This window comes from Nicotiana sylvestris, chromosome 6 (assembly GCF_000393655.2).
Source record: "Nicotiana sylvestris chromosome 6, ASM39365v2, whole genome shotgun sequence".
Classification (NCBI taxonomy): domain Eukaryota; kingdom Viridiplantae; phylum Streptophyta; class Magnoliopsida; order Solanales; family Solanaceae; genus Nicotiana; species Nicotiana sylvestris.
Genome location: NC_091062.1, coordinates 207,303,891 through 207,375,979, shown reverse-complemented (window position 1 = coordinate 207,375,979; position 72,089 = coordinate 207,303,891). Strand labels below are relative to the sequence as shown.

Here is a 72,089-nt window from a genome sequence, read left to right as displayed (position 1 = left end):
GGAGGGTTCATTCCTTTCTTTGTTTAGAAGAGACAGCTGTTTAGGCTTTTGGGAAACCTCCCTTGCTAAGTAAACTTAAGTACACTAGTTGGATACTACTAACAAATCAAACAACTAAGGTACGTTTTGGAAGCTAGAATAAATTTTTTTTATACTATCATGTTTCTTAAAGATCTTTTATATATAGGTAATATTAATAAGCATAATTTGGTAAGAAGAAAATTATGTTAAATAAGCTATTAGAGCAGGTAAATGACAAGGCTTGAATTGAATGGAGTAACAATTTATATGGGTAATTTAGCTATCATTTCATGCATGCAGCAGTCTTAATAAGTTTGAGACAAGATCCGTCCAAAAACTTTGTTTGCAATTTAAGCACGCCATTGTTGCAAAAATAACTAAGTTAAAGAGTGTTTGACATGGAGGAAAAATATTTTTCTATTTTTTCATGTTTTAATGTCTTAAATATTTGAAAAATATTTTTGGTATAAATTTATTTTTCTTCAATTTTAGAAAAATGACTCCCCATTAAGAGGAGGCAATTTTTTTTTCTAAACTATCCTTTCAACCCTCCGCATCTCTACCCTCAGTCCACCTCTGGAACCCTCGACCCACACCTACCTCCCTCGTACCCGGTCACCCCTCCTCCCTCCCCCCTCCACCAACGAACGCTAAACCCAGAACCTCGACCACCGACCTCGCCCGTCAACCCTCGAACCCAACTATTGACCAGTGGCCCCATGCATCCCTGACCCCCAACCCACGACCCTCCCGATCCCTGACTTCTGGCCCCTCCAGCCTCGAATACCCGACCCCCCTCCTATCCCACTATGCCCATTCTTTACCATAGTATTTTTCTAGATTATATGTAAATACTTTTGGGATTATACTTTATACTTACTAGCCAAATATCACAAAATAAGTAAGAAAATTATTTATTTTGCAGGATAATATTTTTAGTGAATGATATTTTCCTTCGCTCCAAACACACCCAAAAACATGAAGTTCCCTGCATGCAATATGTTCTCCTCGTAAAAGATTTTAATTTAAAAGCAATTCGGAATTGACCTCAAATTTGCAATTAATCCATGTGAAAGGAGAGGAAAAAATGGCAAATTTATTTGACGAGTGACAATGACATAAAGAGTACTTCTCCTAAAGCTGGATCTAGAAAATCAACACCTCCTCCTTTAATAATTAAACAAATAGAATATTGAATCAACTCCTAATATCCATGTTCCGTGCCCAAACGTGTCAACTTTAACATAAACATTATAGAATACTTCACTGCATCCTCTTCCTCTATATGAAGGCTCCTATATATAGACCTCTCATATATTGCTTCCACATAAACTCACATCTCTACCAACTCTCTCTCCTTACTTCTTAAGTGAAGAAACAAAAATCCACAAACCAAAAAGAAGTCTGCACCTGATATATACTACTTGTATACAGAGAGAATGGATCAAAATGTACCAGTAATGGCAAAAAAGTTCTGGAAAATAGTTCGAGTAGCCTTTTTCATGCTGAGGAAAGGGTTATCAAAGAGGAAACTAATGTTTGATCTCAGCTTATTAATGAAGCGTGGCAAAATTGCTAGCAAAGCCGCCATTCAAAACCTCATGTTCCACCATAATAATAATAATAATAATAATACCTACGGCCACCAATGTCCTTCCTCCACCTCATCTTCCAAAGAGTACTACGAATTCAGCTGCAGTAACAGCCCTGCTTTCCACCTTCCCTTTAACCTCAACAAGCACAGTAAGCACAGTCATCACCATGCACCTGCAACTGACGACGACGTTTTAATGGTGAACGCTGCTGTGTTGAAGGCGTTGGAGATGATTCAGAGTGAAACGGCGTCACCTGCTTTGCCTGGATTTGGGAGAACTCCTACTGTGAGGCAATTAAAGGTAACTGATTCGCCGTTTCCTCTTAGAGATGGAGAGGGTAACAGTCACGTGGATGAGAAAGCTGATGAATTCATTTCAAGATTCTACAGAGATTTGAGACGAGAAGCTTCTGCTTTTGCTTAATGTTTGACGCTTTTGAGAATTCATGCATGTAATTGTGTCCTTTGCAATAAAGAAGAAGGATATTGGATTTTAAACAGTTTCTCAGCGTTAATTGGTGGAGTAGAGGAAAATTTGCCGCTTCCATTATCAGAAGAAAAAGAAAATAATGCTATAGTATATAAATGTGATGATACCGTCCCTTTAATTTTGATTCTTCCTATGACATTTTCAAGGCTAAAGTCCTGAAATTTTGCATCCAAAAAATTCTCTCTTGAGTAGATTGTCGAGTACTCGTTACCTTTTCTTCTCGAAAATAAGAAAAGTAAAAAGTGAAATTAGAAATCATTATTTACTCCTACAAGTTAAAGTAAATCATATTGAACAAGGTTAGTGTTTAACCAAAAAATTGGATTTCGGTCAAAGCTTTAATTTAGAAGAACTCGGGTTACTAATAATCAAAAGAATATATGAAAGGAAGTAATTTGGCTAGTAATAAGATAATCAGAAGAAAAGCAAGTAAATCGGTATATTCAGATAGTATTTCGTGTCCTTACAATTGATCCGTTCTCTCCCTTTTATAGATATTTTGGAGATATGTGTTTTGCTTTTGTCATAATAAGGCCATTATGAACAATTAAAGATATTAAATGCTATGTTACATAATCATTGTATTTAATACAGATTCTCTAACGTTTTTAGTATTTAAGGCTCATTAAATGTTGTATCTGTATTCCCATGTAGTGTCAGATTCATTCCCCTTGATTCTTGGACTTAAATAAGTACGAGCGCTGAGTCTTTTGGATAACCGCTCGTGCTTCTTCCTTTACCTATGCTCGTATCTGTTGCAACTCGTGCCTCTTTGCTAGTTGTAACTCTTTGACCAGTCTATGTGTCACGACACGTCATCTTTACACCACTTTAATATGTAAACTCAATTTTTCCGAATACAGATAGTCCCCCCACTTGCCATTTATTCATCGATTGAATATTTGGGAAGTGGATTTCATTAAAATGAGGATTTTTGTCACCATTAATGCTATGACAGAATCAATGCTTCAATTGTCACTTTTATTTAATGCTCTTCACACATGTCACCTTTTCATTAGTTCTACAATTTTGCAGCACTTTTTAAGGCTTTTTCACGGCTTCTCTATTCACGAAGCGTCAATTATCATTATTATGATCCTTCCATCATCACCCCTTTTCCTTTGGCGGTTGCTTATCAGTATAAATATAACTTCCTTCTTTGTCTTTACCACATAAAGTTTTCTGAACATCCAATTTTCTCAAATCTCTATTTGCTTCTTCATCGTATCATCATGTCTTCACCAAAACCTAACCCTAGAAGGGTTTCCATTATTGATACCTTCCCTAACGCCCCTAGTAGGAGCAGAAGAGGAGGTAGGCTCCGTAGTTTAGGGTATGCACGTGGTTCTTCTATTCCTTCACCTAGTTCTGGCCCTTCTTCTAGAACTAGAGGTTTTCTTTCACAAAGATCTTCTTCTAGGGGTAAAGAACCTTCTGAACCTCTTCGTGAGCCTTTAGTAGAAGAGATAGTTCCTGCGGAACTGTCTTTTTATCATGACAGAGAGTCTCTTAGAAACCAAGTATCTTCTTTAGATCGTGCTGATATCTATCCCACTCAAATTACTGAAGGTTTGATTTCTATAGTTCGTAGAGACTGCCATTGGAGTCATGATTTTCCTATTATCATTCCCAATCCGAATCAAAGAATACTTCTTATTTAACCGGATTTTCCTTTGTTTATACATACCCTTTCACTTTAGGATTTAAACCAGCTATTGACCCTGTTATCCTTGAGTTCTGTCATTTATTTGATGTTTGCTTGGGTCAAATTGACTCAATAATATGGAGGGTTGTTGCCTGTTTGAGACATTTGACCAATACAGCTAATGTGCCTTTTACTTTCCCTCATCTGATCCACCTTTACTCCCTAGACTCATTCGTAATGATGTTTTTACACTAGTAGCCAGGAGCAAAAGAGTTTTAGTGAGCCCTGAAGATGACAAAGACCGTGGCTGATATGCCAGGTTTGTTGCTGCCCCCACCGTTGGTTTGGTGGGTGATGAGAACATTCCCTTCCCTGAGAAGTGAAATTTTGCACGTGAGTCTTCTGACTTTCTCGTACCTTTTTCTTCAAGTTTGTTGATTTTTCTCCTAATTTTGCTTTTCTTTTTTAGCAACCATGGGAGTTGTGGAAGATGTTCCCAATTTCCGTGATTGGGTAAACAAGCTATTGAAGATTGCTCCAATGGATGGTAGATCTTGGAAGACCCTTTCCCGGCGATTTGGTTGGAAAGTAAAAACTCATGGTAAGTGCTTTTATTTTATTTTATCTTACATATATTTTTTATTTCTATGAACTAATTTCAATCCTTCTTTCTATCAGGATTTGCTATTCGAGGAGTTACTGTCGAGGCGGTCGCGACTTCTCGTATCTCTTCGGAAAGGGCCCAAGAAATAATCTTGAGTTCTTCATCGAAGAGAAAAGCTGTTGATGAACAAGATTCTGAAGAAAAGGAAGACAGGGGCTCTTTGGTAACAAGGCCAAGGGCTCGAAGACGCATCATTTCTGATGAAGAAGAAGAAACATCCCCCTGTCGTTCTATTCCCCTTACCGAGTTTGTTGAGGCCCTGATAGTGATTCCTGACTGATGTTGCTCCCGTTGCTGCTCATGACTCTGTTGAGCAGCTTTTTATCAGCGGGTTTGGTGGTGAAGGCTTAGGCCAAGTTTTGGATGAAACACCTCTGGCTTCTTTTTCTACACTCGTGTCTGTGACTCCTTCTTTGCCGATCTCTGTTATTTCCGTTCCTTCACATACTGTCTTTACTACTTCTATTGTTCCTACTTCAACAATTCCTCCCCCAATCATTCACCGTGCTGAAGTTGGCTCCTCAAGTAGGAGTGGTGCTATGAGGCAAGTGATCATTGAAGTTCCCGCTAAGGGCAATCTCTTAAGGAAATCAGGTCAAGCAGATATATGGCTAAAGCCCTTAATTGGACCAATTGAAAGAACCAAGCTAGAGAGCCATAACTCCTTGACTTTGATGAATGATATTGTGACGCTTCTTTAAAGGTATTCCCATTCTCTTTTTTCCTTTGCTGTGCTTTAAAAATTTTTCTATCTTTGAGATTTTCATTTCTCTTCCTTTTTTTATTTTTTTATAGGCCAATCTTATCGGCACGAAGATGATGAAAAGGGTTGCCCTCTCAGAGCAATTAGTGCGTGATTCTCAATTAGAGGTGTGCAATTGGAAGGAACAGTATGAAAGCCTTCAGATTGATGTGGAGTACTTAGAAGAAAGTAAGAGTACCTTGGAGCAGCAGGTACGAGCCTTGACTTCAGAGTTGGCAGTTGAAAAGGCTTTCTCAAGTCAAGCGGATAAAGAAAAGGCTCATCTTGAAACCTCTTTCTCTGAGAAGCTGTCCAAGGCAAGTGAAGAGATTAGAGAGTTGAAGGCTTTCTTGGGTGAGAAAGAGTCTTATGTTGGCGAGCTCGTGCAGAATTTGACTCAAGCACAAGAAGACCTCCGAGTTTCTTCTAATAAGGTTTGTGCCTTGGAAAGTTCCCATGCCTCTCTTCAAGCTTCTTACACTTCTGCCTTAGCTGAAAATGAGAAATTAAAGAATGAAATTGCTGACTGGGAAAGGGATTATGAAATCCTTGAGGATAAATCTGCCACTGAAGTGAGTTGGGCGTTTTTGAATTCTCGTCGTGATACCCTAGTTGAAGCTAGCCAAGAGACTTTTAACTTGGAATGTGAGTTAGCTAAAATCAATGAAACTATTGAGAAGGCTCAGCAAACTCAAGATTTTCCTTCTCCCGTGGTCTTAGCTTCCGTGAATGTTGAAGTTGATACGGGTATTCCAACTCCTTCAAGCCTAGTTGAGCCCGCTGCTATAAACCAAATTGAGCCCGTTGCTGTTGATGCACCTACTTCAGTTCCTACATTTTCTTAGTTATAAGTTTAAGTCATTTGAATTTCTTTGTGATGTTTTGTTTTTTTGGGAAAATTGTGGTAAAACCCTTGGTCTCATTTGAGGGTTTATTTTGGAAATTCAATTCCCCGGACTTTTCATGGTGTAATTTGTATAAAAAATTCGCAGTTTATGACTAAGTTCGTGCTTAGTCTTAAGCTTTTTAATATTAAGAAGTTTTCTCGTTACTATCTTGAACTTTCGTTTAGTTTATTCTTGCCTTTATTTCTAAGGACTTATAGAATAGTTTGCAATTTTATTCTTTAAAAATGCTTCTATTAACTTCATGAGTATTTACATTAATCATGAATTTTATAAAAGAGGGCCCTTTTATATTCGACACTTAATGAAGAAGACGTCTCAACTTCATAATGGTGTTAACATACGATAAGAGAAATAGGAATATACATGTTTCTTTGAAATAACTTTGACAAGTTTTTATTTGAACTCTGTCTAGTTTTGAATAACACTTTACACGTATTTGAATTACATCTATAACTTTCTCGTAACTATTTTTCTTGTAACAGATTTCAAAAAGAAAAATAAACACGAGGTTTTTATCTATAACCCATTTCAGTACATAGCCTTTACCCTTACTATGGTAAGGTTTTTCTTTGGCCTTAGCTCGTGACTTTGCTCTGCACTTGACTCATTCAATCAGTCAATTTTTCAGGGCTTGATATTCTTTGCATTCCTTATACACATGCCCGTGTACATTATGTAGTCCCCCAAGTGTTTGAGCGTTGAATTATGAAGCCTCGAGCACCTAATTGTTCCTCTCATTTGGTCCTTTCCCTGTAAAGGAAAAACATACGGGACTCAGAGGTATGATTATAGATGAAGACTGCTTAACCCGTTTGAATTTTTATCAGAACAATTGTAACCCTAGGCCAGGAAATTAAATTTATTTCACGTGCCTTGCAGGTCGTGAGTCATCATTTAGTACGAGTTAGCATTTTTCCTATCATCTAAAATCATTAGTAAAATTTTAACAATTCAAAAATTAAAATTTAAAATATGGATACCTGACCGTGAGTATTCTTCAGAAATAATATCTCTTCAGATGAACATCATTCCAATGTGAAGGTAGGATCTTGCCATCCATTATTTCCAGCTCGTATGCTCCTTTACCTGCAATATCATAAATTCTATAGGGTCCTTCCCATGTTGGAATTAATTTCCCCGAATTAGCTGCCTTCATAGATTGAAAAACCTTTTTGAGCACGAAGCCCCAATTTTGAAGAATCTGAGGCGTGCTTTTCTGTTGTAGTATCGTTTTATGACCTGCTTCTGTGCTGTCATTCTTATTAGTGCAACTTCTCTTCTTCCTTCAAGTAAATCAAGATTTACACGCATTTCCTCGTCATTAGATTCTTCTTGTCGCCTGTGCGAATCGTGTACTCGGCTCTCCTATCTCAACTGGAATTAAAGCTTCAGCTCCATAAACCAATTAAAATGGTGTTTCTCTTGTACTTATTTTTGCTGTTGTGCGATATGCCCATAAAACACTAGGTAACACTTCCGGCCAATTACCTTTGGATTCCTCTAAACGCTTCTTTAAATTGTTGATAATGATTTTGTTTGTTGACTCAGCTTGCCCATTACCCACCGGATGATAAGGTGTAGACGTAATCCTTTTAATCTGCCAACTTTGAAAAAATTCTGTGATTTGAATGCCTATAAACTGAGGACCATTATCACACACGATCTCCTTTGGCACACCGAATCGACATATGATATTCCGTCAAATGAAATCTTTAACTTCCTTTTCTCGCACCTGTTTAAATGCTCCTGCCTCTACCCATTTAGTAAAATAATTAGTGAGTACGAGCAAAAATTTTACCTATCCTTTTACTTGCGGTAGTGGACCCACGATATCCATTCCTCATTTCATAACTGGCCATGGTGCAATGACCGGATGTAATAACTCCGCGGGCCTATGCATATTATTACCGTACCTTTGGCATTTATCACATTTAGCCATGAAACTTTCCGCTTCTTCTTCCATTTTGGGCCAATAATAACCTGCCCTAATTAAGGTTCTTACCAATGACCTTCCTCCTGCGTGATTCCCAAAATAGCCCTCGTGTATTTCTCTCATTACGTATTCCATCTGAGAAGGTCCGAGATATCTTGCTAAGGGACCACCGAACATTTTTCGGTAAAGATTGTCTTGCTTTAAGCAATACCGAACAACCTTTTTTCGAAGCGCATCATCTTTTTTCTTATCTTCAGGGATGATACCATACTGCAAAAAAAAAAACAACAATCTCATTCCTCCAATCCCAAGTTAAGTTATTAAAATTTACCTTATTATTATCGAGGTTGAGGACTGAATGAAACAAATGAATAACTGAAGCACTTTCATTGCTTGCCATGTCTGCCGCAGATGCAAGATTAGCTAGGGTGTCGGCTTCAACATTTTCATCCCTTGGTATTTGTGTTACTTTCCAGGTTTGAAATTGCTTTATCAAATCCCGTACCTTCTCTAAGTATTGCTGCATCCTTACTTCCCTGGCCGTATAAGTCCCCAGCATTTGATTAACTACGAGCTGTGAATCGCTTTTAATTGTAATCTGATTTATGCCAAGTTCTCGTGCCAATTCTAAACCTGCAATCACAGCTTCATACTCTGCCTCATTGTTAGTTATAGAATGACATTTTATGGCTTGTCGAATGGTTTCACTCATAGGTGGTACCAAAACAATCCCTAAACCAGCACCTTTTACGTTAGATAAACCATCAGTAAACAAGGTCCAAGTTCCTGGGTTAGCTCCGTTGAACACCTGCAACTCTTTTTCGGCTTCTAATTGCTTCTCTTAGCTAAAATCAGCCACGAAATCAGCTAACACTTGAGATTTTATAGCAGTTCTAGGTTGGTAGGTGATATCATATTCACTTAATTCTATAGCCCATTTAGCTAACCTACCTGACAACTTATGCTTATGTAACATATTGCGTAATGGATAAGCAGTTACTATAACAATATAATGACATTGAAAATAAGGCCTTAATTTTCAAGATGCCATGATTAATGCAAGTGCAAGCCTTTCCAATTGAGGATACCATGTCTCCACATCTAAAAAAGATTTGCTAACATAATAGATCGGATATTGTTTACTTTGGTCCTCACAGACTAAAACAACACTTACCGCTACTTCTGAAACAACAAAGTAGATGAGCAGTCTTTCCCCAGCCTTTGGTTTTGCGAGCAATGGTGGATTTGATAAGTATGTCTTCAAATTTTTGAGTACCTGCTGACATTCCTCGTTCTATTCAAAGTGATCTTGCTTTTTAAGAGCTGAAAAGAATTTAAAGTACTTTTCTGATGATTTAGAAATGAATCTTCCCAAGGCTGCAATTCTTCCTGTCAACCTCTACACTTCTTTTTTTCTTGAAAACATATTAGGAATTTCTTCAATGGCCTTAATCTATGCGGGATTCACTTCAATACCACGGTTAGAAACAAGAAAACCCAAAAACTTACCTGACGCGACACCAAATGCACATTTCTCCGAATTTAATTTCATATTAAATTTGCGCAAAATCTGAAATGTATCTGACAAGTGTGATATATGATCTCTCGAATACGGAGTTTTAACGAGCATATCGTCTATATAAACCTCCATGGTTTTTCCCAGATATTCTTGAAACATTTTAGTAACCAGCTTTTGATATGTTGCACCAGCATTTTTGAGACCAAAAGACATTACTTTATAACAGTAAGTCCCCCTGTCTGTTATGAATGAAGTTTTTTCCTCATCTACCGGATCCATTTTGATCTAATTGTACCCTGAATATGCATCTAAAAAACTTAATAGTTCATGTCCTACAGTAGCATTAATTAGCTGATCTATATGTGATAGTGGAAAAGAATCTTTAGGACAAGCTTTATTAAGGTCTGTGTAATCCACACAAACTCGCCACTTACCATTCTTCTTTGGAACTACAACAGTATTGGCTAACCAATTAGGATACTTTACCTCGCGGATGGATCCAATCTTTAGCAATTTTTGAACCTCTTCTTGAATCACCTGATTCTTGAACGTGCCTTGCTTTCTTTTCTTTTGTTTGATAGGAGGGTACGTTGGGTCTTCATTCAATTTGTGAGTCATTACCTCCGGTGGTATTCCTGTCATGTCAGAGTGGGACCAAGCAAAATAGTCCACGTTAGTTTTAAAAATTCAATTAACTTACCTCTCATGCCTTGGCTTAGATTGGCCCCTACGTAGACTTTCTTATCAGGCCTTTGTGCAAATAACACCACAGCCTCCAGTTATTCAATTGTTGTTGAGGTTTGTGCTATGGTTCCCTCAACTATCTTCTGTGATTGCTATTTTTCTTCTTTTTTCGTACTCGAATCTGCTACAGAGTTGATGCTCCTGGATGTATGTTGATCCCCGCGGATTTGACATATTCCCATGGTGATGGAAATTTAATAACTTGATGCAAGGTTGAAGGAACGACATCCATTTCATGGATCCATGGTCTCCCTAGGATAACATAGTAAGCCATCTCCATACCTACTACTTGAAACTTTGTATCTTTGACAACTCCTTCTACGAATGTGGTGAGTGTTACCTCTCCTTTCGTCACAACACTAGAATTGTCAAATCCAGATAAAGTATGCGCCTTTGGTATTAATTTATCCTCAGCTTGCATCTCACGTAATACTCTTAACAAAATAATGTTCACGGAACTACCTGGATCAATCAAAACTCGTTTCACATTAGTATCATGTACAATTAAAGATATTACCAGGGCATCGTTATGAGGAGATAATACGTCATCCGCATCAGCATCAACATCATCAAATATAATATTGTCTTCCTCTAATACATGTCGCACCCGTTTCCCTTGGGTAATTGTGACTTTGGAACTTTTATTAGCTGCAGTGTACGTTACGCCATTGATGTCTTCTCCCCCGCTTATAACGTTGACGGTTCTTTTGGGATAAGGTGGTTTAGGGGGTTCCTGCCTATTCTTTATGTAAGATTGCTTACCTTTCTCACTGAATAACTCAGAGAGATACCCTTGTTTTAATAAATGATCAACTTCACTTTGTATGAATCTACAGTCCATTGTTTTATGCCCGTGATCATTATGAAACTCACACCAATGATCAGGGTTGCGCCTGTTTGGATTCAATCTCATCTATTTTGGCCACCGTACCTTGTCACCCATGCTTCTCAAAACAGCTACGAGCTCGGAAGTGCTCATATTGAAATTGTAACTGCCAAATCTTGCCTTCAAATTTCTATCATCATTCCGTGACTCATGGATGTTTCGATCATTCCTAAACCTTCATGAAAAAACATGACTCTCTATTCCTTGATCTGTGATCATACCTTTGATTGTCCTGTTTTGACCGTGAATCTTTTCCCGCAGGTCCCATGTATGGCTCGTACCTGTTTTTACTGGTCCTTTTTTCGATTTTCGCCTATCTCGAACTTACTTTTTCTTCTTTTTGGAATCGTGGAACAGTATCTTCTTCTATCCTTAGCTTTATGCTATACCTTTTGTAAACGCCATTCCATGTTGTAGCTAGGAATTTACGAAGACTTTCCTTGAGTCGCCTCGTAGCTTCTGGGCTCTTTTCATTCAAATTACTTGTGAAAGCTATAGCTGTCCAATTGTTAGGTACACGTGGTAATGTCATTCTTTCACGTTGGAATCTGTCCACGAACTCCCTAAGCAATTCTGAGTCCCTTTGCTTGATCTTGAAAATATCTTCCATTCTTTTTTCGACTTTTTGAGCTCCCGAGTGTGCTTTGATGAAATAATCTGCAAGCTCAGCAAAAGAATTTATGGAATTTTTGGGTAAAAGAGAATACCATGTTAATGCATCCTTATGCATCCTTGGTGAGTGTTTCACCGAAAATTTTGACTAATACTGATTCAATCTCCTGCTTGGTCAAGTCGTTGCCTTTTACGCCTATTGTGAATGCAGTCACGTGGTCTCGTGGGTATGTTGTTCCATCGTATTTTGGAATGTCAGGCATTTTGAATTTCTTTGGAATTGGGAGGGGAGCAGCACTTGGCTTCCAGGGTTGTTGCGAATATTTATCCGTATCTATTCCTTTGATTACGGGCGGCACCCCGGGTATTTGCTCTATGCGGTCACTTTGCTCCTTGAGCTGTTTCTGCAATGTTAGTACTAAGTTTTGTAAATCAGAATTGACTAAGTTACCTGGTTCTCCCTCTTGTGATTCACTGGGGGTTCCACAACTACCTGAATTAACAAGCCCGGAACGAGGGTTCTCCAAAGTGTTGTTATTTGGAGTGAGTGTGGGTGGTGCAGCAGGTAAGTGGCCAGCGAAGGCCTCAAGAGCTTTATTGACATGTGCAGCAATTAGTTTCTGTAAAGTTTCATCGATAGCTTCAACATTTTCAAATTGAGCATTTCCATTTGTATGAGATCCATCAGGAGAGACTTCCTGAGACCGCCGAGGAGAGCCTCGTGGAGAAGGGGCCGGGGTTTGATTATCCTGTGGATTTCTTTGAAGTTGTTGGTTTCCTTGAATGTTATTATTGTTGTTCGATATGGTTGATGCAACAAGGAAAGTTAAGCTAAAAGAGGATAGATTATCAGATTCCCGGTAACGGAACCAATTTGTTTAACCAAAAAATGGGATTTCGATTAAAGCTTTAATTTAAAAGAACTCGGGTTACTGATAATCAAAAGAATATATGAAAGAAAGTAATTTGGCTAGTAATAAGATAATCAGAAGAAAAGCAAGTAAATCGGTATATTCAAATAGTATTTTGTGTCCCTACAATTGATCCGTTCTCTCCCTTTTATAGCTATTTTGGAGATATGCGTTTTGTTTTTGTCATAATAAGGTTATTATGGATAATTAAAGACATTAATGCTATGTTACATAATCATTGTATTTAATACAGATTTTCTAACGTTTTTAGTATTTAAGGTTCATTAAATATTGTATCTGTATTCCCATGTAGTGTCAGATTCATTCCCTTTGATTCTTGGACTTAAATAAGTACGAGTGCTGAGTCTTTTGGATAACTGCTCGTGCTTCTTCCTTTGCCTCTGCTCGTATCTATTGCAACTCGTGTCTCTTTGCCAGTTGTAACTCTTTAATCAGTGTATGTGCCACGACACGTTATCTTTACACCACTTTAATATGTAAACTCAATTTTTTCCAATACAGTTAGCAAGTTAACATTTGTTCCTTCCTTCAAGCCCAAGGGAATATTACGTAATCGTAATAGGATATATTGAACATTAACTGCCTATCAGACCGTAGTACTTACTTGGAGTTGGGTTTATAATTTTTAACATTAACTGCCTATCAAACCATAGTACTGCTAATTATAGTTAATCTTCATGTAAAACCAAACAAAAATCCTGGAATTTCATCACACGTTCGCTGTAGGGCTGTCAAATTTGGCCCAAGCCCAAGTGACCCGCTTAATCCGCTCAAAGTTGGAGGTTATTGACCCACTTATTTATTGAACTCAGTTCATCTTGATCCAATCCATTTAAAGTTGGGCTAATTTTTAGCCCAATTTGATCCATGCGTAACTTTGTCAAAACATCATAGAAATAATCTTTTTTTGTTTGACATGTTATATATGACCATAACAAAATAAAACCGTCTTATTTAGTAATTATACAATTTATAAGAAAATAATACATATTAATTAAAATTTGGTAAATAAGAGTTGGGTGGGTTGGGCTATGACCCAAATTTTAGCCCATCATGACCCCGTACATCTTAGCCCAAGTAAGTTTTGACTAGATTAATGACTCACCCATTCATTGACTCAAACCATTTTAACCCACTCAAAATTTTGGGGAGAAATTAAAAAATAGCCAGATTTACAACTGGTCGTTCAAAAATAACCAAATTTGAAAAGTAATCGAAATTTAGCAACTTTTCTTGTAAAGATAAATCTGAGCGAAAACACTGTTCAAAACCCGGAAAATACGCCAGTATATTATGCTAGAGTTCTAACATAAGTATACTTGAACTCCAGCATATTATACTGGAGTTCCAGGATAAGTATGTTGGAACTCCAGTATAATATGATGGAGTTCCAGCATAAGTACACTAGAACTCCAGCATAATTTACTGGAGTTCCAGCAAGTATACCGGTCCAGCATAATATACTGGAGTTTGGAGCACTGATGCTCCAGTCTCCAGTATATTATACTGGAGCCAGCAAGGTATACCGGTTCAGTATAATATGCTGGAGTTCATACACAGATGCACCAAACTCTAGTATATTATGCTGGATCGATCTCTGTTATAGCAAAATAGTGGTTATTTTTTATTGACTTGGTAAACGCTGGCTATTTTTGAATGACCAGTCTGCAAACTAGCTATACCGTGCTATTGTTACAAAATTTTGACACCCATAGTTCGCTATTTGATCCAAACACTCGTAACCTAATTGATCCCAAGACTCTTTTACTAAGTCAAAGAAAAATGTCGCAATTGACTTACAATGAAGGCACCGTGAATCTTCCAATTTCCCTAAAGCAAACCTATGTTCATAAGTGGAAACATGTTGTTTAGTATGTGCGCCTTTCTCTATTAACTTTATCACTACTGTATTTATTTTACAGTTATTTATTGTAGTGGTATGAAAAGCAAATATATCCTTTGCTTTTTAGGTTGGCCATCTACCTGAAAACCTCCTTTGGCAGAAACATCCAAGCACATACCCTATTTTATTGATGCACTTGATTGTTTTATTAATTTTGGGAGAAATCTGTGGTGCTTACTAAAGTAATGCTGTCAAAACTTTGAAATATTGAAATGCCTCGCGGGACACGAACATGAGGTTTCAACATTGGTAAACCAAGAACATGAATGAGTAGGGCACTCATATCTTGTTAATAAATTAGATCTTTGGTCTAACTCAATTCCATAAGTTAGCTTATGCGGTGCTAGTGAGGATATACTATCCGAAGCCATTTAAGGAGATAACGTCTCATTTCCTTCACCAATACTTGACACTAACTTATACAAAATCAGATTAAAAAATCCAATATGAACTAAGCTTGAAATAATTTTACAACTTTTAATTAAATGCATCACTTAATATTTATGAAACATTGATAGCGGATAAAGAGAGAAGTGAGTTTCAGAAAATTGGGGTTTCTAGCAGACGAGATTTTTTGACAGCTCTTGGACAAGATTTTAGCTTAATAATGCGGGCAAGTTATGTTAATTGTAATTTATAAAACAGGTGTGACTGGTCTGACTCACAAAATTAAATTTCTTCTCATACAAGTAAAGCACAGTGACTAAGTAAAGGCCAAAAGTTTAGGTAAAACAATCCATATTGATAAACATGGATTGCTATTTTCCTTGTGTTTCTTTTTCTCTTTTCTTCCTCTCTTGAAAGAGTGTTATTTGCATAGAGGTCTTTTAGAAGTGTGATAATTGCCATGTCTGAAGGGAGCTTTCGAGTTATGGTAAAGTTGTCTTCGTTTGATTTATAGGTTACGGACTTACGGGTTTGAGTAGCAGAAGTAGCTACAAATGTTTGTATTAGGGTAGACTGTCTATATCACATCCCTAGGGATACAATCCTTCCTTGGATCCTGCGTGAACGTGAGATAATTTGTGTATCGAGTTGCCTTTTATAAGAGTAAATTTCATGACTGGTTATTAAGCTTTGTGTTCATTACTCAATTTATTTTTTTGTTACATAAAGTCATTCAACTTTGTGTTCATCATCCAAAAGTCATTTTTTTTCTTTTGTTACAAAAAAATCATTTTACTTTGCACTATCTATCACAAAAGTCATCTTGGCCGGATTTTATAATACTTTTATTTGAAAAGTCTATTATGCCCTTGACACTATGAATCCTCTTATTTATGTAACACATTCTATATTTATATAATATAATATATTTTTACCTAGATATTTTACTTATAATTAAAATAAATTTATATTATTTATTTATTACTTTTATGATATATCTGTATATTTGATTTTTTCAGGGAACTCAAATTGTTTAATCATATTCAAACATATACATATTTAAAATATAAAAATGACAAAAATATGTATTTTTAATAGTAATTTGAAATAATAAATTACAGTTTTTATAGCCAGTAAAACTTTTACAATTTTTTTAAAATATATTTATGTTTAATATTACGTTTTTTTAAAGTTTTTTCTGTTAATAATATTTATTTTGTAAGTGTTCATTTGACGTATCAGTGTGTTAAATATGGGTATTTTATTTATTGGATTAACATATGTGGCTTGGCTGATAAATCAGTAACCTTTGATTTTATAATTTTTATTAAAAATATTTTATTAGGTATAGTCAAGAATGTTGACTTAAGATTTGTTCACAATGATGTTACTAACAAATTTATAATGCAAACCGATATATCTTTAAAGTTAATGTTAAGTAAAGTATAGACGTTAAATATAGACGTTATTATATAAATGTGAGGACTTATAATGTCAAGGGCATAATAGATTTTTTAGGTAAATTTTTTATAAAATTTGGTGAAAGTGGTAATTTTGATAACTAGTGCATAGTAAAATGATTTTTGCATAAAAAAAGAGAAAAAATGACTTTTGGGCAATGAACACAAAATTTAATGACTTTTACGTAATAAAAGAAATAAAAGTGATTTTTAAGTAATGAACATGATGTTTGGCTATAACTACATATTTTTAGTGCATTACGTACCTTATATTTTGGGGCTTTAATGCTAAGCTATGATATAATTGTGCTTAATTGAGTTTATATTATGTGTAGGTATATTAAAAATGAAATTGGGGCAAAGTAAATATTTAATGTCTAATTCATGCTCTAAAACAATATTATAGTTGAGCAAAGAAGAAAGCTAAGAAGTGATAAAGTGAAACAAAGCAGTGAATTGAGCAAAGAAGAAGAGAAAGGAAATGGATATGGTTCTTAAAAAAGAAGAAGGAAAAACATACTTTTTGTTTGGGGAGAAAGATAATTCCATTAAACATAAATAGAGTAACTACAGAGAGGGAGATGCATACACATCTGTATGATAGTTGTTTGATATGCGAGAAGTAGAAATACTAGCAGTAACTATCCTATGATAATTGTCCATTACAAAAGAGCTATTATAAGCATCCATGAGCGTTTTAGGGCGGGATCTAAAAGCTCTCCAACGTGTTGCGGAGCCTTCGGCCGTGAGAGAGTGGATGCAATTCAGCTCGAATTTCCCCATCAGTAATGGGAAGTTCGGAATGAAGCCAATCAAAAAAAAAATCGATTTGGATAATAGCTTTTCTTATGACACAAGATTGTTCTGTTCCGAAACTGTATTGAATAAAGAGGGTCAGCTCTTATTAACCTGGTACAACAAAGTAATAGAAGAGAGTTAGTACTCATTTAATTGACCTCCTTTTCGAAGTCAATGAATTTCTTTCTTTTACTTTTATTTTGTTCAAGTTGCCCAACACTCCGGATAGGCGGAAGGATCTATGCATCTTTTTCTTTGCTTTGACCGTGACTTTGTTTGATCTTCCTCTTTCCTTCGGCCCATCTTTCAAAGCTAGCAAAAAGTTCGAGCCTTCGGGATATCTCTTGAACGGTGGTCGGTCAGTCCTTTTCTTCTGTTGATGCTGAGACTGATGTTTTGACTGTCTCCTATATCATTCGATAATAAAGATCCACTACTTACCTTGTCGACGCAGATCATCTGAGTTGTTATAAAAAATGTCCTGATCTACGTCTTCCAGTTGTTGTTGCAATAAGCATGTTGTCTTCCTAGTAGAATTACTCCAGCTTGGTCCTTTTGCAAAAAAAAGGTTTTAACAAAATCTGGTGGTTCTTCAAAAATCAATGGTTTATCTGTAGTTTGTAATTTGCATCTAGCTTTAGTTAAACCACCAGCCACCTTATTGCCCTCCCTGCAGGTGTGTTTTACGATCACACTATGCAGTTGGTCCTGGAGGTACCTGCAGTCATCTATCAAGTTAGCATAAATGATGTTATCATTTTGTAATATTTTTAGTACCTCTAGAGCATCAATGTTTATTACCAGTGGAACCAAGTGGTGTAGATGCGCCAATTCCAATCCAGCGAATAGTGCCTTAAGTTCTACTTGGATGGTATTGGCATTGTCCAAGTTACCAACAAACCCTATTATCCAATGTCCATGACAGTCTCGTATGCTATGAAACTCTAGATTCAATTGCATGCTATGAAACTTGATTCATAGAGTATAGATTCAACAAATTGACATGGTATCATAACCTCGATTGCTGTAATTGCGCAGATCAGAGTACTGTAGTTGCAGAACTTTAAGCTCAGTCATGGCGACAGTTTAGATTGCACAACTACCTCACAATTACCCACTATTTCTTCGAGATTCAGATGCACCAGGAACAACATTGATCTCGTTAAAGCTCAAAGGGCCAGACAACTATGCCCTATGGAGCAGAGAAATAAGGGTTGTGTTAAGTTAAATTCCAAGGTTTCAATGATGACAATGTTCATATACCTATTTTGTAGGAATCATAAAAAAGAAAGAAATCCAATGAGAAGCTATCTATGTGAGGATGTCATTTTTGCCTGACTAGAAATACTCCTACATAAATTAAAAATAGGTTTCCCTAAATTATTTTTTAGTTTTATAAGATTTTTGTAGGATTTTCTTAACTAATTATTTGCCTTTTTTGTGCACATTTAATATTTTTAAAATCATAAAAAAATACCGAAATACCAAATCATCATTGCATGGAATTTTTAGGTTTTAATTGCATTTAAAATTTAAATTGCATAAGTTAATTGCATTTTATTAAACAAAAATCATAAAATTATCATGGTCATGTCTCCATTTTAGTTTAATTAATTAGTGTTAAAATTAGTGAAAATAGGTAATGATAATTTTATAAAATGGATTAATTTAGAATCTAAAATTAGGATTTCATTTAGTTTATCTAAGGTTTTATTAAGAATTAAAATAATAATAATAATAAGTAGAAGAAAAAACAAAATTAGGATTTCATTTTTGTTTGGGATTCTGATTTTGGGCCACCCAAAACAAATTCAGTGGCCCAATCCCATTTTTATTCAATTTTGCCCAAGCCCAAACCTCCCCATACCCGGTCCAATCTTTCCCCACCTAAACGACGTAGTTACACCCCAAAACTACGTCGTTTCAACCCTTCCATCCCCTTAAACGACTAGACCTAATCTCTGTCGCACCCCCCTTTTTTCCTTCCCTTTTTACAGGGTAGAAAGGTCTGGGTTTTCGACATTTATGGTGGGGGGGATAATAACTCATTTCCTTTTGGGAATTGGGTATTTGAAGAGTCGCCACCTAACAGATTATGGTGCGTTAGGGCACCTAGAGCGATTAACTCTTGGATTGGTTTGTATTACCAGAGATTTAGGGTAAGGACTCGAAATGACCTTGAGGGGAAGGTGTTAGGCACCCCTCTTGGTCCACAACTGTGGGTCTCGGCCAAACTTATATTTATGAATTAGTCCATTAATAAATAAGTAGTTGAAACAAATAATTGCAAGTAAAGCACGTTGGACGTTGTATAACTCAAATAATAAGACAAAGATTTTGAACAAGTTGTATACATATGAAAAAGTAAAGCAAAAGGATTTTTGGAAAGGAGGGGTCCTAGGTTGGTTAGCCTACAGGATCACCCCACACAATGCCCGATAAAGACTCCTCAATGAGGGACTATACATGACATTAGCGCGTAGTCATCATATCCATATCTACCCTTCCCTCCCCTTGGTCATAGCCTAATGCGTTCTAATAACCTTGACAATGTCCTACGCGTGCACTACCCGTCCCTTCCTTGTGGTCCTGGAGGGTTTTTAGGACCTCTAAAGCTGGGCAGGTCTAGACAACCCCTAAGGTGCTTAAAAGGAGAAAATTCTAGGCAAGAGGCAAGAACAATTTAGGACTTCATATAAAGAAAGTTAAAGGCTCACGGTTACCTCCTCAAACATATCACATAAGTGCACGTCTTCAAACAACATTCAAACACTTGAGAATACAAATCCTAGAACATGATATCTAAGTGAGCAGAGGTTATAAAGTACTGAATTAGTCCAATATGTGAAAGATCCTGTTTAACTTGCCTACTTATTAGACCTATTAAATCTAAACAACTTCAAGTAGTAGAAATACAGTTTCAGAGTTGTAGAATTTAAACTCGCCCTATAGGCTTGCCTAAACACTGAATAGTGGTGTCCCAAGAGCAGGATAACTACGTTTGATATAGTAAAACAGTGGGCAGATTTTAAAAATGGACTCTTGAATTCCTATAGGCATGCTTTCTAATAGTAAATTAGGGAAGTACTCGAAATAATTCATTTAAGGAAAACGAACTGCTGATCGGACCAGTTTCGAAGTGAACTAACAGGAATTGAACTGAACTATTTGAACTAAACTGATTTTAAATTTCTAGGTAGAATTTCTGATGTTGTTCCCTATAAGCATGATATCTAGTTGTTAAGAGCTGATGTAAGAAACTTGCAGGCATGATATTTAATGGAAATAAATGTAATTACCCATTATAACAGAAGTTGAACTGGATCATATTCTATAGACATGGTATCTACTTTAAAGTTGATTTCAAAACCTATAGACATGATTTCTATTATCGGAACCACTTGAAACCTATAGGCATGATTTCTAATATGGTAAGGCAAACATAACAAATATAAAATCCTATAGGCATGGTTTCTACCCATATTACCCTACAAATATGTAACTACCCACCCCTTTTTCACTAATCACCCCAATATTCGTTTACAAATTATTACAAACCAGATAAATGAATTACATAAATAGATAAAAGAAAAGAAGAAGTTACACTATAGGGAGCCTGAAGCAGGCTCAAGTGATTTCCCAAACCTCCAATAGCCTCAAATGCTATTTTCATAAACAATATCATTGTCTAGGTACGTCAAAGTTCCCTAAGGATCTTAAGGATCTCGAGCAATGCTCACACCTAGACTTTGTAACCAAATTGAGTAAGTGTAGTGTGGAAGGGCCAGACTCAGTGTGCCAAAGTTCAGAGAGATTTCAAAAGGATCCCAAGGCAGTACACACACTGGAGGGGGCAGAACCTAGGGACTTAGAAGTAGAGTGAGAGTGTTTGACATAGTTTGAAAGGGTTTCAGTAAGAAAATAGTGTTAAAAGAGATTTGCTTGAAATAGTTTTGTAAAAAGCAACATATGGAGTTATTAAATAAGACAATTTTGAAAAGGGTAAGATGATCAACAATCAACAAACCAAATACAGAACCAGAAGAGGTTCATCAGCACTTCAATACATGGAATCAAACAGGTATACATATTCACTTAGGGGTAATAGGGGATTTGGGATAAGTATAGGGCACAAAGTAAGCACAGATACACATGGGTACAAAATCAGAGAAGCCTTGAAAGGGGTTCAAGGGATTTTAAGGTACAACATGAACTTTAGAGTTAATACAGAATCAAACAAACTTAGCATAGCCAACTACTTTAAACAGGAAGTGCATGCTAGAAATCAGAGAAACATAGTCACGTTGGGGTATACTAGAAAGGGATTCATGAGCAGGCTAATCCTAAGGGGGTATATTCAAAAGCATGCAGTAAAGAAGACAGTGAAGTAGACATGTTAATTGCAGGTTGAACAACAAAACCATAGATAGAAGCATATTAGAAACATGACAAATTGAAGTAGTAGGAGAAACATATTGTTTTGGGACTTGAATTGAAATTAGAACATACCAGTAAAGAGATAGTAAACACAAAGTGAAAGAGAACCCAATAGTTAGCGATGGCTTGCAGCCGGCTAACTTAGAAAAGTAGTAAGTAACACAAAAGAGAGCAGAAAGTTTTGAGTGTGTGAGAGAGAGTTTTTGAACCAACGTGTTCGTGTGTTGTGTTAATAAAAATTAGGGTACTTATAGTTTGAAAACATGTAGAAAATAAGGCAAGAATCAAAGTTCAGCAATAATTATGGAACCATGTATTAATTAGAATCAAATAAATGCAAGCAATCCCTTAATTAAGGTGTAATTAACTAACAGTAAAGAGGAGGACGTGTTTAAGGAAAGAAAATCAAGCAAGGCATTAGGTACAAAATAGACAATTAGGGGTAAATACACAAGGAAACAGTTAATGAAGAGTCAACAAATAACACGGTTAACCAGATAAGGTAAGAAAACTAAATAAGGCTGCAGAATAGGGAAATAATCAAGAATCAGCATATAGAAAATCAATGAATCAAGGACTCGAAATAATACTGATTTAAGGAGAATAACATCGGTTCTCATGAATAAGCAAATAAGCCAAGTTTAAACAGGAAGAATCGAAGGTCTAAAGGAAAGTTTTCAAATCAATCCAAGAAATAGGAACTCAGAATCAATCAAAGAGAGAGTCATGAGTCCGTGTTTAGCATATAAATAAAGTGAGACAAGGATAACCAGAGGTCGACACATAACTCTAGCAAGCACAGAAGTTAAACAATACTGATTCGATGAGAGACAGACAAGTCTTGAACTGTCAAGATGAACACAAACACATAGAATCGATGTAAGTTAGGCTAAGAAACTCAATAGAAACATATTCAAGGAAAGATGGTCATAGAAACTCAAAAACGAGAACCGGTCAGTCATGCTGATACACAGAACCAAACGAAGAAACCTAGAAAAATAGGGCTTTCAACATAGACAAGTTAAAGATGTAGTAAAATCATAGAATCAGTCAAAATGTGCAAGAAATAGAAGTTTAAACCCAAAGAATCAGTTAAACAAGTTTTTAAAAGAAGTTCTGAAACCCTAGTTCTTAGAAGAAGGTGAAAAACACTTGAAATCAACTATTCTTCTAAAGAGTCTCAAGGATAGTGTAAAACATTAAAGAAACAAACTCAAATCATCCTAGATCTGTACAGATCTAGGAGGTGTAGAAAAGAAATTAGGGTTTCTAAAGAAACTCGTATAGAGATGAAGAAACCTATCTAGAAACCCAAGGATCGTAGCAAATACAACATGATTTTGCTTGAAATCACACTGGAGTAGCCAAGAACAGGCAATAGATGAACCCTAGATGCAAGTCGGCATGGCCCTGGGCCCTTGAAGACCTTAGAGAAGGCAAGCATGGCGTGAGAGGAGCCATTGGAGGCTTAAGAGACGATAAGAGGTCACCGGAGATGGCCGGAGATGGGAGGTCGGTGGTTGAAGATTAGGGTTAGGTTGAGAATGTTTTGAGAGCAGAGAGGATCTTAGGTCGGCACTGTGTAGAGAAATGGTTAGGGTTAGGGGTCGTTTAGAATTAAAAATGGAAAGGATGAACGAGGGCCGCAGATCAACTGCTAGGATCTGATGGGTTTTGGGTCAGGTAGGTGTAATTAGAGCCTGGGTTGGGTTTTTTAATCCGAAATTGGGCTGGTGTATTGGGTTTAATTGAGGCTAAAATTGAAATATAATTTGGCTAAGTTTTAGATAGCCAATTTAACCCTATATAATTTATAACAAATAATATATGATTTATAAAAAATAATTTCGTGTACTAAAATGATTTTAACTAGATATTTAACATTTTAAAAATATAGAAGATTATTTTATGCATATAAAACGTAATTGTACATTAATAAGGCTAATATTGCAATTATATGCAAATTGACTTAAAAATATAAATGCAATTATAAAAAATGCACAAAAAATATTTAAGCAATATTTGGGTATAAATATAGGATTTAGATGATTAAATTATCACAACAATAATTTGAAGGATAATTATTGGAAACTTTATAAGTTAAAAAGGAAGAATTAAATCATTTTAAAGACTTTTAAAATTATAGAAAAATTATAAAAACCTTGTGCATGCTTATATATGCATATATATGCTATTTTGAAAGTATGTATGTCTATAAAATATATAGAAAAAAATTGGGTATCAACAAGTTCTGTCTCATAACCAACCTCAAAAATCAGTTAAACCTAGTTCACCACAATCTCAATCTCTCTCAAGACCGCCCCTTCTGTCGTCCTCCACCGCTCGGAAATCGTCTCACGGCGTGGACCACCTCCAAAATCCCTCATATTTCAGCCACATAACCTCCATCACCCTCTCATTCCAATTCCACCACTAGTTCTCCAAAAAATTACTCATTTTCTTCGAATTATAGATCTAAGAATAAAAATCCAAACTATTTGCTTTTGTTTGATTTTTTCCTAATCTGGCCCTTATTTCATGATGAAACTTACTTGAATCCACTACTCTCAACGTGAGGAGTCGATTATTTGTAGGGATAACCCATTTCATAGTTGGCCGAATTCCAGGCATTTAACCTTTGAGTGTCCAAAATGTCTTGAGCCTCTGCCTCATCTCTTTCTTGGCATGTGTTGAGGATTGTGACATGAAGCACTAGCTGTGGAAGAAAGTCCGGCCGGCCAGTGTTCATGTTACAATTCCCACCATTGGCTGAGATTCTTGTTTGCTGGAGTTTGAAGCGATTCGTTACTACTTTTCTACGGGATATCGAAGCTTTTGGCGATTTAATTGGTATACCTCTCCTCCTATTTTCATAACCCCTCATGTGATGAAAAATTTATGTCTAAAAGTATTTTTTTTGTTCATGATTGATTCATCAGTAGTAATAGCTCAATAATTAGATTTAATTGCATTTGTTAATGTATCGTCTTTTTGAATGCATCATTAATCTGTTTTTCTGGTTAATGAAAGTTTTGTTTGTTTAAATCATTATAGAACTGTTTTTATTTATTGGGTGGGTTCAGATTTGGGTGTATTAGTGCAAGAGCCCAAGTAAAATATTAGGCTTGTGGGTTAAGTGGCCCAAAGGTCCAATATCACTTAAGGTAAATGTCAGAATAGTAAAAAAGGTAATTACAAGGGTACTAGGGGGTTCAATTTGGATAGGGATTAAGAGAATCTTATCCTACCAAATGGGAAGCTTCTGGATAAAGGCTTATAGGGATTATTTTGGAAAAAGAGGAGGAAATTCTGTGGGCAGGGGTTGAAGTGAATTAAAATGAAAGTTTAAAAGGTACATTTGAATGAGAAAAACAAGTTTTGTTGCCCTAATTCTCCTCTATAAAAGATCCCTCTTCCATTCATTAGGGTAAGAAAAAAAAGGGAGAAGAGATAGGCAAATGGCATAAATCAAAGTTTTTTTCTAAAAAAGGTTTTCTTCAGAAATTTTGAGCTTTCTTTGGTCCTCAAGTGTTTTCCTAGGTTTCAAAAGTTTGAGCTGATTCTTGGGTTTGTTGATTGCTGGTTTTTGCTGCTGAATTTTTACCTTTTTGACTTCAGAACCTTATTGGGTTTATCCAGCTAGTTTTCTGCACTTAAGTATGTTTTACATTCTGCAATCACTCAACTTGAATTGATGAATACAAACCTGGTGTTTTAAATGCTCTATCATGTGTTTAGTTTGCTTTTTTGTTATTGATGTCCATGATTCCTTTAGATGTATTGATGTTCTTTCTTTACTAGCATGTATTTAACATTTCTACTTAGCCTAGTTCTGTAAATGAATGAATTCAAAATCAGATTAAATGCAGCGAGTAGTGTATGCCTACTGATCTAATGAAGTTCAGAAGGTTGAGTTGGTTGGCTTGATCACAAGTTGTTCAAATCCATCCAATGAGTAGACTAAATCAATGAAGTTGGCTCATGTGATTCTGTAGCTGCATTGTCAAGGAAGCAGTATAACAAATGTATATGTTTGTAATTTATTTTTAGCCAGAATTGTAAATTAATTACGATGCACACAAGGTTATCTATGTAATAGACCCATTTGAGTTTAAAACATCAGTTTCTTCTTGTTAAATGTATTGATTTACTAAGGCATAGTTAATTTGTAATATCAAAGTGGATGAACATTTCATTTGTAAAAATCTATTAAGTTCTCTGCATTTCATGTATTGTATGTATTAGGACTGGCGGGACTACTTTCTAGGCCCTAATAGAATTCAGTCCTTATTCTAAGATGCTATCACATCATGGGCTTCATCTCTTAGCCAAATTCAAATTGTATTTGAACCTGTTAGAGATTTGTTTTGGAAAGAACAACCAAATGTCAGTTCAATGATGTACCGTTAAATTATTGAAGTAAGCAGAATTCATTTAATTAGAGTTATTAAGTAATCAATGCTAGGTTGCTAATGATGTACTTGACTCTTATATACTCATCCACATGTCATTTCCGTGATCCTGAGACTTTCAATAATCTCAAAATAGCTTAGGAAATAATCATGAACATCCTAGTTGGCTTTAGGCACGATTAATAAATTATCGTGGCCATGGGTAAGGTTCCCGTGGCATGGTCACGATACCTATTTCCCAAATTCGAGTGCACATTTCATGTGACCCAACCACAACTTCGAATAATAATAAAATAAATATGTTATAAATCTTGGGTGCATTTCACGTGACGTGGTTTGCAATGTGTACCAAAACAACAAGTGTACGACAATCGTGACTTGTTCCAAAAATAACTCCATAAATAAATAAAAGTGGTTATAAAGTTAAAAATGAACAATAGGTTTAAACATGTGATTAATCAGATAATTAGGCCAATTATTAATTGTTGAACGACCGTACTAAAACTACAGAACTTGGGAGTGCCTCACACCTTCTCCTGAGTTAACAGAATTTCTTACCCGGTCTTCTATGTTTGCGGACCAAAAATAAAGTCAATTTCCTCGATTTGTTATTAAAAATAAACTGGTGACTTGGGACACCATAAATTATCTCAAGTTGCGACTCTAAATAAAATAAATAATTCCATTTCGATTAATGTCACTTTAATTGGAAAATCTCCCTATTCCATTATATCCTCTTCGGGAAAAAAGGGGGTGTGACAGCTCTAGCGACTCTGCTGGGGATCGAACCCAGAATCTCTAGTTCAGGGTTCAAGAATTCGAGCTTAGAATAAAAGTTATACTTGGCTTTTATTTATTATCTGATTTTTATTACATGTTTGAGCCTAATGTACTAAATGTCGCTTTTTACTGCTTTGATATTGTTTGAACTATATATAAATTGTTACGAAACCCTTCTTCTCTCTAAGTCTTCTAAATCTTCTGGGAAGTGCACGTTAGCGTGACTTCTTTTCTGTTAGAGTCATACCCTAATTTAGAATGAGGTTTCGATCAGTTACAAAGCCGGATAGCCTTTTGGATACTGATACGTTCCCCTCCTCGACTCAAGTTGTCCGGTCGGGTAAGCCAGGTCTAGAACAATACACCTAGATTTTAAACCTAGAATAACATACCCTCATGCCGGATCCCTAGTAAGAACGCTTATTTGCATCACGTGCATTTGACTTTGGGGACTCAATATAGGGGTTGGGTCCGTCTAGGACAGGTGTACCCAAAAAATCAAAAGACCATCTTGATGCATTTTTACATGCTACTTGTACATTTATTTGCTTCGGTTTGCATGTTGACCGGTTTCTAGAATAGAGAAGAAAAGTCAAGAAAAACTAAAATTGAGGTGAGAGAGAGAGAAAGTCACCCGTTTCTGAAAAACCTGGTGTTCAAAATATCCTGAAACTCTACCGAAATTTTGAAGAAAAAAAGAGAGAGAAAAAGTAATTTCGAAATAAGTCATATTTTTCAATTATGTCTAAGCTGACCGAAATACACAGGTTTGATTCTCATCGGATGTGAGATACGTAGGCAACCCTCATCGGGTCCAGCCCCGCTTTTGCAAAAATAACCAAAAATAAGGAATGTTGTTATTTTTGTCATAAATAAAGTTAGGTGATGTCGTTTTTGTCCAAATAGCCAGACATGTCCCGACGGGACGCCGAAAGGTCTTTTTGCAAGAATAGCCACTGATGGTCCCTTTGTCAATTTTTGGCCACCTAGCAAACACAATCCTAAAATATTCCCTTCTGAAGTGCTGAAAGGCCGTATTTGCAAAAGTAGCCATGATTTGTTTTAATTTGAATTTTTGCAAAAAATAACCTTTTGATCAATTTTTTTTCTTTAAAAAAAAAAGCTCACATGTTTTAACCCAATCACCTTAATCTAAATGTGCAGAATGAGCACGGTTCAGAACTTACCAGTGAAGGTTATGACTGAGATTTTATTGGCACTCCACATGTGGTGGGAAGATTTGGGAAAATAAGGGTGAGACAAGGTCAACCACTACCTGGGGCACTCATTGGATTACTGAAGATTAAGTCTAGGAGTGATGTAATAGAGGCATTAGTATCATTCTAGGACCCCGCTCACAACGTTATGCATTTCTCGGATTTTGAGCCTACACCTACCTTGGAGGAAATGGCAGGTTAAGCTGGGAGTACATAGGGTTTAAGACACAAATATTTGATAGCTCCAAGGGCCGTTACACCCTATAAGTTTCTAGACCTACTGAAAATAAGCAGGCAGATCCAGTATGCAGATTTGGCGAAGGGATTTTCCACTTTACACTTTCTGTACCAGTGGTATGGGGCATTTTGGAGGATTGGAGGACCTAGAAAGTGGATTTTGCAATAACGGAGACCGATCAAAGTGGGAAATACAAAGATGTTTTGCTTTTATGGTGGAATTTCTAGGCCTTTTAGTGTTTCCAAGGAAGGACGGGAATATTAATTTGCGTGTAGCTAGAGTAGTCAATGTTTTGACTACCAATGCCAAAAGTACCCTCGCACCCATGATCGTAGCAGAAATATTTCGAGCTCTCACAGCCAGTAAAGCTGGAATAGAGTTTTTTGAGGGGTGCAATCTGTTATTACAAATATGGATGATTGAAAACCTTTGTCACCATCCCTAATACATGAACTACGGGTCTACGGGAAAAGGCTGCATCGAGGAGTTTGGTACACGGGTGACTGGATTTGAAATACCAGAAGAGGTCAAAGATTGGATATCCCACCTTCATTCCATAACTGCGGATCAGATAAAGTAGACACTGGGTTGGCTTCTCGTTGATGAGATTGTATACATGCCTGCCACCGGTCCCTACTTCTTGCTAATGGGTCTCCGAAGCATCCAACCCTATGCCCCATACTGGGTTTTGAGACAACTTGGAAGATGCCAGATAGTTCCCATAGACGAAGATCTTAGTATTTACGTAGTTGAAATCCGCTCCGAGGCTCAATTTCCTGAAGAAGTGGTTCGCTGGATTTGGAGCGAATGCCAGTATTTGGGGGGGGGGGAACCCAAGTGCGTGATTTATCCAGGGGTGAGATTTCGCCTAGTTATCTTTCTTGGTATGGGAAGAGAGTCGCGACAAATGATGAATCTGAAAGGCCAACCAAAAATCCCCATATCCAAGAATTTGTTGACGCATCACAAGAACATTGGGCTTGGTTAACCAAAGAGAATGACTATAGGGCTACCATAAGCAAGTTAGAAGGGCAAACCAGAGACATTAAATTTGATAGTGGTTTGCAGGCTGCTGTGGATGAAGGAGAAAAGAAAAGGTTGGCCCGAGAAAATGATGTCCTCCGAGCTCAAATTCAGATGATGAAAATAGCTGCTGAAAACCCTAGAAGAAGCAAAACGGATGAAAAACTCATAAACGGTCTTAGGCGAAAAGTGTGTAATTATGGGGCTGATTTGGAAAAAGCCGAGGATAAATTGGTGAAAGCCCATGCAAATTTTGCCAAGAATGTAGAAGAACGGGTGAGGTTTGTTCAGCAGTTAAAAGAAACATATGACAAAGGAGTCACGAGTTTAAAGAAAAAGCCGACTACTCTTGAAAATGAAATGGCCCAGCAAACAACAAACTTCAAAGCGGAAAGAGAGCATTGCTATGCATTGATGTCTCGACTAGAAGAGGACATGCAATAGTTACAAGAGCAAAACCATACGTCCATACAGGTTTTGGAGGCCAGGTCTTAGCAAATTGGACGCCTACTCCAAGAGAAGGGCGTCATTAGAGAAAAGATTAGGGGAATTGCTGATTATGTCGTAATGAAATGCCATGAATGCGAAGATATGACCAGGTCCATGTTCTTCTCCACTGTGATAACTTTTGTCCGCCAGATAATGGACGACCTAGATCGTTTCCAAGAAGATATTGCACGCAGGCCCGCGCCGAGACCGACTGATGTCCCGCAAGCCCCTGGAGTAGTATTGAAGGCTCTTATGTATTCTTGATTTTCTTTTCGAGTCTGTATTTCAGTTTTTAGAGCCTGTTAGTCTTCTTTGAGTCTGTTTTTGTTTTCTAGTTCTTAAGTCTGTATGTCGGAGTCTTTGTAATAGAGGAAAACCAGAAATTTTTATTTAATGAAATATTGAAAACCCAAAAAATTTCTTTCTTTTATTTCGCATTTATCCCCTGAACTATGTAATGATCTGATTCATGTGACGTTGTGATACGTAGACAATCCCCATCGGATCCGATCATAGTTATAGACAACCCGAGGCAAAAAAAGAGAAGAAGAGAAGAAAAACCAAAAAAAAAGAGGAAAAATAAAAGAGCGCAAAGAAAGAAAAGATTCAGGATTTGGAAGTGGACAAAAAGAAAAGCCGAGATAAGACATGCAGCCGTTGCAAAAACATGTAGAAAAACATTTAACTGTTTAGGTGCATTACATTCCCCCAACATGTGATTCCCTATGTGTTAAATGTTTCAAACTAACCGGTTTGTTGTGTATGTTATTTAAGAACAGGTTCTGTTTTTAGGTGGTTGGTTTTGTGGTAACCTGGCTTCACACCCTTACTTTACAAGATCTAAAGAGAGTGTCGCAATGACATCAGAGAGTCATCTATTAATCATTAACCCCTAAGAGGATAGCCCGACATCGGTTATCCCGGCCTCAAAGTCAACAACTGCTGAAGAAAACAGAATACTGCATCTTCGCATGTTGGAAATGCGGGATGCTTGGTCTAATGGCAGAGAACCGCCCAGTTCAATCCCTGTATTTTCCGAACTGATTCCCAAGACAAATGGAACCTCCAACGTCCCTATTCTCGTAACCAACCCGTTCATCCCGTTCGGGTACCCCACTATGTCAGCTAACTTCATCGGTATGCCTTCTGAGCTTTGCCCCCAAGCACCATTTTCAGGAGTATCTTCTACGATATTCACTGACCGCCAATCTCTACTATGGCACAGCCAACAGTTCCTAGGCCATGTTTTGAATCGTCAGCCTTCACTTTCTAAGTACCATAATTTCAACTAGACACGACTCATGTCACCCCAAACTCCTACCCTCAGCACCCTCGGTATGAGTCTCCCATGGAACAGGAAAGGACCGTGAAGAACCCCGAGCAAAAAGAGATAACTCAAAAGATTAAAAGCATCGAACAAAGTCTTAAGAACATGCAAGGCCTGAGTGGCCAAAAGAGTGTCTCGTACGCTGACTTGTGCATGTTTCCTCATGTTTATCTGGTTGTTGGCTTTAAAATGCCAAAATTCGAAAGATATGGTGGGCACGGAGACCCGATCACCCATTTGAAAAGATATTGCAATCAGTTGAGGGGGGCAGGTGGAAATGAAGAACTTCTGATGGCCTACTTGGGAGAGAGTTTGGCCGGAATTGCTTTGGAGTGGTATATGGACCAAGACATCTCCCATTGGCATATATGGGAAGACTTGGCCCGGGATTTTGTAAGACAGTTCTAATACAATGTGGACATAGCTCCGGACAGAAATTCTTCGTCCAACCTAAAAAAGAAATCTTCAGAAAGCTTCCGAGAATACGCTATCAAATAGCATGAACAAGCGGCCAGGGTAAAAACCCCCAATGGATAAGTCCGAGATGGTCAGTGTCTTCTTACAGGCCCAAGAGGCCGATTATTTCCAAAACATGATGTCTGCCATGGGCAAACCATTTGTAGAGGCCATAAAGATTGGAGAAATGGTTGAGAATGGATTGAAAACGGGTCGCATCATGAGTCAATCAACTATAACAACCACTTCCCAAGCCATCCAGAGCGGTTCGGGAGGTTTAGCAAACCGAAAAAAGAAAGAAGAAGGAGCCATGATGGCTTCAAGCTCGAGGAATTCTTGCCAACCCCGAGGTTACTTGGTTCCCCTCCTAGGACCCCGCAACATTACTACCCACACCAAGATGCAGCATATGCTATGACCCCTCATCCTTATGCAGTAATGAACGTCCAGCCATACACTCGCCCACAATAGCATTACAATCAGAACCGAGCTTCACCTCCAAGAAACAACCCTCCTCACCAAGCCCCATATAATCCATGTCCACCACAGAATAATTACCAATATCCTTGTAAACCACCCAGAAAAGCTAACTTCACCCTTATTGGTGAGACATACTCCAGCCTTTTCCCAAAATTAGTCCAAATTGGCATGTTACAGCCTGTACCTCCAAATAGGCAAAACCTGGAGTCACCATCTTACCGACCAGGTACTAGATGTGCTTATCACTCAAGGGCGGAAGGGCATGACACTGAAGATTGTTGGACCCTTAAGAGGGTAGTCGAAAATCTGATAGAACAGAAGTGGGTAGTGTTGAGGGATGAGGAAGTCACAAATGTAACCAATAACCCGTTTCCAGCTCACAACAATGGGCCAGTCATTGGGATGATTTGTGCGGACAAAGAATTCGACCCAGCTTTGAAAGCTATCATTGCTATTGCTGACTCAGAAAAGAAACCCAAAGCTGTAGCAAAACAAGCCAAAGATGAGAAGAAGATCAACTCCACTCCCCAAAGCGCAGAAAAGGCTGTGGAAACCAAGACAGGTGCAACACCTCCTAAAGATGCCATTCTCTATATTCCTAGGCCCCTAGAAAGGAACAGTTAGTGTTGAGTCCTCCCAAAAGGCTTGAGAAAGACAAGGTTATGCTGAAGGTACCAAAGATATACATACCAAAGGGGAATTATGTGGTGCGGGGGCCGATAATTTCACCCAGGCTGACTGAGCCCGTGGTTATCAATCGCGCACCACAGAGTCCCATGAAAGACCCCACTGCCATCCCTTGGAACTACAATAAAGCGGTGGTCACATACAAAGGAAAAGAAATCATGGGGGAAGTAAATGAAATGAACTAATCTAGGAAGTACCTCAACCTGGAGAAACTGAACGAGATAAAGCAGAAGTGTTTTCTGCTTAAAAACCAGTCAGTGCTGAAGAATCAGAGGAATATTTCCGAAAGATGAAAACCTCGGACTACATTGTAATTGATCAACTCAGAAAGACCCCCTCTCAGGTCTCACTTTTGTCCCTACTGATAAGCTCGAATGAGCATCAGAAAGTGTTGCTAAAGACACTGAATGAGGCATATGTTCTGATCGAGACCACGGTTGAACAGTTGGAAAGAATAGCGGAAAGATTTTTTGAAGTCAACTGAATCTCCTTCAGCCGAAATGACTTGACTCTAGAAGAGGATGCCCATAACAAAGCTCTTCATTTGACCGTCAAGTGTGAAGGATATTATGTGAAAAGAGTTATGTTGGACGACGGATCTGGGGTCAACATTTGCCCTCTATCAACCTTACAGAGGATGGAAATTGGGACTGAAAGGATTACACCCAACAATGTTTGCGTACGTGCTTTCGACGACATCAAGCGGGATACGATAGGGGAGATTGATTTGGTCCTAACTATTGGCCCTATAGATTTTGAAGTAACATTTCAAGTTCTAGACATGGACACTTCCTTATAACTTTCTCCTAGGAAGGCCCTAGATCCATGCTGCGGGAGCCGTACCCTCTACTCTCCACCAAATGGTTAAGTTCGAACATGAAAACCAAGAAATAGTTGTCCACGTAGAAGATGAGCAATCAATCTACAGGGACCAGTCAGTCCCATGTTTGGAGGCTAGAGAGGGTACTGAACACATAGTCTACCAAACTTTTGAGATCGTGGTTGTAGACCAGTGTGAGGAAGGAACTCCATGTCCTCAACCCTGATTATCAAACACATCAATCATGGTCGCCAGTGAAATGATCAAACATGGGTATAATCTCGGGAAGGGGCTCGGGGTATCTTTGCAAGGCATTATAGAGCCCATCACTTTGACTGCCTGCAAGAAGTTCTTTAGCGTAGGCTTCCGATCTACAGAGGCCGATGTAAAATGGGCTAATGAACGTAAGAAAAATGGATGAGTCCTGCCTCAGCCGATCCCGCATCTCGCCAGGACGTTTGTTAAGCCAAGGTACATAGAAGAAGAAGAGGCCTTCAAGGCCGAAGAAATTGAGGACATCTGTGGGGAAATGAGGCAAATGTTATATGAGGTTCACATGATCCAACCGGGTGAAGGCTCAAGCACTACTGAGGTGCAATATATGGGGCCAAATGCCAAGCTTCAAAATTGGAAGGCTACTCCATTCCTAGTCAGGCAGGAGTCCCGGTAGTTCAGTCTTGCCTTCTTTTCTGCATTTCGAGTTATTTCAGGGTGTAACTCGAATGTTTTTAGTTTATTGTCTTTTAAATTCCGATGTAAACCCTCCTATCTTCAATTCAATGAAATGAAATCAATATTTCATCATCTATGAATCTCTTTCTATTAGTCTTTCTGATTTTGTTATTTTTCTTATCTCTCTTTTCAGTTCTAATAATGCGGACTTAAATAACATGACATGCTTGCGAACTTCATGCCCGGATCTTAACACGATGTCTAACTGTGAAATAATGAATCAAGAACCAGAATATAATGAAGATGAGGCTTCTAGGGAAATAAATCGAGAACTAGAATAATTTGAGAACAAGCCTAAGACAAACTTAAATAAAACTGAGCCAGTTAATTTAGGTAGTCCGGAAGAGGTCCAGGAAACCATGATAAACATTCACGCTGATGAAAGAACTAGAGATGCATTGATCCAACTTTAGTTCGAATTCAAAGACGTTTTTGCCTGGTCCTATGATGATATGCTAGGATTGAGTGTTGATTTAGTGGTGCACAAATTTCCAACTTTTCCCGGTTATCCACCTGTCCAACAAAAGCAGAGAAATTTTAAAATAGATATCAGTGACGAGAACAAAGAAGAGGTCACCAAACAGTTGAAAGTCGATGCGATCCGAGTGGTCCGATACACCACATGGTTGGATTGGTCCCAGTGCCAAATAAAGATGGGAAAACTCGAGTGTGTGTTGATTATCGAGATTTAAACAAAGGAAGTCCCAAGGACAACTTTCCATTACCAAACATCCACATTCTTATTGACAACTGTGCCAAACATGAGATACAATCTTTTGTGGATTATTATGCTGGGTATATCATCAGGTTCTAATGGATGAAGAAGATGCAGAAAAGACAGCTTTCACCACACCCTCGGGTACTTACTGTTATAGGGTCATGCCGTTTGGTTTAAAGAATGACAGGGCAACTTACATGAGAGCTATGACCACCATCTTTCATGACATGATGCACCAGGAAATTGAGGTATATGTGGATGATGTGATCATTAAATCCAGAATGCAGGATGACCATGTGCGAGATCTGAGAAAGTTCTTTGAGCGTCTGCATAAGTATGACATGAAGTTGAATCCAGCTAAATGTGCCTTTGGAGTTCTGTGTGGGAAAATTTTGGGGTTTATAGTCAGTTAGAGGGGCATCGAGCTAGATCCAAAAAAGATAAAGTCTATTCGGGATTTGCCACCTTCGAGAACCAAGAAAGAGGTTATGAATCTATTGGGAAGGTTAAATTACATCAGCAGATTCGTTGCGTAGCTGACTACCACCTGCGAGCCCATATTTAAGCTATTGAAGAAAGATGTGACAACTAGATGGACGAATGAGTGTCAAGAAGCTTTCGACAAAATCAAAGAATATTTATCAAATTCGCTGGTGTTGGTCCCACCCGAGCTTGGAAGGCCTTTGTTCTTATACTTAACAGTGTTGGAGAATTCTTTTGGATGTGTTCTCGGGCAACATAATACGACCGGGAAGAAAGAACAAGCCATATACTATTTGAGCAAGAAGTTCACTAGTTATGAAGCCAAGTACACTTTGTTGAAAATAACTGGTTACGCCCTAACTTGAGTCGCTCAAAAGCTTAGGCATTACTTGTTGGCTTATACTACCTATCTCATAACCGGACTGGACCCTTTGAAGTACATATTCCAAAAATCGATGCCCACAGGAAGGAAAGCAAAATGGCAAATCCTACTCACTGAGTTTGACATTGTTTATGTCACCCGCACGACAATAAAAGCTCAAGCTTTGGCGAATCACCTAGTTGAGAATCCTGTCGATGATGAATATCAGCCCTTGAGTACTTACTTTTCGGACGAGGAAGTAAATTCGGTTGAGTTAATTCCAGAAGACACCAATGCTTGGAAAATGTTCTTTGATAGAGCTGTAAATGCAAAGGGTGTCGGGATTTGGGCAATTTTGATTTCGCCCACTGGTCAACACTATCCGGCCACAACCCGACTTTTTTTCTTCTGTACGAACAACACTACCGAGTATGAAGCTTGCATTATGGGCATGAGCATGGCGGTTGATCTGGATGTGGAAGAATTGTTAATCATGGGAGATTCGGACTTGATTATTTGAAAAGCTTAAGGTGAATGAGAAACCCAAGATATCAAGCTTATCCCGTACAGGCAAAATGTAGAAGATCTTAGCAAACGGTTCAAGTCCATAGAGTTCAAGTATATTCCTCGGTTCTATAATGAAATAGCTGATGTATTAGATACTTTGGCCTCAATGCTACCGTATCTGGGCAATGACCACATTGATCCACTGGAAATCCAAATTCGAGAAAGACATGGTTATTGCAATACAATTGAAATAGAACCAGATAGTCAACCATGGTATCATGATATCAAAATGTTCTTGAAAACAAAGGAATATCCCGAGCAAGCCAGTGGAGACCAAAAGAGAACCATTAGAAGGCTCGCTAGTAGTTTCTTCTTGAGCGGAGAGGTCTTGTACAAAAGAACTCCAGACCTGAACCTTTTAAGATGCGTAGATGCCCAAGAGGCTGGAAAAATCATGAATGAATGCATGCGGGAGTATGTGGACCCCATATGAACGGATATGTCCTTGCAAAGAAAATCCTTCGGGCAGGTTATTATTGGATGACCATGGAAATGGACTGCTTCAGTTTTGTCCGCAAGTGCCATCAGTGTCAGGTACACGGTGACCTGATTCATGCACCACCTTCAGAATTGCATCCTATGTTAGCACTGTAGCCATTCATTGCTTGGGTATGGATGCCATTGGGCCAATCGAGCCAAAAGATTCAAATGGGCACGGATTCATCTTAGTGGCCATTGACTATCTCACAAAGTGTGTTGAAGCAGTCACTTACAAAGACGTCACCAAGAAAGCAGTGGTGGACTTCGTGCATTCCAACATTATTTGTCGTTTTGGTATTCCTAAGACTAGTATTACTGACAATGATGCAAACCTGAACAACCAGTTGATGAGGAAGGTATGCGAACAATTTAAGATTACGCATCGGAATTCTACCCCTTACAGGCCCAAAGCTAATGGTGCTGTTGAAATGGCAAACAAGAATATCAAGAAGATCCTCAGAAAAATGATTCTAAGTTCTAGACAATGGCATGAAAAACTGCCTTTTACATTATTGGGATACCGCACAACTATGTGCACATCAGTTGGCGCAATACCCTATCTATTGGTTTATGAAACTGAAGCCATAATACCTGCAGAAGTTGAAATTCCATCTCTTTGAATTATCGTTGAAGCTGAGATTGAGGGCAATGAATGGGTCAAGACCCATCTAGAATAGTTAACCAAGATTGATGAAAAGCGGATGGCCGTAGTCTACTACGGGCAGTTGTATCAATAAAGAATGGCCCGTGCCTACAACAAGAAAGTGCGACCTAGAAACTTTGAAGTGGGGCAGCTTGTTCTAAGCCGTATTCTCCTGCATCATGAGGAAGCAAAAGGAAAGTTCGATCCAAAATTGGAAAGGTCCGTACATTATAAGAAAATTGTTACCAAAAGGGGCATTGTACTTGGGAGACATTGAAGGAAATGATCCCGAAACAACTATCAATGCGAACGCGGTCAAAAGGTATTATGTTTAACCCTTTTGCGATACTAATATTCTCCGATTGGGATGACGAAGGCTTTCATTCTCACTACCCAAACTCTGCAAACCCTTTTGAGACAATTACTTTTCTTTGATTACCCTCTTTGAAACTCGAAAATATGTATAAAAGGAGCAAAACAAAACAGAAAAACAAAAGAAAAATAAAAAACAAAGTTTCCTGAACTATGTTCGACTTGATTCCGAAAGGATACATAGGCAGCCTCTCACTGGGGTTCAGTCACACCAAAACAAAAATCCACATTCCCTAAAAGTTGAAACTGGGCAGAAATTACAATGATCCGGCAATAGCTTTTGCTTGAAATATTCCAAAGTTGCAATTCAATCCAAATTCTTTTTGCCCCAAATCCTATTCAAGTCCTTCCGGCCAATCGTTAAAGATATTCAAAATTGGAGGACATGGTTACGTGGAACTGATACAATCAAATGAGAAAAATAAAATGAGAGAGTCATATGGGTGAAAACCCACATGGGCACCATAGGGCGATGGTAAGTAGAGAAATTGAGAATGAGAGAGTCTTGTTAATCAAAACTCGTAAAGAGCACTATTAGGCGATGGTGAGAAGAGAAATGAGAGAGGTCAGTTGGTGAAAACCCGCAAAGAGCAGCACTGATCAAAAAGGGGATCCTTACAACCATTAGTATTGATAGAGTCCTGGCAAGGTTTCTCAGTTTTGAGATATGGGTTATGATGGGCTTATGAAAGTTGGATGGTTTACAGAGATCGGGTATCCAGTTCAAGAAGCATGTCATGTCCATTGAAGTCTACGTGCACTCCAGATAAGTCTTTCTTTCCTTTCCCCAAAAGGAACACCTCCCGTTTAAATTTATTATCCTGTCCGTTGTTTACTTTTTCTTAAATCCCTTTCGGTCTAATTCTGCTCCGAAACTAATACAAAGAAAAGATGGCAAGATTGGTTTACAGGGTTTTATTTGACAAAAGTCCAATATGCAAGAAAGGCACCTAGCCTCAGCAGGAGCATCAAATCGATCTCGACTGGCCATGATGGTCGATGCTTCAGAGTCAAAAACTCTTGAAAAGAAAAAAAATCAAAGTCAAATGCCCGTAAAGGCAAAATAAGGTGGAAAAGGCCCAAATCCCACATGGGTTAGTCATTATGTAAAGTTTGGGAAGTGTCAAGACCCCTGGGATTTAAAAATGAAACCGATTCCCAAAGAGCAAGCAAGCAATGAAGATCTTTATTGAAAGAGTTGGGCCAAGATCAAGTAATTGAAACAATCAGGGCCACAAAACTAACTACCGTTTCAAATTGACAAATTGTTCTTTGTTTGAAAAACAGGGGAAAATAGGTGCAATTCAATGCAACCTTGTAAGAAGCAGGTGCGATAAAAGCAAAGTAAGCAGAGATCAAAATGGTTATACAACAAAAGTCAACCCAAAAGGGAACTCTCCTCCAAATTCTTTATTCATTCTCCTAAACAAAGTGAAAAGTGAAATCAAAAGAAAGAAAAGAAGAAAAGTTCGAAGCCATAGTAGTATAGGGTTACCAACCCCTAACTTCCACTTTTCCAACATAGGGTCCCACTCCCTAGTTGATGCCGGCATAACCCGATGACTTTTCCAACATAAGGTCCCACTCCCTAGTTGATGTCGCCATAACCCGATAACTTTTCCAACATAGGGTCTACTCCCTAGTTGATGCCGGCATAACCTGGTGACTTTTCCAACATAGGTTCCCACTCCCTAGTTGATGCCAGCATAACCCGATGAGTTTTCCAGCATACGGTCTCACTCCCTAGTTGATGCCGGCATAACCCGATGAGTTTTCCAACATAGGGTCTCACTCCCTAGTTGATGCCGGCATAACCCGATGACTTTTCCAACATATAGTCCCACTCCCTAGTTGATGTCAGCATAACCCGATGACTTTTCCAACATAGAATCTCCACTCCCTAGTTGATGCCAGCATAACCTGATGCCAACATAGGGTCACCATTCCCTAGTTGATGATTTTCCAACAATAGGGTCTCCAATCCCTTGTTGATTTCATTTTGGACATAGGGTCTACACTCCCTAATCTCTTTTTCTCAAGGATATACAATACTGATTTTATCACGTTCAATAGTGAAGTAGTATAGAGTTTTGGTTACAAATAACTCACAAAATTTTCCTAGTGAAAACTGGGGCAGAAAAGTTTGTTCTTTTATTTGTTTGGTGTCTGAGCAGGTTATACCTCGAGGCATAGGGTTCAAGACGACCAAAAGAAGAAATCTCAATCCAGAATAAAAGAAAAAAGAAGAAATGAACTCAAAATATAGAATCGGAGAAAAGATGTGGACTGCTCAAGACATGATTGAAGTTACAAGCTTGGCATGATCCGCCTTGATCCGAAAAGCTGAAGAAGAATGAACCAGCACTTGCAGCTAACAAAGCATCAAGATTTAGATCAGAGTGTACAGGAAGAACCAGCCAAGAACCAAGATCCAACTTCAGAAGGTTTATAGATAGGGATCTTGTAACTCATAGTTGATCGGCTTAGTTAGTTTAGTTTTTTATTTTCATTTGGTGTAATAAGGTGCTCAACAAACAGAAATAGTAGCAATAGCAGTGAAATCACAGCTTTTCGATAGTCCCAACTACCAAAACTTCCAGAACTACACTAACTAGATTCCTTTACAACCAAGGGTATGTAGACAACCTCCGAAGCAAGGTTCGGTCCAACCTTTTCAAAAGCTTCTCATGGAGTATCCAAACGGGCCAAAATCGCTCGTAATTGCTCATTTTATCTTTGCCCGAAAACTCTTCATGTTTCCAAGCAAAGAGGGGCAGCTTTGAGCATGAGATTTTTGCCCGACTAGAAATACTCCTACATAAATTAAAAATAGGTTTTTCTAAATTGTTTTTAGTTTTATAAGATTTTTGTAGTATTTCTTAATTAATTATTTGCATTTTTGTGTACATTTAATATTTTTAAAATCATAGAAAAATACCAAAATATCAAATCATCATTGCATGACATTTTTAAGTTTTAATTGCATTTAAAATTTAAATTGCATAAGTTAATTACATTTTATTAAATAAAAGTCATAAAATTATCATGGTCTTGTCTACATTTTAGTTTTATTAACTAGTGTTAAAATTAGTGAAAATAGGTAATGATAATTTTATAAAATGGATTAATTTAGAATCAAAAATTTGGATTTCATTTAGTTTATCTAAGGTTTTATTAAGAATTAAAATAATAATAATAAGTAGAAGAAAAGAAAAAACAAAATTAGGATTTCATTTTTGTTTGGGGTTCTGATTTTGGGCCACCCAAAATAAATTCAGTGGCTCAATTCCATTTTTTATTCAATTTCGCCCAAACCTAAACCTCCCCATACCCGGTCCAATATTTCCTCACCTAAACGACGTAGTTACACGCCAAAACTACGTCTTTTCAACCTTTCCATCCCCTTAAATGACCAGACCTAATCTCTGCCTCATAACCCACTCCCAAAATCAGTTAAACTTAGTTCACCCTAATCCCAATCTCTCTCAAGACCGCCATCCCCTTCCGCGGTCCTCCGCCGCCCGGAAATTGTCTCATGGCGGAGGACTACCTCCAAAATCCCTTGAATTTCAACCACATAACCCCCATCATCGTCTCATTCCAATTCCACTGTTAATTTCTCCAAAAAACTACTCATTTTCTCCGAATTATAGATCTAAGAATAAAAATCCAAACTTTTTGCTTTTCTTTGATTTTTTCCTAATCTGGACCTTATTTCTTGATGAAACCTACTTGAATCCACTACTCTCAACATGAGGAGTTGATTATTTGTAGGATAACTCATTTCATAGTTGGTTGGATTCCGGGCATTTAACCTTTGAGTGTCCAAAATGTCTTGAGCCTTTGCCTCGTCTCTTTCTTGGCATGTTTTGAGGATTGTAACATGAAGCACTAGCTGTAGAAGAAAGTCTGTCTAGTGTTCATGTTACAATTCCCACCATTGGCCAAGATTCTTGTTCGCCAGAGTTCGAATCGATTCGTTACTGCTTTTCTCCGGGATATCGAAGCTTTTGGCGATTTAATGGGTATACCTCTCCTCTTATTTCCATAACCCCTCATGTCATGACAAATTTATGTCTAAAAGTTTTTTTCTGGTTCATGATTGATTCATCAGTAGTAATAGCTCAATAATTAGATTTAATTGCATTGGTTAATGTATCGTCTTTTTGGATGCATCATTAATCTATTTTTCTAGTTAATGAAAGTTTTGTTTGTTTAAATCTTCACAGAATTGTTTCTGTTTATTGGGTGGGTTCAGATTTGGGTCTATTATTGCAGGAGCCCAAGTAAAATATTGGGCTTATGGGTTAAGCGGCCTAGAGGTCTAATATCACTTAAGGTAAATGTCAGAATAGTAAAAAAGGGTAATTACAAGGGTACTACGGGGTTCAACTTAGACAGGGATTGAGATAATCTTATCTTAACAAATGGGAAGCTTCTAGATAAAGGCTGACAGGGATTATTTTGGAAAAAGAGGGGGAAATTCTGTGGGCAGGGGTTGAAGTGAATTAAAATGAAAGTTTAAAGGGTACATTTGAATGAGGAAAAACAGATTTTGTTGCTTAATTCTCCTCTATAAAAGATCCCTCTTCCATTCATTAGGGTAAGAAAAAAAGGGAAAAGAGATAGTCAAACGACAGAAATCAAAAAAAAAATTCTAAAAAGGGTTTTCTTCAGAAATTTTGAGCTTTCTTTGGTTCTCAAGTGTTTTCTTATGTTTCAGAAGTTTGAGCAGATTCTTGGGTTTGTTTATTGCTGGTTTTTGCTGCTGAATTTTTACCTTTTTGACTTCAGAATCTTGTTGGGTTTATCCAACTAGTTTTCTGCACTTAGGTATGTTTTATATTCTGCAATCACTCAACTTGAATTGATGAATGCAAACCTAGTGTTTTAAATGCTCTATCCCGTGTTTAGTTTGCTTGTTTGTTATTGATATCCATGAATCCTTTAGATGTGTTGATGTTCTTTCTTTACTAGCAACGTGTTGAACATTTCTACTTAGCCTAGTTCTGTATATGAATGAATTCAAAATCAGCTTAATTGCGGTGAGTAGTGTATGCCTACTGATCTAATGAAGTTCAGAAGGTTGAGTTGGTTGGTTTGATCACAAGTTGTTCAAATCCATCTAATGAGTAGACTAAATCAATGAAGTTGGCTCATGTGATTCTGTAGCTGCATTGTCAAGGAAGCAGTATAACAAATGTATATGTTTTTAAATTCTTTTTAGCAAGAATTGTAAAGTTATTACGATGCACACAAGGTTATCTATGTAGTAGACCCCTTTGAGTTTAAAATATCAGTTTCTTCTTGTTAAATTTATTGATTTGCTAAGGCATAGTTAATTTGTAATATCAAAGTGGATGAAGATTTCTTTTGTAAAAATCTGTTAAGTTCTCTGCATTTCATGTAATGTATGTATTGGGCCTGGCAGGACTACTTTCTAGGCCTTGATGGAATTCAGTCCTGTTTCTAAAATGCTATCACATCATGGGCTTCATCTCTTAGCCAAATTCTATTTGTATTTGAACCTGTTAGAGATTTTTTTGGCAAGAACAACCAAATGTCAGTTCAATGATGTACCGTTAAATTATTGAAGTAAGTAGAATTCTTATAATTAGAGTTATTAAGTAATCAACGCTAGGTTGTTAATTATGTACTTGACTCTTATATACTCATCCACAAGTCATTTTCGTGATCCTGAGACTTCCAATAATCTCAAAATAGCTTAGGAAATAATCATAAACATCGTAGTTGACTTTAGACGCGATTAATAAATTATTATGGTCATGGGTACGGTTCCCGTGGCATGGTCACGATACCTAATTCTCAAATTTGGGTGCACATTTCATGTGACCCGACCACAACTTCGAATAATAATAAAATAAATATGTTGTAAATCGCGGGTGTATTTCATGTGACGCGGTTTGCAATGTGTACCAAAACAACAAGTGTACGACAATCATGACTTGTTCCAAAAATAACTCCATAAATAAATAAAAGCGGTTATAAAGTTAAAAATGCATAATAGGTTTAAAACATGTGATTAATCAGATATTTAGGCCAATTATTAATAGTTGAGCGACCGTGCTAAAATCACAGAACTTGGGAGTGCCTCAGACCTTCTCCCGGGTTAACAGAATTCCTTACCCGGTCTTCTGTGTTCGCAGACCAAAAATAGAGTCAATTTCCTCGATTTGGAATTTAAAATAAACTGGTGACTTGGGTCATCATAAATTATCCCAAGTGGCGACTCTGAATAAAATAAATAATCTCATTTCGATTAATGTCACTTTAATTGAAAAAACTCCCTATTATTTATATCCCCTTCGGGAAAAAGGAGGTGTGACAGTCGAAAGATGTGATTGCTAAATTAATGGACAAGAAGAATGAATCAAAAATTAGCAGATCCATTCGGCCTCAATCAAGGAAATCAGATTACAAATCAAGGAGCTATTGCCAGCAAATATTCAGTATCCTTAATTAAGCTCAATCAAAGGCTTGGTTGTCTCATGAATGAAAGTTGTGACAAGGAAAGTCACGATCGAATCCGGCCCTTCCCATGAGCAGGATTTGATGAGGCACCCCTTGGGTTAAATCCTTTTAAAGATCTCGTGCCTCTATTTTTGGTCAAGGCTCAACGGCTCTTTCCTCTCCTATAAGAAGTTTGCTAAGATCAAATAGAAGACTTGTGCAACTACACATATTATTTTCTAAGTCTCTCTACTTCTTAGCCTAGACACTGTAATCCTTAGTTTATCAGTGTCTCGAAAGATAGGAAGAGTTAGAATACAAAAGAGAGTTGTGTCACTGTTCAAAATTCATTGTTGCTATACTTCGTTGGTGGTGAACAAATCAAAACCATCTGTATTGTAATACTTTCAAAATCTAAAGGGAACCCTGGTGACCCAAGAAAAACTGGATGAAAGTACCACACCGATACCAAACTAGTATAAGATCGCTATGTGTCATTCTCTTTCCATTTGCTTTTATTTTACATTCTGCTATCAATCTAGTCAACTAAAATTTTGGGACTCAATGAGATCTACAGTCAAGTGAGAAGCAATGTACTACAGAGAAGGCCAGTTCTAATAGTAAATCAAGCTTATGTAGTAGCTGTATAAGAGGAGAGTCAAAGAACACTAGATGTTGTGGAACCAAACAAGGAACCGCTGACAATGCTTGCAGGAAAGGGTCAGATGTTCAAAGGCAAGAAACCAGGGCTTATTTGTGAGCATTGTGGTTATAAAGGTCAATTGAAGGAGAATTGATACAAAATAATAGGCTATCCTCCAGATTTCAAAAGCAAGAAGAAAGGGCAACTAGGTACATATAAACCTTTTGCTAATAATGCAACACAGATGTAGGTATTTAAACCAGAAATCAGCTACAAGGAAACTATCTCATAGCAAAGCAGTACAAATAGTTGGTAAACCTGTTGGAGAAAACTTCACTAGAAGAAAGGAGTACAGGACCATCAGAGTTATCAGGATCTTCAAACATGGCAGGTATTATGTCATTGATGTCTAGTGTATCAAATATATGTGTATATGATTGGTTAATAAACTCAGGTGCATCACACCGCATAACATTTTGCAAAAATGTATTGGATTCCATTAGACCTATAGAGGGACAAAGTAGTTATAAAGTGCAAACACCTACAGGAGATAGATCTGAAATCACACATGCTGGAGATGCCACAATCTTAGAGAACCAGAAAATTATGAATGTTTTGTATGTGCCAAACTTTAAGTTCAACTTGCTCTTAGTGTCCAAGCTGACTAAGGATTTATGTTGGTCTGCATGTTTTTTCCTTGATTTTTGTGTATTTCAGGGACTATACAGTGGCAGGGTGCTGAGAATTGGTAAAGAAGATAGTGGACTTTATATACTTAGTAGAGGAGATGTTGTTGCTACTGGTTCATTTCACAAAGAAGGGATAATAACCACACTATGGCATCAAAGTCTAGGACATACCTCTACACATGCTATGCAACACTTGCCTGATTTGAAGAACAAAGTGAAGCTAGAGATGCAAAAGGACTGTTAGATTTTCCCTTTAGCTAAACAAAGTAGACTGAAATTTTCTATAAGTAATAGTAGTTCAAATTGTGTATTTCAATTAATGCATGTTGATGTATGGGGTCCTTACAAGGTAGCAATCTATGATAGAAAATAATATTTTATCACTTTGGTTGATGACTATAGTAGATATACCTGGACTTGTTTGCTGAAATCAAAATGTGAAGTTCTTGTTGTATTGAAAGATTTCCTTTCCTCGGTAAAAAACCAGTTTGGTGTAATGGTTAAGACATTGAGAACAGACAATGGCACAGAGTTTTTCAATAATCAGTATAGTAAGTTGTTCAATTCACTTGGGATTGTTCATCAAAGCAGTTGTCCATATACTCCGCAACAGAATAGAGTAGTGGAAAGAAAACACAGGCATATCTTGGATATGGCTAGAGAACTCAAGATTCAAAGTAATATGCCAATCAGATTCTGGGGAGAATGTGTTAGAACAACAATATACCTAATCAACAAGATACCCACACAGGACTTAAATAAAATATCTCCTTATAAATTGATATATGGTAAACAACCAAGTATAGATCATTTGAGAGTGTTTGGTTATTTATGTTATGCTAGTACCCTACCTAGAGGAGATAAGTTTGCTCCTAGAGCAAGAAGGGCAGTAATGATAGCGTATTCAGAGACACAAAAAGGGTACAAACTATTTGATTTGGAATCTAACATTTTCTTTGTCAGTAGGGATGTAACCTTTAGAGAAGATGTTTTTCCTTTTTAAGGTGAAGAAGCTTGTCAAGAGGATTTGTTCATTCTTGCACCAGTAGACATGAACACTAATGCACTAAGAATATATGGTGATGATGTTTCTGTTGCAACTTAGGAAGACTTAAGCAATGGAAGTTTGGAGGAGAAGGAAATCCCTGCTACTCTCCCTCAACCAAGCCACACATCAATAGAATCATTATATGCATATCTGGATGAGTCAGCAAGAGTAAATATAGATATTCCAAATGCATTAGAAGATGTTGTAGCTGAACCTCTAGCCATTATGGAGAAAACTGAAGCAGATTTGCAAGAGCAACAAGCAGCAACTCAACAACTGCAGTCATTTGAACTTGTTAACAATGCAGAAGCTCCTACTCTTAGGAAATCCACCAGAGGCACAAAACCAGTAATTTGGCTCAAAGACTATGTTACTGGCTGGAAGCCATCAAGACACATTGCCTATCCAATCTCCAATTATGTCAACTACACACATTTTCCAGAACACTGCCAAGCATACCTCACCAGTTTCTCTGCCTTCACATAACCAAAGACTTTTTATGAAGCCTCTACAGATTAGAAATGAATTAACGCTATGCAAGAAGAAATTCAGGCACTTGAAGCAACAAAACTTGGGAGATAGTATAGTTGCCACCAGGAAGAAAGCAATTGGCTCAAAGTGGGTGTACAAAATCTAATACAAGGCAAATGGTGAGGTTGACATGTTCAAGGCACGCTTAGTGGCTAAGGGCTATACAAAATAGGAAGGTCTTGACTACCATGAGACCTTTTCTTCTGTTGCAAAAATGGTCACAATGAGGACTGTTATTAGCCTTGCAGCCTCTAAAGGTTAGAAATTATTCCAAATGAATGTAAACAATGCATTTCTGCAGGGTGATCTTTATGAGGAGGTATACAAGGATTCCATAAGCATGGGGAGTCTTAGGTTTACAAGTTACTTAAGTCTCTTTATGGACTCAAGCAGGCATCAAGGCAGCGGAATATAAAGCTGACTACTGCTCTTACTAAGGCATGATACATGCAAAGTGCCTATGATCAGTCTTTGTTCAGAAAGAAGTCTGGAACAGACTTGGTGATCATCTTAGTATATGTGGATGACTTGATGATTACTGGGAGTAGCAGTGATATGATAGATGGAGTTAAAAGGACATTACATAAGTCTTTCAAACTCAAAGACTTGGGAGAACTAAGGTATTTTTTGGGAATTGAAATCATGAGATCACACAAAGGAATACTAACAAATCAAATAAAGTATCCACTAGAGTTTATATCAGAATTGGGAATCAGTGGTGCAAAGTCTGTAAGTTCACCCCTTGAGAAAAATCAAAATTTTATTACTATTGACTAGGATAAGAATGTAGGACTCAAAGGAGATGAGGAGCTGACAGATATTGGAGGATATCATAAGTTAATTGGGAATTTGATCTATTTGATCATAACCATGCCTAATATCTGCTTTGCAGTACAACTCCTAAGTCAATTTATGCAATATCCAAAGCAATCACACTCAGAGATCAGTGACAGCCTATGTTATTGAAAAAGGGATCATTATAAGAGATTTCAGCCTATTGTGATTCTCACTGAGCATCATGCCCATACACCAGAAGATCAGTGACAGGCTATGTTATTAAGCTTGGTGAATCACTGATTTTCTGGAAGTCCAAGAAGTACCAGACAGTAAGTAGAAGTTCTCCAGAAGCAGAGTATAGAAACATGTCAACTGTTAGTGCAAAATTGATATGGCTAGTTGGATTGCTGAAGGAATTTGATGTGTCATTACAGATGCTAGTTAAGGTTTTTTGTGATAGCAAAACAACTTTACAAATAGTTGCAAATCCAATCTATCATGAGCGGGCAAAACATATAGAGATTGTTGCCATTTTGTGAGGGAGAAGATAAAAATGGATTGATATCCACTCATTATATATCTACAAGAGAATATATAACAGACATGATGACCAAGGGCCTTGGAGTTAGCTCAACATCAGATGTTGACGTTCAAAATGGGAATGTTCGATGCTTTCCGTTCTCCAGTTTGAGGAGGGGGCGGAGGGGGTAGGTATCAAGAACATTAGATAGAGTTAGTTAGTTAAGAAACTAATTGAGGGACCTAAGTGTAGACAAAAGAACTTTGAGGGTCATATTATTAGAGGGGTGTGAAGGGCACGTGATTTTGTTATACAGAACAGTGCCCTCCACAATTTAGTTATCATTTTTCTTCTTCTACTAAAGCAAAAATGCTCTCTTTTCTCTTCACCTCTTCTCTTCATTTTTTCTTCTTGATTTCGTGAGATTTAACTCTAGATTCAATTGCATGCTATAAAACTTAGATTAATAGAGTATAGATTTAACAAATTGACACCTAGTCACATATAGCGAAATAAATTGTATTATGTACATAAAAAATTCTGTTAGGTACATATAAGTCAAAAATTACTTTTTACGTATGTATATTAAATCTTGAATAACTTTAACAGAATTTCTGATTTCTCCCCTGACCACTTTATTTCAAATGGGAAACGATAACATTGGGTAAATAAGTGTTGTCATGAAAAAGACGAACGGTAAACTCAACAGAAAGCCTCCTTTTCTGTGCACCTTACCTTCCCTACCTTCAGCAGCCTTCTAAAGCAAGTATAGCTTTTATTTATGGAGTACATAATTAAAGCATTTATAGCTTTATAACTATGTGAGGAAGACAAAGTCAATAATGCACGTATCCTGGCAAGAAATACGCCACATACGCATAAAATTAAAGCCAACATGTACTATTGTTTTTTCCGAACCAGCTCTTTGACTACTGATTTTAGGAACAAGTTTATGTTGCCTTTCTGCTTGCGTTTAAGGATTGATATATATCTGTAAATGTCATGTCTGTTATAAATAGAATTCTATTTAAGGTGAATGTCTATATTTAGAGAGATTCTAGGGTTTATTGCTTGGTGGCTAAGCTATTCTCTCTCTATAAATAGAGGGTTCTATTCCATTGTAATTCATCCCATATCAATAAGAATTCTCTTCTCTCTACTTTTCTCTGCAACACTCTTCTTTTATTATTTCATAACACGTTATCAGCACGAGACTCTAGCCAATTGAGTAGAAGATTTGAGATTGAGCATAATGATTGTCAATTATTCTATGAATTTCCTTCATGATTAAATTCTGGATTTAGGGTAAGTATTTTACTTTTCTCTTTCAAATTCTTGACATTCTATAATTTGATTTTAAATACAAGCAAAGACGATAAATTTTGATTGCAACTCTAATAGAGTTTGAAAGATATTATAACCACCCAAAGTGGTAAAATTTCTATGCCTTGCCATGATCAAATTCATGTATGATCGTGGGCAAAGAATTGAAAACCCGTCCCATTGAATTTGCTCCATTCCCATTCCCTTTAGAGAATGTAATAGCAGTATGTGATAAGTCTGAAAGAAGACAAAATTATTACTGTGAATGTATCAATGGATGTGGACGTGACAATAGACAAAATTATAATCGTCATCATTATGGTAATGAGAACAATAAGGATTCTCAAAATAATCATTCACTTTGTGAAAGTAATATTTGTCATCGATTTGACATGAGATTTTATAAAGCACATATAGATGATTATGGTCCATTCATGATGTGAATATGACAACATAATACATATTCATTCTTGGAAGAATATGAATGTGCTAGTGGTAGTGAATATACCACACTCACCTCTAGAAGGAGGTTTGAGATGATATAAGAAAATAATGTCATTATTATGGCATAAATAGTCATCGGTCACGTACCTATTGCACACCAAAATATTTTGGTAATGCGATTATTATAGAATAACATAATGCAAGAAACATATCTTGCATATAATTTTGACCATAACCATAATGATATAACTTTCTCTTTAAAAGAGATATTCACCATTGATGCTGATGAATATGTGGTAGTACAAAATTAATTGAGAACTCTGCAAGAGCCAATTATACTATTTTGGAGAAACACAGTTGATTACCAATAAGGTATTGTGTTGTAGTAAGTCTCAAAGAAACTTATTCAGTTTCCAAAGTACACGTAAAAGTAGTTGATTATATTGAGACTATAAATAAAGGAAAGATTTAATATCTTCTATTACTACAACTTGTAGCGGGGTAATATGTATGTGAAAAGTTACCCGCTTTATTCTTCAGTTTGTACTACACAAATAAAAGAATGCCACAATAAAGTAGAACTTTATTGATATAAAACTCATATCATAATAAACTTGGAGTTTATTGATATCCAGTTGGCATAGCTGGTTTAGTCATATCAATTTAAGTATGATGTGCAAAAATAAAAGAGAATTCAAATGAGTAAACATTAAAGAACTAGAAAGTTCTTTACGAATTCTCCTAGATTGCTTGTTCTCATTAAATAGTAGACCAACTAAAATTGGGATTGAATCCCATAAACGCTGAAAATATCAAAAGTGAATATGGGCCCATTCGCTTGCCATGTATACCACATAAGATGCATCTATGAGATGGTTACATGTACGATTATTATTAACCTGCAACATGGTGTTTGCGAGGTAACTTGCTCAATAATTTGATTTATAGCATAATTTCTAGATTTTATATTCAAGAAAGTTTATCTTGATAAGTTGGTTTACATCACAGTTGGTTTAGCAAAATAATTTATTGAGTGCCTCCACTTAATAGCTAAACTATTGCTTATGAGAACAAAGTTACCTATATCAGTTTGTATATTACATTCTCCCCTCACAAGTGGTTCGGGGTCAGGAACCAAATAATTCCGTCTTATTATTATTGATGTGCGGTATATATTTTGATTAGCACCATGACACACAAAGATGGGCTCTCAAAGTTGAGGAAGCAAGTTAGTTTTTCTAACATGAGGGGGAAACATGATAAACATTTGATAAAAAGTTACTTGGAATTGATTATCATTTGTATATCTAGATCCTCAAATACGATAATATGAACTTGAAGTTCATAAAAGATAATTCATCTGCAATATATTGCAAAGTATGTTAGACGCATTTGCTGACCCAAAGAAAGTAACTATATTCTCATTGCAAATACTCATATTAAGTCCTAGAAGGACAAAGTCTATGGTACGCTTAAAGCATATAGACAAATCGGTTTCAAATAAAACTTCTTGATAAAGAAGATGAGCAAATGATCAAACTGATCATAAAAGGAGGCAAGTGATCTAGAAGATCACATGACATAATACTTCATAAAATCTCATGAGAGATTCAGGTACCTGAATATATGAATGAAGAGATCTCTATGTTATGTCTTTATGAAAAATTATTGGAACCGATATAAAATGTTCGTCGACGACATCTATCATAGCGCTAAGTATAGATAGGGATCTTAAGGTTGTCGAGACAGATACAAAAATATGGGCCAAATAGACGATACACAATTCAAATAAAATTGGTTTAATATGAAAGACATGTTGTTTTGGACATGTAGTTCAAATACTTGAAAGTATAAAGTCAATTGTATGTGCAATCAGTTTCCGATATCTTATATGTCTAGCATGACATAAAAACTTGATATGCATCTACAGTCTATTATATGGCTTATATGACTTAACTTATATGACAATCCATGAAGGATTTAAGTCGCTTAAAGCATATACAATTCTTGGTCTTGAAGTACCACATCCTAAGTGCAATTTGTGCACATATGTATCTTGCTATAACTATAAGCATGATAATGTGATAGCGAGAATACCTCTACGGAGATATTGAAAAGACCATTCTACGGAAGTTTATGAAGACATTACATCTCTATCAAGAATGATGATTTCAAAATGTAATATATTCATTCAAGTTAATATGGTTGATTTGTTTATCAAGTCTCTACCAAAAATCGTTTTGAAGATGGTGCATAAGATTGGAATGCAAATGCTTAAAGATGTGAATTAATGCTCTCATCAGAGGGAGTTAATGCGCGTTGCACTCTTTTTCCCTTACAAGGTTTTTCCCCATTGGGTTTTCCTTGCAAGGTTTTTAACGAGGCAACCAAAAAGCGTATTGTTAGATATGTGTACTCTTTTTTCTTTTCTACAATTTTTTTCCCATTGGGTTTTATTAAGTTAAGGTTTTAACGAGGCACATTATCTGTTGAATAGACATTCAAGGGGGAATGTTATAAATAGAATTCTATTTAAGGTGAATGTCTATATTTAGAGAGATTCTAGGGTTTATTGTTTGGTGGCTAAGCCAATCTCTCCCTATAAATAGAGGGTTCTATTCCATTGTAATTCATCCCATATCAATAAGAATTCTCTTTTCTCTACTTTTCTCTGCAATACTCTTCTTTTTCTTTTATTTCATAACAATGTCTTATTTTCGGGCAGAGGTGTTAATAGATATTTAAAAATCGACTCAACCTATCGAACCGTATTGTATCGAGCCGATTTTTAGGTGTCTTTTAATAAAATTGTAGTTTTTTATATAAATTTATAACGGTACCGATAATTAGGATAAATTTTTAATTTTATGAAAATAAACCGAAAAAATACTGAACCGGGTATCGAATAAAGTTATATGTTTTAATTTATATATTAAGTTTAATAATAATAAAGCATTAAAATTTTCTTTGGGACTTGGAATTATGAAAATGGGTACGAGCCAATAAGTAATTAAAAATCAAAATTCTAATTCCCAGACCTATTATGTTACTTCTATTGAGACAAAATTATTTCTAACATATTCACTAGCAAGCCACAAGGTATTCTAGCGATTATGAGTAGCAAACTACAATGTATCGAATATATTTCCTTGTGTATAATTTATATTCATCTATTTTAATATGTAATCTTCTATAGACTTTATTCTTGAGTCTCAACTTGGTTAATATCTTTTCACTTGTTAGCTTTATATTTTCTTTGTTTTTACTTAGTTTTTTTTACAATGCTGTAGAATAGTTGATGGATCTACACTTTGGCTATTTTTCATGTTTTCTAGAGAGTTTTGCTAAGTCGTATAAAAGTACGTATATTATTGCATTATACTATTGATTTTTACATGACATTTAAAAATTACCGAAAATTAATCGAACCTTACTGATACCGAAAAGAAACCGACATGATTGATATGGTTTCAAAAAGTCAAATTTGATTACACATAAATAACCGAAACATTAATATGGTACAAATTTTATAAAATAACTGACCGAATCAAATCATTGACACTCCTGTTTCTGGGTCATGTTTTTCCATCGGAAATAATTTCTCTTTAACGTTTTTGTTCAGGTAATTAATACTGTATTTCTTTTAACTGATAGTTTAGCACTGGAAAAGGTAATGTGAGTTCCAAATACCAATTAGCCTCAAATTTGCAATTAATCCAAGTGAAAGGGGAGGAAAAAATGGCGAATTTGTTTGACGAGTGACAATGACTTAAAAGACTTCTCCTAAAGCTGGATCTAGAAAATCAACACCTCTTCCTTTAATAATTGAACCAATAAAATATGGATACAACTCCTAATATCTGTGGTCCGTGCCCCCAAACGTGTCTAACTTTAACATTAACATAAACATTAATATAGAATACTTCACTGCATTCTCTTCCTCTATATGAAGGCTCCTATATATAGACCTCTCATATATTGTTTCCGCATAAACTCACATCTCTACCAACTCTCTCTCCTTACTTCTTAAGTGAAGAAACAAAAATCCACAAACCAAAAAGAAGTCTGCACCTGATATATACTACTTGTATACAGAGAGAATGGATCAAAATGTACCAGTAATGGCAAAAAAGTTCTGGAAAATAGTTCGAGTAGCCTTTTTCATGCTGAGGAAAGGGTTATCAAAGAGGAAACTAATGTTTGATCTCAGCTTATTAATGAAGCGTGGCAAAATTGCTAGCAAAGCCGCCATTCAAAACCTCATGTTCCACCATAATAATAATAATAATACCTACGGCCACCAATGTCCTTCCTCCACCTCTTCTTCCAAAGAGTACTACGAATTCAGCTGCAGTAACAGCCCTGCTTTCCACCTTCCCTTTAACCTCAACAAGCGCAGTAAGCACAGTCATCACCATGCACCTGCAACTGATGACGACGTTTTAATGGTGAACGCGGCCGTGTTGAAGGCGTTGGAGATGATTCAGAGTGGAACGGCGTCGCCTGCTTTGCCTGGATTTGGGAGAACTCCTACGGTGAGGCAATTAAGGGTAACTGATTCGCCGTTTCCTCTTAGAGATGGAGAGGGTAACAGTCAGGTGGATGAGAAAGCTGATGAATTCATTTCAAGATTCTACAGAGATTTGAGACGAGAAGCTTCTGCTTTTGCTTAATGTTTGACGCTTTTGAGAATTCATGCATGTGGTTATTGTATTGGGAAAAAACTGAGTTTATATTAAAGATGATTTGGCATGATACGTGGATTAGTTAAATGGTCAAAGCGCAGCAATTGACTAAGAGGCACGGATGGAAACAACCACGAAAAGAAGAATTTAAATAGGCACGAGACGACGTATAGATACGAGTCTCGTACCAATTTAAATTATTTACAGCCAACGGATTAGAAGGCATTGAAGGCAAAGATCTGATGACAGAAAGGAGTCCAAATTCATTATTAAATACTTGATACGTTACAAAATTGGTATTTAATAGGAATGATTGTATAACGGCTTATTTAATGTCATTTATTACTCATGATTATATCATTAAAGCTGAGGCTTCATTCCTTTACCTAGAATTATCTATAAAAGGAAGAAGTATCATCATTTGTAAGGACACAGAATACTATTGAGAATTTATTGAAATACACATCTATTTGTTTTTACCATCGTTCTCAAAAGTATTTTATTTTTGTCTCCTGATTATCAGTAACCCGAATTTCTTTTTAGCTTTGACCAAAGACTCAGATTTTTGGTTAAACAAATTGGTTCCGTTACCGGGAATCTGATAATCTTTCCTTTTAAGCTATATCTTATCTATTGTCGTCACCATGTCAAACAACAACGCCGACAACAATAGTAATAACACATTGGGAAACCATGAGAATCAAATACATCAAAATCAAGATAACGTGGTTCCCTCTCCTCTAAATTCACCACGTCAATCTCGTGAAGGCACTCCTGTTACTGAATCCCGTGCTGATCAACAAGAGCAATCTGAACATTTTGAAGGAGTTACAACTGAAGCTTTGCAAAAGCTAATTGATGCACAGGTCGGCAAAGCTCTTCAGGCACTTGTTAGTCGATTGCCTGCTGCGCCACCTACACCAACTCCTAATAATAATACATTGGAGAACCCCCGTTCTGGTCTTGATAATTCTGGAAACGGAGCAACCCCCAGTGAACCACAAGAAGGGGGACCAGGTAATTTAAATAATTCGTATTTGCAAAATTTAGTACTAACCTTGCAGAAACAGCTTAAGGAACAAAATGAGCGTATTGAACAAATCCCTGGAGTTCCACCTGTAATAAAAGGAGTAGACATGGACAAATACTCACAACAACCATGGAAGCCTAGTGCTGCTCCCCTTCCAATTCCGAAAAAGTTCAAAATGCCTGACATCCCGAAATATGATGGTACTACAGACCCACGTGACCACGTGACTGCATTTACAACCGGCGTAAAAGGCAACGACTTGACCAAACAAGAAATTGAATCAGTATTGGTCAAGAAATTTGGAGAAACACTCACCAAGGGTGCATTAACCTGGTATTCTCTTTTATCTGAAAATTCTATTAATTCTTTTGCTGAGCTTGCAGATTCTTTTATTAAAGCACATTCGGGAGCACAAAAGGTTGAGAAAAGGATGGAAGATATTTTCAAAATCAAACAAGGGGATTCAGAGTTGCTTAGAAACTTCGTTGATAGATTCCAGCGTGAAAGAATGACTCTACCTCGTGTGCCTGACAATTGGGCTGCTATAGCTTTTGCAAGTAATTTAAATGACAAAAGTTCTGAAGCCACGAGACGACTCAAAGAAAGTCTTCGAGAATTTCCTGCAACCACATGGAATGATGTTTACAACAGGTATAGCACGAAGCTGCGAATCGAAGAAGATACAGTACCTAAGCTCCATCATGAAGAAAGGGACGGTACCCGAAGGTCAGAAACTGAAAAAAGATCAGGTAAAAATAGGTACGATCCATATATGGGACCCGTAGGAAAGGACCCACGGTCGAAACAAGATAGCCAGCAATATGATCAAAAATCGAGGAACCGGGATTCTGCCTCTTCTTCAAAGTTCAGGAATGATCGGAACAGACAAGAATCACGAGATGATGACAGAAGTTTAAAGGCACGATTCAGTGGATATAATTTTAATGTCTCTACCTCCGAGCTCGTAGCTGTTTTAAGAAGCATGGGAGATAAGGTACGATGGCCAAAAGAGATGCGGTCAAATCCAAGTAGACGCAATCCGGATCATTGGTGCGAATTTCACAACGATCACGGGCACAAAACTTCAGAATGTAGATTCCTGCAGAGTGAAGTGGATCATTTATTGAAGCAAGGGTACCTCACTGAGTTATTTAGTGAGAAAGGAAAACAAGCTTATATGAAAAACAGACAAGAGCCACCACAACCTCCTTCACCCAAGAGGACAGTGAATGTCATAAGCGGGGGAGAGGACATTCACGGCGTAACCTACACAGCCTCCAACAAGGTTTCTAAGGTAACAATTACACATGGGAAACGGGTGCAGAAGGTCCTTGAAAATGAAAGTATTTCGTTCGATGACGCAGATACCGAAGGAGTGACAACTCCACATAATGACGCACTGGTAATATCTTTACTTGTACATGATACTAATGTAAAACGAGTTTTGATTGATCCAGGGAGTTCTGTAAATATTATATTACTAAGGGTACTACGAGAAATGCAAGCTGAAGACAAAATGATACCCAAGGCGCACACCTTGTCAGGCTTTGACAATTCAAGTGTAGTAACAAAAGGTGAGGTATTTCTAACAACTTTTGCTATGGGTGTTGTGAAGGAAACTAAATTTCAGGTAGTTGATATGGAAATGGCCTACAATATGATCATGGGGAGACCATGGATACACGATATGGACGTTGTCCCATCAACTCTACATCAGGTTATTAAATTCCCATCACCATGGGGAATTTGCCAAATTCGTGGGGATCAGCAGATGGCTAAAAGTGTCAACGCTGTAACAAGTACGAGCGCCGAAAATAAAGAAAAGTAGCAATTACAGGAAACAGTTGAAGGTAAAAAAGATCAAACTTCAACTGAACAGGAAAAGACGGATTTGGACTCAAGACCTGACACAATTCAAGAACCTGAAGAAAATGAAAGCATCAAAACGACAATTGAAGAGCTTGAGGCAGTGATGTTATTTGATCAATGGCCTGAACGGAAGGTTTATGTCGGGGCCAATTTAAGCACGAACATGCGAGGTATGATAATCGAATTTTTAAAAGCTAACTTAGACTTCTTTGCTTGGTCCCACGCTGACATGACAGGGATACCACCAAATGTGATGACTCACAAACTCAATGAGGACCCTTCTTTCACACCAATAAAGCAAAAGAAACGGGAACAAGGTGCTTTCAAGAACCAGGTAATTCAGGATGAAGTCCAAAAATTATTAAAAATCGGATCAATCCGTGAGGTAAAATATCCTACTTGGTTAGCTAATACGGTGGTCGTACCCAAGAAAAATGGTAAGTGGCGTGTTTGTGTAGATTATACCGATTTAAATAAAGCCTGTCCAAAAGATTCCTTTCCCTTACCGCATATAGACCAACTAATTGATGCAACCGCAGGTCATGAACTTTTAAGTTTTTTAGATGCATACTCAGGATATAATCAAATTAAAATGGATCCTGGTGATGAAGAAAAAACTTCTTTCATCACAGACAGGGGGACTTACTATTATAAAGTAATGCCCTTTGGCCTCAAAAATGCTGGGGCAACCTATCAAAGGTTGGTCACCAAAATGTTCCAAGAACATTTAGGGAAAACAATGGAGGTATATATAGACGATATGCTCGTCAAAACCCAGCAATCTCATGATCATATTTCTCATCTATCTGTTACTTTTGAAATTTTGCGAAAATTTAATATGAAACTCAACCCAGAAAAATGTGCATTTGGAGTTGCATCAGGTAAGTTTTTGGGTTTTCTTGTTTCTAATCGTGGTATTGAAGTGAATCCTTCTCAGATCAAAGCAATAGAAGAAATCCCGGATATACTTACTAATAAAAAGGAAGTACAAAGATTAACGGGAAGAATTGCAGCTTTGGGGAGATTTATTTCCAAATCCTCGGAAAGGTGTTTTAAGTTTTTCTCTGCACTTAAAAAGCAAGATCATTTTGAATGGAATGAAGATTGTCAACAAGCCCTTAGAAATTTGAAAGCTTATTTGTCAAAACCACCGTTGTTGGCAAAACCGAAGGTGGGGGAAAAACTTCTCATTTATCTGGCCGTATCTGAAGTCGCAGTAAGTGCTGTTTTAGTCCGCGAGGACCAAGGTAAACAATCTCCTATTTATTATGTAAGTAAGTCCTTATTGGAAGCTGAGACACGATACCCACAGCTAGAAAAATTAGCATTAGCTTTGATCATGACATCTAGAAAGTTAAGACCTTATTTTCAATGTCATCCCATTGTTGTAGTTACTGCTTTTCCGCTTCGAAATATTTTGCATAAACACGAACTTTCAGGAAGATTAGCAAAACGGGCTATAGAACTAAGTGAGTATGAAGTTATTTATCAACTCAGGACCGCTATAAAGTCTCAAGTACTAGCTGATTTTGTGGCTAATTTTAGCCAGGGGATGCATTTAGAAGCAGAAAAAGAATTACTAGTTTTTAATGGTGCGAACCCGGGGACTTGGGTTTTATATACTAACGGTTCATCTAATGTAAAAGGGGCAGGCCTAGGAATAGTCCTCGTACCACCTGCGGGTGAGACCATTAGACAGGCTATAAAATGTCATTCTATAACTAACAATGAAGCAGAGTATGAGGCTGTAATTGCAGGTTTAGAATTGGCACGAGAACTCGGCATAACACAGATTATAATCAAGAGTGATTCTCAACTCGTGGTTAATCAGATGCTGGGGACTTATACAGCCAGAGAGTCACGAATGCAAGAATACCTCGCAAAGGTACGGGAGTTAATAAAGCAATTCCAAACTTGGAAAGTAGTGCAGATCCCAAGAGATGAGAATGTAGAGGCAGATGCTTTAGCAAACCTTGCATCCGCAGCAGACGTGGCAAACAATACAGATGCTTCAGTCATACATCTATTTCATTCCGTTCTTGAATCTGATAAAAACGAGGTAAATTTTAATCATCTAACATGGGATTGGAGAAATGAAATTGTTGCCTTTTTACAGCACGGAACCGTGCCTAATGACAAAGGAAAGGCTTACGCGCTTCGCAAAAAAGCTGCACGATATTGTTTATATCAAGGAAATCTTTATCGAAAGATGTTCGGCGGACCACTAGCAAGGTGTCTCGGACCCTCTCAAACCGAATATGTCATGAGAGAAGTACATGAAGGACATTGTGGGAATCACGCAGGAGGACGGTCACTGGTAAGAACGTTAATTCGCACAGGATATTATTGGCCTAAGATGGAAGAAGAGGCAACCAGTTTCGTGTCCAAATGTGATAAATGTCAAAGGTACGGCAATAATATGCACAGACCAGCTGAGTTACTACATCCTGTTTTAGCCCCTTGGCCCTTTATGAAATGGGGAATGGATATCGTAGGTCCACTTCCACAAGCAAAAGGTCAGGTAAAATTTCTACTTGTACTTACAGATTATTTCACTAAATGGGTAGAAGCAGGGGCATTTAAACAGGTACGAGAAAAAGAAGTTAAAGACTTCATATGGCGAAATATAATATGCCGCTTTGGAGTACCAAAGGAGATCGTGTGTGACAATGGACCACAATTTATTGGAGCACAAGTTACAGAATTTCTTCGAAGTTGGCAGATCAAAAGAATAACGTCTACGCCATATCATCCAGTGGGGAATGGACAAGCAGAATCAACTAACAAAGTTATTATCAATAACTTGAAAAAGAGGTTACAAGATTCAAAAGGTAATTGGCCTGAGGTGTTACCTGGAGTACTATGGGCTTATCGTACAACGACCAAAACAGGCACTGGAGAAACACCATTTTCGATGGTTTATGGTACGGAAGCCTTAATTCCAGTTGAAATAGGTGAGCCAAGCACACAATACGATCAGGCAACGGAGGAATCTAATAATGAAGAGATGCGGGTTAGCCTAGATTTACTTGAAGGAAGAAGAGAAGCTGTTTTGATAAGGATGGAAGCACAAAAACAAGTAATAGAACGATATTACAATAGGAAAGCACGCCTCAGATTTTTCAAAATTGGGGACTTCGTGCTTAAAAAGGTGTTCCAATCTGCAAAAGCTGCTAACTCAGGAAAGCTAAGTCCAACATGGGAAGGACCATACAAAGTCCGTGGCATTGCGGGAAAAGGAGCATACCAGTTGGAAACAATGGATGGTAAAGTTTTACCCTCACATTGGAATGCTGTCCACTTAAAAAGATATTACTTTTAAGAAAGTACCTACGGTCAGGTATCATCATGTTAAAATTTCTCTCTTGGTTTATTAATATTTTACTAACGATTTTAGATGCTAGGCAAAATATCCTAACTCGTGCCAAATGATGAGTCACAACCTGCAAGGCAAAATGGAGTATTCTTAAATTCCTAGCCCAGGGTTACAATTAATCTGATGGAAATACACACGAGTTAGGCAGTCTTCATCTATAATCGCACCGTCGAGTCCCGTATATCTTTCTGTTTCAGGAAAAGGGCCAAAGTAAAAGAAATAAACAAGTGCTCGAGGCTTCATACTTCACCGCTCAAACACTTGGGGGACTACATATTATACACAGAATATGTGTAGAGAAACAGATACGAGTATCGAACAAAAATCGGCCACAAAGAAGCAAGTGTTGAGAAAAAGTTACGAAGTCTTCAACATTCATGAGAACAACAGAGTCATCTCTCAAACTCATAAACAAAGTCACCTCTCAAACCCTTCTTAATATGTAAAGATAGGGTCATGACTATGTACTGAAACAGGTTATGAAGAAAAACCTTGTTTATTTTATGTTATTTACAAATCTGTTACAAGAAAAACAGTTACGAGAAAGTTGTAGATGTATTGTAATACATGTAACAGTCAAACACTTGTTAAAAGTTTATGAATAAAAACTTGCCAAAGTTGTTTCATACAAAACGTGTGTTTTCCTATTTCTTTCATCGTATTATAACACCATTATGAAGTTGAGACGTCTTCTTCATTAAGTGTCGATAAAATAAAAGGGCCCTCTTTTATAAGCCTCATGTTAATAAGTCATGAGAAGAATCATAAAGCATTTTCAAAGGATAAAAATGCTAAACTATTCTATAAGTCCTAAATAAGTAAGGTAAAGGCAAGAATAGAACACATTGAAGTACTAACGAAACTTCTTAATATAATTAAAAAGATTAAGTAGAAACTTAGTCAATAAAGGTTTATACAAGTGCCCCATTATGATAACTGGGGACTTTCACCAAAAAATCCCTTAAAAACTAAGGGATAAAACCATCATCCAATTGAAGGGGTTAGCACATCCGAAGTTGCAATATTAATTTCACTTTCAGCCACAGGCACGGTGGCAACTTCTGAAGAAGCGGCAACATGAACGGTTTCAGCTGAAGCAGGAATTGTAATCCCAATTGTTGCAGTATTCACTTCTTCATATAAAAGTTCTTCTGTTCCAGGAACTTCAAGTGCAGGAGAAGGAGTATCAGTAGACTGTTGGCTTTTCTCGATGGTATCTACGACTTTGACCAGTTCAGACTGCAAGTCAAAACCTTCTTGAGCAGCTTCCGTCAAAGCATCACGACGAGATTTCAGGAAAGCCCAACTCACTTCTATGTTAAAATTTTCCTCTAGAAGTCCATATTCCTTTTCCCACATAGCAAGATCGTTTTTTAAGATTTGATATTCAGCTAAATGGGAATCAAGGGAAGCTTCAAGAGAAGCATGAGAACTCTTCAAGGCATGAATCTCGTCAGAAGAAGTCTGTAAGTCAGCCTGAGCTTGAGTCAAGCTTTGCACTAACTCTCCTGCATATTCTTCCTTCCTAGCCAAAAGTGCCTTCAGCTCCCTAACTTCTTCACTAGCCCTGGATAATTGTTCTGACAAAGAGCATTCCAAAAGCTCTTTGTCTCTTTTCAATTGGCTTGAAGAGGCTTTGACAGTTGCCAGTTCAGAAGTTAAACCACGGTTTTGCTGCTCCAGGAGATTTTTATCTTCTTGCAACTCCTCTATGGTCCCTTGAGCATTTTCGAACTGCTCTTTCCAATTGGTAGCTTCAAGCTGGGCTTCCCTAGCTATTTCTTCAGCCTCGTGGACAGTCTTTTCAGACTCACGGGCTTTTCTTTCCAATAGGGAAATTCTTCCCATTAATTCCGTGCCAATAAGGTTAGCCTACAGAGATAACTCATAGAAATGAGAGGTTGAAGATAATTAAAAAAAACTTGTTGGTAAAAAGAAAAAATACCTTCAAAGTAGAATGAACTACGTCATTCATCAAAGTTAAGCAGCTATGGCTCTCCATCTTCTTCTTCTCGATATCTCCAATTAGAGGTTCGAGCCAAACATCGGATCTACGTGTCTTCCTAAAGAGGCTATGATTGGCAGGAACCTCCAAAGTAACACTTCTCATAGCCATACTTCCACTGCTAGAACCCATCTCTGTACGATGAACAGAGGGAAGATGAGCAATGGAAGGAATGGAAGGAGAAGATGTAGAAATAGGAATGGAAGGAAAAGATGTAAAAACAGCCAAGGGAACGGATATAGGAGCGGTAGAAACTGGCAAAAGAATGGAAGTAGTCAAAACTGGTAAAGAAATACTTACGGTTGGCAGAGGAATGGAGGAAATAGGAACAAATGAGGAAAGAGGAGCTTCATCAAAAACAGGGCCGAGCTCGCCACTCCCGAAACCACTGTCAAAAGATGCTGAATTGACTCGTTATTATCTCTTGGTTCGGCGTCCTCGTCAGAATGAATCAAAACAGGCTCGGTGGTGGAGGTTCGAGCAGGAGTGTTTTCAATTTCATCATCAATAATTATTCGTCTCCTGACCCTTGGCCTGGTAATTAGGGAGGTACCCTCCTCTTCTTCTTCAGAACTTTCCTTTATAGCTTTCCTTTTAGGCAGCAAGGCTCGAGCCTTATCCAAATCAAGAGCAGCATTCGCAGACATGCGAATGGCCATAGCTACTTCAGCCGTCATTCCTCTAATGCCAAATCCTGATTAAAGGATGGATATACATGATTAAAGTTGAGGAAAAGGTGCTTAACATGTAAAAACAATTTATAAAAAGGGGGATACCATGTGTTTTGACCTTCCAACCATGTAAGGAAGTAATTGATTTCCAAGTTCTCTACTCCCTAGAAGCAATCTTCAAAAGTGAGTCTATCCAACCACGGAAGTTGGGAATAGGTTCCACATCTTCCATGGTTGCTACAAAAAACCAAGAAGGGACGAGGTTAAAAACAACTTTCTTTTGAAATTCTCAAAAGTAGGTACGGTAAATAAAAGGAAACCTACGTTCAAAATTTCACTTCTCGGGGAAGGGAATATTTGTTTCGCCAATCAAGTCCACCGTACGAACAGCAACGTAACGGATATACCATCCACGATCTTTGTCATCCTCAGGATTTACCAAAACTTTTTTTCTCCTTGCAGTTAAGGTAAAAAACCCATGGCGTATTAAGTTAGGATGGTATAGATGAATGAGGTGAGAAAAGGTGAAATTGACATTGGCCTTGGAGGATAAATATCTCAAACAAGCCACTGTTCTCCACACTAATGGACCGATTTGGGCCAAACAAATTGTAAAGAAACGACAAAAATCGAGGATAACTGGGTCAATCGGAGGATTAAAACCTAAAGTGAAGGGGTAAGTGTAAACAGAAGAATACCCACTTCTAAAAGAGGAAATTCTTTGATTTGGGGAAGGAATTGACATTCGGAGACTATCCTTCCAGTTACAATCTCTTCTTATGGTGGGGATTGTAAGCTCGGTTACTATTGTTGGGTAAGTATCGGCTCTTTCTAAATTTTTAATTTGTTTTTGAAGAGACGTTTTGTCACTTTCAAAAGACAAATCACTGGGAACTATATCATCAACTGAGGGTTCTTGAGAAGAATCAAGAATTTCCCTACTTTTAGAAGAAGGGGCTTTTGGGATAGAACTCATTGAAGAAGAACCAGAGGAGCCGCCTCGCGTAGATTCTAACCCTGTTCGAAGCCTACCTCCTCTGCCTCTTCTGTGTCTAACATGGGCGTTGGGGAATTGATCTAGAATTGGAACTTTTTTACGGTTAGGGTTTGAAGAAGACATTGTTAAGAAGGAAGTATGTGCTGAAGATTTGTGAAGAAGAAGTTATGTGTAAAATGGGAAGCGTCAACTTTAGAAGTGTAATGATGAAAAGCCTATAATAAAGGCAGTTATCACTTCGTAAATAGTGAGAATGAAGAAGTCTCGAAAAAGGGTATGAATAGCGGAATCAATTAGATAATGACACATGGACAGAACATTAAATGGAAAAGACTGTTGAGGCGTTAATACTGTTATGAGCATTAATTGTGGCAAAAATTCCTTTTACATGAAGATCCACTTCCCAATTATTTAATTGATAAAAAATTGGAAAGTGGGGGGACTATCTGTATTGGGAAAAAACTGAGTTTATATTAAAGATGATGTGGCATGACACGTGGATTAGTTAAATGGTCAAAGCGCAGCAATTGACTAAGAGGCACGGATGGAAACAACCACGAAAAGAAGAATTTAAATAGGCACGAGACGACGTATAGATACGAGTCTCGTACCAATTTAAATTATTTACAGTCAACGGATTAGAAGGCATTGAAGGCAAAGATCTGATGACAGAAAGGAGTCCAAATTCATTATTAAATACTTGATACGTTACAAAATTGGTATTTAATAGGAATGATTGTATAACGGCTTATTTAATGTCATTTATTACTCATGATTATATCATTAAAGCTGAGGCTTCATTCCTTTACCTAGAATTATCTATAAAAGGAAGAAGTATCATCATTTGTAAGGACACGGAATACTATTGAGAATTTATTGAAATACACATCTATTTGTTTTTACCATCGTTCTCAAAAGTATTTTATTTTTGTCTCCTGATTATCAGTAACCCGAATTTCATTTTAGTTTTGACCAAAGACTCAGATTTTTGGTTGAACAGTTATAGCCTCTGCAAAAAAACAAGATTATTTCAGAAATTTTTAGAAGTAAGCACAAAAAGAAAATAATGTTAGAATATAAATGTGATAATACCCTCTCTTGGTTGTAATCATCCTTAGGTAAGTTGAACTCTTTCCTTGATATAATTAACAGGAGTAGGAAAAACCAAACTATATGTCAGTGGCCTCAGAAATGAACTCATGTAGTGGAACTTAAAAGTTATTGAGTTCTCTTTTAGGAAACACTTTAATAAAGCTTATAATATTTGGAATGGTGCCAAAGCAGCTTTTAAATAGAAAACGTGAAATTAAAAATTTAGATTAACAAGAAGGCAATCTTAACAACGGGTTAACATTTCGGTCTTAGCTCGAAATAACACCCCTACGGCCAAGGGCCATCGCCAAAAAGAAGAATTCGACCTCGCTCGAATTACAACGGATTAACATTTCGGCCTTAGCTCGAAATAACACCCCTACGGCCAGGCCATCGCCAAAAAGAAGAATTTGACCTCGCTCAAATTACAACGGATTAACATTTCAGCCTTAGCTTGAAAGAACACCCCTATGGCCAAGGGACATCGCCAAAACGAAGAATTCGATCTCGCTCGAATTACAACGGGTTAACATTTCGGCCTTAGCTCGAAATAACACCCCTACATCCAAGGGCCATCGCCAAAAAGAAGAATTCGATCTCGCTCGAATTACAATGGGTTAACATTTCGGCCATAGCTCGAAATAACACCCCTACGCCAAGGGCCATCACCAAAAAGAAGAATTCGACCTCATTTGAATTACAACGGGTTAACATTTCGGCCTTAGCTCGAAATAACACCCCTACGGCCAAAGGCCATCGCCAAAAAGAAAAATTCGACCTCGCTCGAATTATGACGGGTTAACAATTCGGCTTTAGCTCAAAATAACACCCTTACGGCCAAAGGCCATCGCCAAAAAGAAGAATTCGACCTCGCTCGAATTAACGCCCGAATTAACATTTGGCCTCCTCGCCCGAATTAATATTCGACTTCACTCGAATTTAACTCTCATTCGACCTTGCTCGAACTTGATTCACAGCTAGACCTCATTCGAGTTGAATAGGGCAACATCTGACTTTCGCTCAAACCAATCAAAGACACTCAATCACGCTCGGATTAACGCCTACCAACGATTCCTTTGAAACCATCAATTGAGGAAAACGTTCAAGGAATAGAAAAATAGAATAAGGAATGAGTAGCAAAAAGTAGCATTCGAAATCAAAAGTATCAGAAAAGGCATCTTACAAGGGCCGAATTGCCCATCCAGATCTAAGGACGCGAATGACCTCCTCCGATGTCGCCGTCCTTGCCAAAGCTGCCATCCCGACCTCGCCGGCCTTCTCCAACTCTACCGTCTTCTTGATTAACTCATCACTCAAGTCATTGGCCCTGATCGCACTCTGCTCAAGTTCAGCCCGCGGGGATACCACTTTTTGACCCGAAGAGCGGTACTCTCAGCCGCGATCCACACTAGTCAACCTCCCCATCCGAATTTCTCGAACTACAATTAATGAAGTCCACTCACCGAGCTCGACCAAAAGACGACCTCGATAAGAAGAGGGACTAACTGTATGAGTCAAAATCATATCAGAGTAATTTGTGACATATGCAGAGACAATTGGCCGAGGTCGGGTAGAGATCAATAAGGCCGAAGTCGGGTAGTGATCAATAAGGCCGAGGTTGGGCAGTGATCAATAAGGCCGAGGTAGGGCAGAGATCAATAAGGCCGAGGTCGGACAGAGATCAATAAGGTCGAGGTCGGACATAGATCAATAAGGCCGAGGTCGGGCAGTGATGATAGATGTAACAACTAGTTTGCTTATGAATCCTCAAAGGGAATATTCTACCGGATATTCCCTCTAATTATACTTTTTAGGATTTTCTAGGGATACCCCTTATAAATAGGAAGAGAGGACTTCCCAAAAAAGAGGGACTCTCTCTCTCTAGAAAATAGAAAAAACATATCTCTAAAGATTAGAGGATTTGTGATCTCATACCTCCATCAGACCCAAAAAGGGTCCTAAGGTTCTTGTATTTGTCTATCATTCATCTTTATCAAATAACGGAGGATCCGCCTCACTCAAGATTGGGTGACTCTTTTTCCTTTATTTACTTTTTATTGTCATTTAATGTTACTTAATGCATCTTTCTTCGTGTTATTAATTCTGACCATAATCACTGCCAGCATTTATACTCAGCTATGTTTTTCTATTCATATTATTCATCTCATATCTAGAATTAATTATTCTTAACTAGAATTTACCCTCTATCTTCTTATTTAATTAGTTTACCAAAAAATATCTCCTACTTTTTTTGGTCAAACAAATATAAAATATAAACAAAAGTGCTCGTTCTTTCTAATGATTGTTTTGTTCGTGGGTACATCCACAATTTCTTTTTTCCACAAAAAGAAGAGTTTCCGCCGTAGGGTAATTTGCATAGAGGGGAGGGTTCATTCCTTTCTTTGTTTAGAAGAGACAGCTGTTTAGGCTTTTGGGAAACCTCCCTTGCTAAGTAAACCTTTTCAACGGCTTAAGTACACTAGTTGGATACTACTAACAAATCAAACAACTAAGGTACGTTTTGGAAGCTAGAATAAAAATTTTTTATACTATCATGTTTCTTAAAGATCTTTTATATATAGGTAATATTAATAAGCATAATTTGGTAAGAAGAAAATTATGTTAAATAAGCTATTAGAGCAGGTAAATGACAAGGCTTGAATTGAATGGAGTAACAATTTATATGGGTAATTTAGCTATCATTTCATGCATGCAGCAGTCTTAATAAGTTTGAGACAAGATCCGTCCAAAAACTTTGTTTGCAATTTAAGCATGCCATTGTTGCAAAAATAACTAAGTTAAAGAGTGTTTGGTATAAATTTATTTTTCTTCAATTTTAGAAAAATGACTCCCCATTAAGAGGAGGCAAATTTTTTTTTCTAAACTATCCTTTCAACCCTCCGCATCTCTACCCTCAGTCCACCTCTGGAACCCTCGACCCACACCTACCTCCCTCGTACCCGGTCACCCCTCCTCCCTCCCCCCTCCACCAACGAACGCTAAACCCAGAACCTCGACCACCGACCTCGCCCGTCAACCCTCGAACCCAACTATTGACCAGTGGGCCCATGCATCCCTGACCCCCAACCCACGACCCTCCCGATCCCTGACTTCTGGCCCCTCCAGCCTCGAATACCCGACCCCCCTCCTATCCCACTATGCCCATTCTTTACCATAGTATTTTTCTAGATTATATGTAAATACTTTTGGGATTATACTTTATACTTACTAGCCAAATATCACAAAATAAGTAAGAAAATTATTTATTTTGCAGGATAATATTTTTAGTGAATGATATTTTTCGCTCCAAACACACCCAAAAACATGAAGTTCCCTGCATGCAATATGTTCTCCTCATAAAAGATTTTAATTTAAAAGCAATTCGGAATTGACCTCAAATTTGCAATTAATCCATGTGAAAGGAGAGGAAAAAATGGCAAATTTATTTGACGAGTGACAATGACATAAAGAGTACTTCTCCTAAAGCTGGATCTAGAAAATCAACACCTCCTCCTTTAATAATTAAACAAATAGAATATTGAATCAACTCCTAATATCCATGTTCCGTGCCCAAACGTGTCAACTTTAACATAAACATTATAGAATACTTCACTGCATCCTCTTCCTCTATATGAAGGCTCCTATATATAGACCTCTCATATATTGCTTCCACATAAACTCACATCTCTACCAACTCTCTCTCCTTACTTCTTAAGTGAAGAAACAAAAATCCACAAACCAAAAAGAAGTCTGCACCTGATATATACTACTTATATACAGAGAGAATGGATCAAAATGTACCAGTAATGGCAAAAAAGTTCTGGAAAATAGTTCGAGTAGCCTTTTTCATGCTGAGGAAAGGGTTATCAAAGAGGAAACTAATGTTTGATCTCAGCTTATTAATGAAGCGTGGCAAAATTGCTAGCAAAGCCGCCATTCAAAACCTCATGTTCCACCATAATAATAATAATAATACCTACGGCCACCAATGTCCTTCCTCCACCTCTTCTTCCAAAGAGTACTACGAATTCAGCTGCAGTAACAGCCCTGCTTTCCACCTTCCCTTTAACCTCAACAAGCGCAGTAAGCACAGTCATCACCATGCACCTGCAACTGACGACGACGTTTTAATGGTGAACGCGGCCGTGTTGAAGGCGTTGGAGATGATTCAGAGTGGAACGGCGTCGCCTGCTTTGCCTGGATTTGGGAGAACTCCTACGGTGAGGCAATTAAGGGTAACTGATTCGCCGTTTCCTCTTAGAGATGGAGAGGGTAACAGTCACGTGGATGAGAAAGCTGATGAATTCATTTCAAGATTCTACAGAGATTTGAGACGAGAAGCTTCTGCTTTTGCTTAATGTTTTTAATTTATTACGTAAGACTTTGAGAGTTCATGCATGTAATTTGTCCTGTGCAATAAACAAGAAGGACGTTGGATCTTGCACAGTTTCTCAGTGTTAATAATTGGTGGAGTAATGGAAATTTTGTCGCTTCCATTCTGTCTCTATGAATTTTTTATTAAGTTTTCTTTTCGTGGTTTTGAGAAAATTATCAGTAGAAAATATAAAAGAAAATAATGCTAGTATATAAATGTGATGGTACCGTCCCTTAATTTTCATTCATTTTTATGACATTTTCAAGGCTGAAGTCCTGAAATTCTGGCAGTAGAATGTCGAGTACTTGTTATGTCCTTTTCTTCCAGAAAGTAAGAAAAGCAAAAAGTTAAATTAGAAATCATTACTTACTCCTACAAGTTAAAGTAAAGCATTGAACAAGGTTAGCAAGTTAACATTTATTCCTTCCTTCAAGCTCAAGGGTATGTAATCTTAATAGGAGTAGATTCAAAATATTAACTACCTATCAAACCATAGTACTTACTTGGAGTTGGGTTTATAATTTTCAGTTTATACGACCTCTATTAGGAAAGCAAAATTGATATTAGAAGTTAATCCTCATGTAAAACCAAAAAGAAATCCTGGAATTTTATTAATTTAAGTATCATATCGCACGTCCAAAGTTCGGTATTTTGTCCAAACACTCCTAACCTAATTGATGCCAGGAAAAATGTCGCAATGGACTTACAATGAAGGCACAGCGATTCTTCCGATTTTAATTTCCTAAAGCAAAACAGTGTTATGTTAGTAAGTGGAAATATGTTATTTAGTCTGTGCCTTTCTATATTTACTTTATTACCATTTATTTACATTAATTTATTGTAGTGGTATGTAAAGCAAATCCTTTGCTTTTTAGGTTGGCCATCTACCTGGAAACCTCCTTTGGCAGAAACATCCAAGCACATACCCTATTTTATTGATGCACTTGATTGTTTTATTAATTTTGAGGGAAATTGTGGTGCTTACTAAAGTAAAGCTGTCAATACCTTAGGTTTAGACCTGATTTTGAAATATTAAAATTTCCTCGTGGGACACAAAAATATAAAATAAGGTCTTTAACGTTGGGTAAGCCAAGAATATAAATGAGTGCATAGGACTCTCATGCCTTTTTAATAAAATAAATTTTTAACCTAATTTAATTTCATAAGTTAGCTTATGCAGTAAGGAATTATCCGAAACCATAGAAGGAGATAACATTTCATTTCCTTCCCTAATACTTGACACTAACTTAGACAAAACTAGAATCAGAAATCAAAATGAATGATAAATGGCAATAAGTACATATTTTGAGTATATTTATATTTCATTTTTAGAAAATTATTATGATTGCTCGAGAGAGAATTGCGGTAAGTAGAATGCACACGATCAGTAGGGAATAAATCGGCGAGATTCTAAATAACGTAGCGAGAATGATTCCGATAATTGAGGAAATCATAACTCTAGGCATCCTAAATCTTGTCTCTAACTTCATCCTTTTTAGTTAATAATTTTATTGCTTTTTAATATGTATTAGTTTATTAGTTCAAAGCAAGAATCACAATATTTATAACATAGAGATCGTGTG

At 37.3% G+C, this 72,089-nt stretch overlaps 5 protein-coding genes across 5 annotated transcripts; all 5 read left to right on the top strand.

Moving 5' to 3' along the window:
- The first annotated feature begins 1,308 nt into the window (after positions 1–1,308).
- Positions 1,309–2,223, top strand: LOC138872151 (uncharacterized). The gene has a single exon (XM_070150239.1). The coding sequence runs from the start codon at positions 1,461–1,463 to the stop codon at positions 2,037–2,039; it is 579 nt and encodes a 192-aa protein (XP_070006340.1). The 5' UTR covers positions 1,309–1,460; the 3' UTR covers positions 2,040–2,223.
- Positions 2,224–35,992: 33,769 nt separating this feature from the next.
- On the top strand, positions 35,993–37,565 carry LOC138871980 (uncharacterized). Its single transcript, XM_070149909.1, has 3 exons — positions 35,993–36,384; positions 36,469–36,879; positions 37,034–37,565. Exons 1-3 carry the CDS (start codon positions 35,993–35,995, stop codon positions 37,563–37,565), a joined length of 1,335 nt encoding a protein of 444 aa, XP_070006010.1.
- Positions 37,566–37,685: 120 nt separating this feature from the next.
- Positions 37,686–48,658, top strand: LOC138871979 (uncharacterized). The gene is made up of 9 exons (XM_070149908.1): positions 37,686–37,807; positions 45,325–45,465; positions 45,578–45,686; positions 45,792–46,002; positions 46,225–46,472; positions 46,869–47,159; positions 47,644–47,696; positions 47,798–47,962; positions 48,376–48,658. Exons 1-9 carry the CDS (start codon positions 37,686–37,688, stop codon positions 48,656–48,658), a joined length of 1,623 nt encoding a protein of 540 aa, XP_070006009.1.
- Positions 48,659–54,405: 5,747 nt separating this feature from the next.
- Positions 54,406–55,097, top strand: LOC104231985 (uncharacterized). Its single transcript, XM_009785077.2, has one exon. It carries the CDS (start codon positions 54,507–54,509, stop codon positions 55,077–55,079), a length of 573 nt encoding a protein of 190 aa, XP_009783379.2. The 5' UTR covers positions 54,406–54,506; the 3' UTR covers positions 55,080–55,097.
- A 14,692-nt stretch (positions 55,098–69,789) lies between these two features.
- On the top strand, positions 69,790–70,627 carry LOC104220871 (uncharacterized). The gene has a single exon (XM_009771837.2). It carries the CDS (start codon positions 69,917–69,919, stop codon positions 70,487–70,489), a length of 573 nt encoding a protein of 190 aa, XP_009770139.1. The 5' UTR covers positions 69,790–69,916; the 3' UTR covers positions 70,490–70,627.
- Positions 70,628–72,089: the final 1,462 nt, after the last annotated feature.

Bases quoted from the DNA above. Each gene is read 5' to 3' on its own strand.
- LOC138872151 (XM_070150239.1), top strand. From the start codon at position 1,461: ATGGATCAAAATGTACCAGTAATGGCAAAAAAGTTCTGGAAAATAGTT.
- LOC138871980 (XM_070149909.1), top strand. From the start codon at position 35,993: ATGCCCACAGGAAGGAAAGCAAAATGGCAAATCCTACTCACTGAGTTT. The intron at 36,385-36,468 runs GTTAATCATGGG...TATCCCGTACAG, and splicing joins GATCTGGATGTGGAAGAATT to GCAAAATGTAGAAGATCTTA. The intron at 36,880-37,033 runs GTATGTGGACCC...CACCACCTTCAG, and splicing joins ATGAATGAATGCATGCGGGA to AATTGCATCCTATGTTAGCA.
- LOC138871979 (XM_070149908.1), top strand. From the start codon at position 37,686: ATGGCCCGTGCCTACAACAAGAAAGTGCGACCTAGAAACTTTGAAGTG. The intron at 37,808-45,324 runs GTCCGTACATTA...ACACAGATGTAG, and splicing joins TTCGATCCAAAATTGGAAAG to GTATTTAAACCAGAAATCAG. The intron at 47,963-48,375 runs GTATTTTTTGGG...CCCATACACCAG, and splicing joins AAAGACTTGGGAGAACTAAG to AAGATCAGTGACAGGCTATG.
- LOC104231985 (XM_009785077.2), top strand. From the start codon at position 54,507: ATGGATCAAAATGTACCAGTAATGGCAAAAAAGTTCTGGAAAATAGTT.
- LOC104220871 (XM_009771837.2), top strand. From the start codon at position 69,917: ATGGATCAAAATGTACCAGTAATGGCAAAAAAGTTCTGGAAAATAGTT.